Source organism: Elephantulus edwardii, unplaced genomic scaffold (assembly GCF_000299155.1).
Source record: "Elephantulus edwardii isolate Elephantulus edwardi_28Jun2011 unplaced genomic scaffold, EleEdw1.0 scaffold00157, whole genome shotgun sequence".
NCBI classification, from domain to species: Eukaryota; Metazoa; Chordata; class Mammalia; order Macroscelidea; family Macroscelididae; genus Elephantulus; species Elephantulus edwardii.
In genome coordinates this window covers 7,220,819-7,282,184 of record NW_006399907.1, presented here as the reverse complement: position 1 = coordinate 7,282,184, position 61,366 = coordinate 7,220,819, and the positions used below count along the sequence as shown (strand labels likewise).

General features: G+C 36.9%; 1 protein-coding gene across 4 annotated transcripts; it reads left to right on the top strand.

The window, feature by feature from the left end:
* The first annotated feature begins 8,877 nt into the window (after positions 1-8,877).
* Positions 8,878-60,505, top strand: CAPRIN2 (caprin family member 2). 4 transcript variants are annotated; one of them, XM_006895078.1, is made up of 18 exons: positions 8,878-9,171; positions 11,304-11,366; positions 21,179-21,265; positions 30,500-30,738; positions 32,216-32,298; positions 34,205-34,372; positions 35,546-35,589; positions 36,420-37,094; positions 39,467-39,589; positions 41,007-41,088; positions 43,513-43,568; positions 46,628-46,729; positions 48,427-48,573; positions 50,326-50,494; positions 54,692-54,874; positions 55,779-55,879; positions 57,178-57,241; positions 59,577-60,505. In XM_006895078.1, the coding sequence occupies exons 1-18, from the start codon at positions 8,929-8,931 to the stop codon at positions 60,143-60,145; spliced, it is 3,198 nt and encodes a 1,065-aa protein (XP_006895140.1). In that variant the 5' UTR covers positions 8,878-8,928; the 3' UTR covers positions 60,146-60,505. The 4 variants fall into 4 exon arrangements, with proteins under 4 accessions (XP_006895140.1, XP_006895142.1, XP_006895139.1 ...); XM_006895080.1 differs by having other exon boundaries at positions 59,533-60,505; XM_006895077.1 differs by having other exon boundaries at positions 54,689-54,874.
* Positions 60,506-61,366: the final 861 nt, after the last annotated feature.

The window sequence follows — 61,366 nt, the reverse complement described above, 5'->3', positions numbered from 1 at the left end:
ATGGCCTGGATCAGGCATACTTTCGTCTCTAGTGTGATATCATTCATCCTCAGCACTCTGGAGAGGTCCCTGACAGCAGATTTTCCCAATGCAATTAGTCTTTTGATTTTCTGACTGCTGGTGCCAAGAATGTTGATTGGGGAGCCGAGAAAGCCCGTAGCTGTTAACCACCTCAACCTCTTCTCCATCCATCATGGTGCTGGTAAAGTAGGCCAGTGAAAAGAGAGGAAGACCCTCAACAGGATGGTTGCAACAATAGGCTGAAATTAGCACTAGTTGTGAGGATGATCCAGGACCTGGCAGTGTTTTGTTCCATGGTAAACAGGGTCATTATAATTAAACTGACTCAATGGTATCCAACAAGAAAACATACAATTAATTCACTTTTGTGTGCCACTGAGTTAGAACGGACCTATTACTGATCCTCCAGTAGGTTTTCAGAGGGAGTAAATATCATGAAAGAGATTGCCTGTCCTTCTTCTGTGGAGTAACTGGTGGATTTGAACCATGTGCTTTTGGGGTTGCAGTGTCAAAAAACTCAAACTCATTTCTGTCGAGTAGGACTCAACTCATAACTGACCCTCCAGCAGGTTCTTAGAAGTTGTAAATCAAAGGAGAGGGGATTTCTCATCTTTCCCCCTGCTTTATGATATATTTGAGTTATGATGAATTATACAATAACCACCTATTGGGGTTTTTTTAAAGAGAAGTATATCTTGTCATTAGTCATATTTATGACATACAATGTGCCATCACATATGTAAAGAGGAAGAGGAAGGAGAAAAATTGTCCAAAACTTTCACAGTCAAAGAATTAGCTGACAATTTTCCTAAACTAAACGTGTTGCTTGGAAATCTTGAATCCAAATGTTGATCACTTTGCTAACAACTGGATAAGCAGCCTTGGGAATCAGTGAGATTTTATTGAGAAATATAGGTATATGTAGATTAATACTCACGGTACATCCTGTGAAATAGGAATTTATGTGATTTGGATACTCTACAAATGCAGTCCGTAGTTAAATCCCCATAAAGCCTATTGTTATGAAACCTATGGGAGCCTGCTGGACAAAGCCCAAAAGCTGTGTCCATTGGATACTGAAGGCCTGCCTTGCTTAGTGTGCGAATGAGCGGGGCAAGGACTGTGCTGGCATTGGGTGCCTGGGCCAAGGAGGTACACTAGAGTGCAAAGAGGTGGTTTTAGCAACGGAGGTACAGGTGCTAGAAGCAAGGCTGTTGGTGGTAGTTCTGGTGGCTGCTATCCTGCTCGTGCTGCTTTCTGATCAGGTGCTGCCAGAAGCCCTCAAGAACCTCCACAGGTGGTGGCCTGTTCTGGGGAGTAAAAGGCTGCATGGTTACTAGTCAGGTAAAAGCAGTAGGAAGAGGGGAAGGAGAAGGTGTTGTGGGGATTGGGATGTGCCCTGGAGCCCTGCTACTGGTTCACTTTGTTTACGCAAAACTCACTGCCAGTAGTGGAATTGCTGAGTCAAATGATATTTCTATTTGCAATTTTTTGAGAAAGCACCATTCTGCCTTCCATAGTGGCTGCACCATGTTATACTGCCACTAACAGTGAATAAGGCTTCCAGTTGCTCCACAACCTCACCAGCATTTGTTGTTTGCTGTTCTGTAAAATTTTCCTTTTTTTAAAAAAAAATTTTGCTATTCTTACTGGGGTGAGATGATATCTCATATTTGACTCAGCAATTCCACTACTGGGAATATGCCCCAAAGAGACCATAACTGCCACCATTATGTCCACACCCATGTTTATTGCAGCTTTGTTCACAATGGCAAAGAGTTGGAAACAACCTAAGTGCCAATCAACAAATGAATGGATAGAGAAGCTGTGGTAAAGTCACACAATGGAATACTATGCTGCAGTGAAAAACAAAGAACTAACCAAATATTATTCAAAATGGGTGACCCTGGAGGACATTATGCTGAGTGAAGTGTCTCAGTCACAAAAGGATACTGCATAATGCCACTGTCGTAAAATGGGACTGACATTGGAGTTGGAGGGAGACCGAGAAAAAGGGGATAAATTATGTATACTGCATTGAAACAGATGAGGGAGAGAACTTTTTAAAAGTGATATATGATTGATTGTTGTTGTCATGACAGGAGTCCAGAATGAGGGCTGCATAGTGGAATGGACTTGGGGGGAGGGATTGTATAACAATGAAAGAATTTTTATTTTACTTTTCAAAGAGAAGAGTGAACTGGGGAGTGGGGCTTGGGCAGGGGAAAAATTGCAACAATGAATGGAAATCCAAAGTCTCTGTAAACTTTTATTAAAATTAATTAAAAAAACCAAAACAACCTAAAAGAAACAAAACAAACAGATAAAACTCTCACTGCCATTTAACTCACAGAGACAATCCCCTAGGTTTCCACGGTTGTGAATCTTTACAGGAGGAGATGTAACATCTTTCCCCAAAGAGCAACTGGATTCGAACCACTGATCCTTGGGTTAGAACAACATATAATGTCTACAACATCAGAGCTCCTTTCAAACTACTAAGGAATTCATCAAGATAAGTAGGGATATTAACCTATCGTTTATAGAAATAAATGAACTTGAGTGAAGGTAAAGGCAATATACAGTTAGGGTTAATTAGACATTTCAATTAATTTATTATATTAATAAATATGTATCCAAGATAATTTCTGATGGCTCCACTCATGTGCTATCAATTTGAACATCCTTTGGTGAATTAATCTCTCCAGGTTTTTTTTTTTCAATATTTTAAGTGACTATTGTTGCTGTTATGTGCCGTTGTGTCACTTGTGACTCACAGTGACCATACGTGCAACAGCTCCGAACTCCATCCTGAGGCAAACTTTTTGTCTCTCACACATCTACTTCCATTACCCCAGTCACTGAGTCAATCATCTCTCGCATTGCCCCTCCACCCTCCCAAGCATGATATCCCTCTCCAAGGACTGGCCCCTCCTTGCAACATGTCCAAAGTATGTCAGATGAAGCTTCAGAATCCTTGCAGCCAAGGAGCAGCCTGCTTTTACCCTTTCCAAGATGAATCTGTTCTCTTAGCAGTCCATGATATTTTCAATACTCTTTTTCCAGCACCACAGCTCAAAGGCATCAATTCTCCTTCTATCATCCCTAGTCATTGCCCAGCTTTCTGATGCTTAACACGTAATTGTGAGGACCATCACCTAGATTAGGTGCACCTTAGGACTGACATTCTTACTCTTCAATATTCTGGAGAGGTCCCTGACAGCAGATTTTCCCAATGCAATTGATCTTTTGATTTTCTGGCTGCTGGTAGCAAGTGTTGATTGTTGAGCCAAGCAAACTGAAGCTGTTAACAATCTCAATCTCTTCACGGTCTGTCATGACGCTGCCAATCGGTGACTACTAGTGGTAAGGAATTGTGCTGTCAACCCAAATGTGCATGGTTCAAATCCACATGCTGCTCCATGAGAAAGATGGACAATCTTCTCCTATGCCATTTACTACTTACTTAAAATCTACTGAAGGGTCAGCTATAAATCTGTTCCTATTTGATGGTACACCACAACAACAACATACTATAACCATCCTTGTAGGAACTGTTCATTCGTCATATAACTCAGTTTCATTTCATTTCAATATAAATGAATTTTCATATCTTGTCTGGCAAAAGATTTTCTTACTTTTAAGGGACCTAAATCTCTTTTCAGAGAGCTACATTGGCTTAGTGGAAAGGAAGCTATGCTATCAAGTCGAAGGTGGGTGATTTTCATTTGTGGCCCTTAGTCAGGTTCAAATTGTTTTCCTGTCAAACATTCTTCTAGGTGGTATAGCACTGGTCTGTGTGTTGCTGTACAGAGGTAACTCGTGGTTGCTGTGATGCTGATGACTGTGACAGTGATGTGCCAATCATGGTAATGGATACCCATGGTGGACAGTGTTGGCTGGAGCTTCCCGACTAAATCAAGCCTGGAAGCAGGAGCGGCATCCACTTCTGAAATGGCTTGCCTCCAGAAACTCTATGTACGAACAGTGCTCAGGTCGTTCGTTCATAGGGTCGCTATGAGTCATCTACGACTCCATGGCATCAAACAACAACAACAACAAATCTCTTTTCAGATTCATTTTAAGTCTTTAGTAGTTTTCTTTTTTTTGTATTTATTTGGCTGTTTTTGTCACATACTCCTGAAGTTTTTATTAAAGTTCACTCACCATTTCACTCCTAACATTTAATCTTTTTCACCCTGCCTGTTGTTGTCTAGTCAAGTCTGCCTTATGTGATCCCATGTATTTTCAGAGTAGAACTCGGGGTCCATAGTTTCCCAACTATATTGCTAAGATTTTTCTTCTTTGGAACTGGTGGCGAATTCAAACAACTAACCTTTTGGGTAGTAGCCCAGCACAGACAATTTCCTCTAGGGCAAAACAAAGCACATGCCAACAAAAAAAGTGAATGAATGATGTATTCTATTCCAACTGATTTGAAACAACTGTTCCATATTTTAAATATAGAAATTCCTTGCTAATCTTAGAGGAGTTTTTCCAGAAATACTGACAAAATCAGAGTTGGCAAGTCAAATGAAGGTATTAGAGAATATAGGAACGGTGAAGGAAAAAGAAACAAAAATCCCCTGAGAAAAGTATTTGGAGCCTATTTATGAACTCCTTCAGCAGGAAAGGTCTTCATGGATTCCTGTTTTCCATTTAATCAGAGGACATTGCTGCAACATTGTTATATAAAGAGGCACTTTCTCCTACAGATGTTATGCTATGCTTATACAGACTGTACCCAATGTGAAATTTAACTGCCCTTGTCTTTGTATTCTCTGTTGATTCTTTCTTTATAATCTCTGCTGGGAAAGAAATTAATCTGGCTCCTCTTCGTATTATTCCTGTGAGAAATAGAAGGAGTTGCACTATTAATCCAAAGGCATGAAGTTTCAATTCACCAGATGGACAAAGATGGGCAGTTTCCTCCTGTGTGATTTACAGCTTCTGAAAACCCACTGGAAGTTCAGCTATGAAATAGTTCTGACTTGATGGTACATTACAAAAACATAGCTAGGTCTCTATTACTCAAGAACAGATTTTTTGTTGTTGTTGTTATGTGCCGTCGAGTCGTTTTTGACTCATAGCGACCCTGTGCACAACAGCCCTAAACCCTGCTCTATCCTGCGCCAACCGCACTGCCTCTGACACACCCATCCCGATTACCCCAGTCACTGAATCAATCCATCTCATCAAGGGTCTTCCCCTCCTGTGCTGTCCCTCCACCCTCCCAAGCATGATGTCCCTCTCCAAGGACCCGTCACTCCTGGCAACATGTCCAAAGTATGTCAGACGAAGCCCCAGAATCCTTGCCTCCAAGGAGTAGCTTGGTTTAATCCTCTCCAAGATGAATCTGTTTGTTTTCCTGGCAGTCCATGGTACATTCAGTACTCTTCTCCAGCACCACAGCTCAAAAGCATCAACTCTCCTTCTGTCCTCCCTAGTCATTGTCCAACTCTCTGATGCATAACAAGTGATTGCAAATACCATGGCTTGTATCAGGCGCACCTTAGTCTCCAGAGAGACACCGTTGTTCCTGAGTACTTTGGAGAGGTCCCTAACAGCAGACTTTCCCATCGCGATATGCTTTTTGATTTCCTGACTGCTGGTGCCAAGAGTGTTGACTGTGGAGCCGAGCAAACTGAAGCTGTGAACAATCTCAATCTCTTCGCCATCCATCCTGACGCTGCCATTTGGTCCAGTGGTGAGAATCTTTGTCTTCTTGACATTGAGCCTCAGTCCATACTGAAGGCTGCAGTCCCTGACCCTTCGCAGCAAGTGCATGAGGTCCTCCTCAGTTTCAGCAAGCAGGGTTGTGTCATCTGCATAACGCAGATTGTTAATAGGTCTTCCACCAATCCTGATGCCACAATTCTCCTCATAGAGCCCACCCTCTCGGATAATCTGCTTTGCATACATGTTGAAAAGGTATGGAGACAGGCTGCATCCTTGGCGTACACCCTTCCCAATTTTGAACCATGCAGTGTTAACCTGCTCTGTTCTGACTACTGCCTCTTGGTCCAAGTATAGGTTTCGTATTAGCACAATTAAATGTTCTGGGATTCCCATTCTTCTCAGAGTCAGCCACAGTTTGTTATGATCCACACAGTCAAATGCCTTTGTATAATCAATGAAACACAGATAGACATTCTTCTGGTATTCTCTGCTTTCAGCCAAGATCCATCTAACATCAGCAACAATATCCCTAGTACCACGACCCCTTCTAAATCCAGCCCCCCACCCCCCAACTATGTTGACTGATTAACTAGCCAAAATTTCCCTCTACTACTATTTTTAGTCATCTCGAGATTTTTGACAATAGCATAAGGTAAGACAACGTTCCTCTGTTGTTCCTGGATAGCTCTGAGTCATAGTCACCATTTTTAGGTTTATTATTAGCTATTCCACACAAGTATAATGTGGATTGTGACTTTGTGTCAATTCCATTGGTACAAAAATGTGTCCTTCACATTTTTCTATGTCCACTTTTTTTGTGTGTGGTGGTACAATAGGAGAATGCTTTTGCTCAGTTCCTCATTATAAACAATGAAATAAGTGAACAATCGTTCTCTGATCCTCAAGGTGAAATATGCAATTCAGATATTCAAACCTAAATTGTAACATTCGAGTACATTACTTCATCAGGAACTGAGAACACTGATAATAACGTTCTTGATAATGCCCTATCAAGAAATGTTAAATTCAAGGTTAAGTTTGTGTCTGTTTGGGTATGATTTTGAAAATGGATAGTAATTCTATTATGTTTTTGCATTATTCCTCAAGACCTAAAATGATTGTATTTGGTCTAGTAGTTGGATATGTGCTGATTAAGGAGTATAAAGGAACGTTTGGTGGGTGTTCCCCCCTTTTCTTACTCTTTCTGGATAACATCATCCTTTCCTTTAGCAACTCCTTTGTATTTTGTCTCTCAATTTAACACACCCTGACAAAGATTTTTTTTCAGTTCTGTATGCCTGTGAATGGACATTTTAAAAATATCCACAAACGTTCAAACCTCCTAACTAAGCACAATTCTTTTATTGAAGGTCGAGGAGTCGCCCACGCTGTTTCTATGGGAAAGCTGACTTGGGTATTTCTGTTCTCACAAGTCGAGGGAGCTGGGACTGTCACCATCCCACTGGGAAGGATGGACTCTGCTGGACAAAGGCGCCTCTGTATTCCAAACTGCCCACCTTAAACCAACAGGGCGTCAAGCGCGTTTTCGTTGTCCACGCCACTAAGGGAATCGATTGTAATCACCTGTTAAGGTCTCACAGCAAAGGTGTGCAATCAGCGGGGTGGGCATGTGGGACAGAATAGCTAGTTTTACGGCTCGTCTGCATTCCCCGACCCCCACGGGCGCACCTGGGCGCCATGAAATCCGTGCAATCGGCGAGAGAGCACGTCCTCTCGCGTGGGCTTCCTCACTCTAGACAAGCCTGGAAGCGACGCCCCCTAGAGGCCAAGGGCGGCAAGGGTGGGGCGCCGGAAGGAGGCGGTGTCCGGGAGGCCAGAGGGCAAGCGCGGGCGGGAGGGGCGGGGCGCGGCCTATATAAAGCAGGCGCGGCGGAAAGGGCGGGGCTGGGCAGAGCAGCTGAGTCGCGGAGCGCCGGGCCCGAGGCTGCGGAGGCCAGGGCGGGGAGGAGGAGGAGACAGGGGCGGGAGCAAGAGACGCGAGTGCGGGGTGGCGCTGGTCCACCGCCGCAGCTCTGTTAGCTCCCGCCAGCTTTTGAAGGCGGGTCTGGGCTGCGGCAGCGGCGGCGGTGGGGGCCTCGGCGGCCTGGGGAGGCGAAGCCAGGCTGCGGCGTTCGAGCGAGGGTGGGCAGAGCCGTCGCTGCGGCGAGGTGAAGGGGTAGCGGGCATCCCCGCAGGGCGGGGCCGTGGAGGGCTGGCGCCTCGTGCGTTTGTCTCTGGGTTGTCCACAGCTGCACCTGCAGAAGTGACCCCGGCCGGGCGCTCAGGTTGGGGATGTTCGGAGTGCTGCGGGAAGGGTGCTAATGGGCAGTCAGTGCCTGTCCTGGTGACCCTGCGGGCATTTGGTGGATCCTCTGCTGGTGTGCATAGAGATGCTTAGGGATGCTCCTCAAGCGAGTGGATGGGGACTTGGAGTGCACCCTTAACACTGCCCTGGCCAGAGGTCCTAGGCTCTGCTGGGAGAGAAGCAGCAGAGCCTAGGACCTCTGGCCAGGGCAGTGTTAAGGGTCATTGAGTCAGGTGCTTGATTGATCGGTTGCGAGTGGTGGTGGTTTTCTCTAAAGAAAAAACTGGGGGACCTTCAAAGTTTGAGAAGGAATAGGTCATTCCAAATGTCCAGGAGTGAAGAAAGTTCACTTTCTTAAGCTTCTTCACTTAAAGATAGTTGTAAAAGAATGTTGTGCTTTTGGGATTTCCTTTTAAATGTTAGTGACTAGGTAGGACTATTGGTACAAACAGCTGTCTTAAAGAATCAGTGTGGAAAGCGTTTCTATGTGTGTTTACTTGACAGTGGAAGTAATTCAGTATGGTTTCCCCTTACATGAAGAGAGAAAGTCTAAAACCATTCTTTGACCAGCATTTCTTCCTCCCTGACTTTCTGGAAAATGGAATTTCTGGAAACATTCCCTATATTGTAGATTTTGCTTACATAAAGGCTATCCTTATTGGCTAGTGCTTGGATTAAGTGTTTAGAAAGTCGTGGGAATGGACCAGTAGTATCTAAAATACAGTTAGATCTTGAGCACAGATCTGTGGAAGAGAACTTTAAAGGTGTGAGCTTAAATTTTTCAGGGAAATTAAAGCTTCTATTTTTTTTTTAATTTAGGTTGTTTATTTTTCATTTCAATGAACATCTACAGAGATTTTGGGATTTAAAGCTTCTACTTTTATATTTAACTTTCTCTCCACCCTGTAGGTTCGTCTGTTTCAATGGTGCGACTCTCTTCATCCCCTTTTGGTTGCCAGTCACATTCAGAGGAAGGAAGAGAGGGGAATATGAAGTCAGCCAAGCCCCAGGTGAACCACAGTCAGCATGGGGAAAGCCAGCAGGCCATGAGTCCCCTACACTCGATTCTCACTTCACCTGCCTCTCCTGCTCAGGCATATGAAACCTATATTGATAATGGACTCATATGCCTTAAACACAAAATTAGAAACATCGAGAAAAAGAAGGTAACTCCATCCTCCTACCCTCCCTCATTTTGACATTAAACAAAACTTTAAGAGACATTTTTCCATTTTTCTAGCAGGAGTTAAAGATCTTACTAACTAAAGATATAACCTTGAGATTTAGCTGGCTGGTGGGGGTGGAGAGAAGGCTAAACATTGGATGTATGAAGCATTGTCTTTTTGTCAGCTGAGGAGAAATTGGTTTTTTGTTTGGTGTTTTTTTGGGGGGGTTGTTTTTTGTTTTTTTGTTTTTTTTGGTAGAATTACTATCCATGCTATTGAAATATTTGAAGAACTGCCGATACTAGGTCAGATTAATTAATCGAGTCTGGTATTAATAGTCTGACTTTTTGGTTTGTTTTTCTGTGACTTCCTGTAGCAGTTCATATTGCAGTATAGCTGCTGCAGTCCTTTGGAAGCTTTCTTTAATCATGGTAGAGCCAGAAAATGTGTTCACACTAATTTTAATTTTTGTGTTGCTAGGTGAGGGCTTACAAAAAGAGCCTTGTAATTAAGGAGTCATTCTATCAACCTAACATAGTGAATGCTTATGTAAAGATCCAAATCATTTCTTATTTCCTGAGTCATGTAGTCTGGGAAATGCTATTTTGTGTCAAGATTCCCTGCTGCTTGTGACAGGTAGAGTCGAGTGGCCTAGGACCTAGAACTCTTAAATATTTTATATCCAGGCTTAATTAAAGCAACCACCTTTACCAAAAGTAAGTTTATTTTAATGGAATAATATGAAGGTGTTTTTTAAAAAACACTCTGGCTGACTCTTCTTCCTTTTTTTAAGATAAGGTAGTAAAAGTAATGTGAGTTTACTTTTCCTAGTCTAAAGTTAGTGTTAGCTTCTCTGAAATCCTAGTTTTCATTGGTTGTCTTTTCCATGCATGCAGTAGATCACAAGTGTGATGAGGAGTGTGTTCCTGAATCAGCATAAATTCCCTGTCACTATGAGAAGCTAGTCAAAACTCAAGTCCTAGTGGTGGAGATTCATTAACGTCTTCCCGCAGTTGGAGGAACTATACATGATAAACACACTCAACCTTACCTGTGGCACAACTTTAATTCTGATCATCTATCTGATGGCACCATGCTTTTGGTTCTTAATTCTAGGAAGGTATTTTAGAACCATAAAGCCAGTACAGGATGAGGTTAGCAAATGATTTTAGAATGCCACAGTGAGTTCATATTATTACAGGTATAGTACAATTTATTTTTTAATGTAGTTCCTTAAGTTAAACACCAAATTTAGTATATCAGATGAGGCTACTTTAATGCTGGGGGAGAAAAATCTCTAACATTTTTGAACTTCTGTTTGAATGTTTCCTATTGGGAAGATGCTGTATAATTTAATAGGCAACTAAGCTAATAGTCTAAGCATGATGTTAGCACCAGATTTTTCAACCCTGACACCGCTGACATTTTTGTGCAAGATGGTTCTTTGTTTTAAGGGCTGCTCTGTGCATTGTGGCATGTTTAGCAGCATCCCTGTTGTCTGCTCTATAGCCACAAGATGCTGATTGCAGCCTATGCCCCCTTTGCCAAGCTTTGCAAACCTAAAATATCTCTAGATTTTGCCAGTTATCCTTGGGAAACAAAATTACCTCTGACTGAGCACCTCTTATGTAGGAGCATGTCTTTGTATAGTTAAAATTCTTATATATTAAGTAGCTTAATTATTGCTTAGCTTTTGTAATTCTAGACTAATGTTAATTGTGTAAACATAAACACATATACATGTACATACACATATATGTACTTTGTTTCAGGGGTTGGAATTTATCTACAGTTGTTGCTTGTGAAATATTGCAGAGTGATGGCCTACTGTAAAAACTTTGCTTTCATAAGAGAAAAGCTCTGGTATTTATTTACTTCAGAATTTTATATCAGACATTTAAGTAAAGACATTTAACAAAGATATTTGATTGCTGACTAAAATGTTCTCAGTTCAAGTTCACCCAGATATGCCTTGGAGGAAAGGCCCGACAGTCTGTGTTTTTAAAAAAGAACCTTTAGGAACAATATGGAGAATCCCTGCGACACATGGGTTGCCCTGAGTCAGAATTGATTCAGCAGCAGATATCCTGTTTGTTTGTTTTTAATAATAAATATATATTTCTCTTTTATAGCTCAAATTGGAAGATTATAAGGACCGCCTAAAGAATGGAGAGCGACTTAATCCAGACCAGTTGGTAAGTGGATTATGATGTTTTGGTAGGACTTGCTTTGGTTTGCTTAATAAAATTTTGTGTGGATTTGATGAGACCGGAGACTCTACAGGCTGAAAAAGACTGAGAGTCTACTGACTTTGCCTCCAAGATAGTAGATTCATCCTTTTTTCTGTTGAACTGATAAATAATATGGATGATGAGAAGTAAGGGTTTTAAATAGGAGTGAAAGGTAGTTTTATCATTAAGTTTTAATAGGTTTAAATTTACCCTGAAGTAGATGGGAGAAGGGAATCCTCTTAAATCTTCACTGGAATCTTCTAAACCTTATGTCTTTCACCTCCAAAATATTTCGTTTTTCATGGTGTTTGCAGTTGCTTCTTCCAGGAGGCATGTTTTATCTGATAGTTAAAACAAACAAACAAACCCCAACCCTTGAGTCAATTTCAACTCATAGTGACATAAAACAGAGTAGTTAAGAAGGAAAGCAGGCTGTATCTGTCTCCTGCTGAGTGCTGGTATGTTCAAACTGCCTACCTTTCATAGCACCCAAGTGTTTAACCACTGTCTCACTTGGGCTCCTTATCTAATAGGTAGCTGGCCTTTTAAAATTTTTAAGCTTTCCTATAAACATTGGGTTTCTTACAGTTTTTTCCTTTAAGTATTGCTTAACTTGTTCTTGGTAGACACAACAGTTAAAACAAGTTTTATCGAATTTGGTAAAGGGTAAGTTTTACAATGTAGAAAGCAAAAAGCATAGCATATAACTTCATTGATATTTTGCCACAGCCACATTGACAAGATCACCTTTCCTAGCTAAGGAAAAAATTAAAGTTGGTTGTTGGGTTTTGGGGTTGTTTTTGTTTTAGCTCTTTTTTTTTAAACTTTATTTTAATGAACATTTACAGAGATTTTGGGTTTCTAGTCATTCATTGTTGCATTTTCCTCCCTGCCCCCCTCCCCCCCTTTTCCTTAAAGATGGAACTGAAACTTCTGATTATTTTTGTATCATACATACTAGTATTCAAGGACTTTTCTTTCCTTTGCCATCTTGATTCTTTAGTATTGACTCAGAATTTTGTGAGTTTTGTAGAGGCACAGATTTGACTTGTGTTAGCCATAAGAATAATGTTTTCACTTGGATGGTGAGAGAATTTGTCTGGACAGACATTCCAACATGTCTTCATTTTAAGTAGTTAACTTTTGTTGTAATAGACCTTTGTATAAACATTTCCCTGAAGGAAATGTTCTGCTATAGTAATATTTTTTATTTTGGAGAAGTAAGGAGAATGAGGGTGGATGTTGGTGATTCACGTGTTAGCTCTCTGAGAAATATCAAGGATGTACTGTATTTCAAAACTTGAAGAAAAAAATTTTTTTTAAAATTTTTTATTATTTTTGTGTGCGTGTACCGTCAAATCATATCTGAATGGTACAGGAGGAGATTGCCCCTCCTTCCCTGGCAGAGCATCTGGTGGATTCGAACCGTGCACCTCTGGCATTGTAGTTGCAGCTTCTTGCCACTAGGCTACCAGAGCTCCCCATAACTTAAAGAAAATTTTAATCTTAGTATTTTGTTTTTATGATTACATGTCCTGTCTATAAGGCATAGAAACATAAGAACTTTGATTTCTTGATTAGTATGCTAACAACTTCCAAGTTTATGTGGCTAATACATCTTGTAAATAAGAAATTTGTAGTTTTAGTTGCCCATCTCCTAATTTCTTTCTGTCCCACCTAAACCTTAGTTCTCTTTTAATTTACATCTAGCTCATCAGCGAGTCTGCTGAGTTGGACCTTCAGATTCAGTCCAGAAACTGACCAGAAAACGTCCCCAAACCTCAAACTCATTGTAGCTGAGTTAGAACCAGCCAATAGCTGGCCATGCAGCAGGTTTTCCGAGGCTGTAAATCACGTGGGAGGAGAGTGCCCATATTTCTTCTGCAGAGGGGCTGGTGGATTCAGACTTCCAGAGAGGCCTGCCTTTCGGTTAGCAGCACAATTCCCTAGGCACTAGACCACCATAGGAAATACTTACAAATTTCATTTCTGTCCTCCTTGCCCAAGCTTCACCTTTCATCTGCTTTACTTCCATGTAGATTTTTCTGTTTTCAGCCTCTGTTGCCTACTTTATATGTAATGTTATAGTGTTTACATAGTATATATTTTATGCTTTATATATAGTATATAGTATGTAATATAGTAGCTTCAGTGATCTTGTTCCGATACACCTTCCCCTTCTTTTTAATATCTTTACAGCATCTCCTATACTTCTCCTTGCTAACTTTGTACCAGCTGTACTGGTTGCCTTACTAATCCTCAGATATTGTAGGCAGAGTTCTACCTTAGGGTTTTGTACCTGTTATTCCTAATTCTGGGAAAATTTTCCTTCCACTGTCTGAGTGACTTCTCATTGTCCTTCATCTTTTTATTTGAAGGGCACCTTAGGCATATCCCAAACATACCCATTACTAACTATCCTTAACTTGCTTTATTTCTGTTTGTAGCATTTAGCATTTCTGACAAGTGACAGACTTTTAGGGTTTGGGGTTTTTTTTACTGTCTCTTACAGTTTAAATTTCATGCTAGTCGAGATTTTATCTGTTAACTACTGAATTCTTAGTGTTTATAATAGAAGAATCCTTCATAAGGTAAACAATACACAATTAAGGTAAAATTTAGAACATGTAGACATGTCAGAAGGAAAAAGAAAACCTGTTATCCTTCAAAAAACTGTTGAAATACCTAAAAACATGCAGTTTGTTTTCTCAACTTCTCCTTCTTCTGTTCATCTCTTAATAGAGAACACTTATTGATAGGTTTTTATGTAGTTTTTCAAGTTTAAACATAAAAAGAAGTAAACATCCTTTTTCCGTTCCTGCATTTTCTGTGAATACTTTCTTAGGACTTAATTTTTGTCCCTTTTAAAATACTGTGGTAGTGTTTTCATAATACCTAGATTATAAAGTTTAACTGAATCCTCTGTAAAAGGATTGGAGCCTGATAGATCTTTGAAAATACTGTTTTTTCCTTTAGAAATTCTTAGGATTTTTTTTTTCAATTTTGGAGTGAACTGTCATTCATTACCACTCATCCAGGTTTTAAATTTTATTTGCATTGAATAAAACAAAATAACTATTTTAGAAAAGCTACCTATAGTCTTATTGTGGTTGTTGTTGTTGTTATGTTCCATTGAGTGCTCTGTGACTCATAGCTACCCTGTGTACAGTAGTTCTGAATGTTGCCCTATCTTGAGCCAGTCTTACTACCTTTAACACACCTGCCCCCATTACTCCAGGTATTTTGTCAAATAAAGGGAAAATAACTGTATATTTTCAAGATAATGAAAAACCTATGTATTGTAGTTACTTTCCCTTTATTTATAATTTTATGTTGTTGCATTTCCTCAGGGTCCTTTTTAATGATGATGCAAACTCATTGCTGTGAAGTTGGAACTGACTCATAGTTGACCCTCTCTTTTGGAGGCCGTAAATTGCATAGGAAAAGATGGCCCCATGTTTCTCCTGCGGAGCTACTAGTGGATTCGAACTGCCAGACAGGTGCTGCTTTTAGATTAGCAGAGCAACTCCCTACTGACTAGTGGAACATTTTTCAACCCCTAAATAATCTAGAAGTTTTGTCCATTTTTCTTTCTTATACTCTTAATTCTTTTTCTCCTCACCCTTATAACTTTGAGTTGAGTGAATGAGTACTTCATTTCCTTCTTTCTCTGGCCTCCCAAACCAGTGTGTATTTTTTTTTAAAAAAAAAACTCACTGCCATTGAGTCAGTTCCAATTCACAATGACCCTCTGCCTGGTTTCAGAAACTGTAAGACTTTATGGGAGGAGACTGACCATCCTTCTCCCAAAGGTCTTCTAAAGGCATTGCTTTAGCTGTATACCAAAGATTTAATATTTTCAGTATTATTCTTCTAGAAATGCTATAATTTCAGTGTATATTTCTGTAATACAAAAGTTATATGTATTAATAAATAATACTTTCTGTGGTCTCAATTGCTATTGCAACCTCTCTAACATTCTTAAGCAACTTGGCAAGATTTAGTGGATTGTACTAATATAAACCAAGATAATCTTTTTTAAAATGGTGAGAAGAGTGTTTTAATAAATTTGTTCATAGAGTCCATTTTTTAACTTTAAACGTCTGTTTCTGTTCAGATCTGGATTTGAAATGGAGAACCAAGATTCAAGTGAGTGCTCAAGTAATATAGGCAAGGGGCATTTGATGACTTCAGTGCCACTGATGTTTTTCTTACTAAAGAATTAGAATTTGGTACTTATCCCTTGATGCTGTATTTAATGCACGTGTGTTGTTTAGTTCATTAAAATATACTCTTTCCATTGTAGTTCCACCGCTGTTGTCCTAGTGAAGATGCAAGACATCCAAACTTCACAAAAGCTTCTTTTTTTAATTTATTTTTTTTCACAAAAGCTTCTTAATTTATATCCCTGAAACTGTCCTATCTAGTTCATTAGTCCTACTGTCTCTACTGTCCTTTTTGTGAAACAGAACTTCTTTAAGGTTCTCCTCAAAAGTTTACAAGTCTGTTCAGAATCTTTGGCATGCCAGTTATGGAAGGCTGTGCTTAATGTTAGTGAAATAGTCCATAAAGGACAAATGTAATCCTTAGCCTAGGATTAATGTAGTTGAAAAGAGAAAGGAATTAAACAGATAAAGATAGGATGGATGTTATTTAACTTACTCTAGGCAGTTGAGGATCGTTTCAATAAGAAAAAAAATCCTTTTAAGACCTAACAGATAACTAGAAGCTAATGGGGGAGGGAGAGAAAGAGGTAAATGATAATATAGTTAAAGACTCTGAGTGAGAAAAGAATGTTTTCACCGAGACCTTTTCTAATAGCCTGAAAAGAAGACCAGTGTGGATCCAGTGATGAGACTGGAAGGGAAAGGCAATTAATAAGTCTTCAGATCCAACTAAAAATTGCATTTTCTTCAGATCATCTAAAATTATATAGATGTGATTTAAATGGGGGAAAATAACTGTGGAGTTGGAGGTTTTTTTTTTTTTTTAAAAATCACATTAAACCATTACGGTTGCAGTGTAAGGAATGGTTTGGAGATAATAAGAATGAGCATAAGGAGGCTAGAAAAGTGTTGGCTGTGGTCTAGATGAGAGAGTATAGGAGTTGATACTAAAGTATTAGCAAAAGTATTTGAGTACAGTAATGAGATTTGCTTTGGGAAAGTCTGCTCTCAGAGACCTCTCCAAAGTACTGAAGAGCAACAGTGTCAGTCTAGAGACTAAGATGTGCCTGATGCTGGCTATAGTCTTTGCAATTACTTGCTATGCATCAGAGAGCTGGACAGTGATTAGGGATGATAGAAGAATTAATGCCTTTGAGCTGTGGTGCTGGAGAAGAGTATTGAATATACCATGGACTGCTAGGAGAACAAAAAGGTTCATTCTAGAGAGGGTGAAACCAAGCTGCCCCTTGGAGCCATGGATTCTAAAGCTTCATCTGACCATACTTTGACCATGTTGTAAGGTGGGACTAATCCTTGGAGAGGGACATCATGCTTGGTACGGTGGAGGGACAGCACAAGATAGGAAGATCCCAGATGAGATGAATTGATTCAGTGACTAGGGTAATGGAGGTGATTATGTTAGAGACAATGAGATTGGCACAGAATAGAGCAGGGTTTAGAGTTGTTGTACATAGGGTCGCTATGAGCCACAGGCGACTAGACAGCACATAGAACAACAATTAGATTTGCACACAACAGCAGCTATTAGAGATAGATAAAAGAGGTTACCATCATGGTTTGATAAGTTGGATGTAAGCCTAGAAGAAGGAACCAGGAAAAGGTTTCAAGATTTGTGATATGAACAGTGGGTAAGATGGTAAAACTGTATTGAACTCAGAAAAACTTGGAGAGAAGGCACTTTAGGGAAGATGGGATTAGAAAACCAGAACTCAGCTTTGCATTTCTCTCCTCTAGCCACTATTGTTTTTTAATGTGCTGTGAGGCACCAAGGGCTGATACGATGTCTAGTAGGTATTTTAATATATAGCTCTAGGACCCAGAGAAATTTGTTTATAATATGTGCATGGCTGCTAATTGAAACCACGCAAGAGATGACCCTAAAGAGACAGTTTGGAAAGCAGAAAAGAAACCTAGCATAGTGTATTTTTTTAAAAAAAATTTTTATTTTATATTGATTTACTTACAAAGTTTGTATACATTGTCATTGTGTTTCATACTATCCTTCATTCACATTGTGTTTCATACAATCATTCCCATTCATTATGTACAACCTTATGATTTCCTCCCTGCCCATTTTCACCCTTCAAGTATAGAGAGTGTTGACAAACACTCTCTTGTAATGTTTGGATAATTATCTTGTGTCCTTAAGTCAGAAACAACTGATATCTGACCCTCTAGCAGGTTTTCATGGGAGGAGATTGTTATCATTCTCCCACCAAGAAGCTGGTGGCTTTGGTATTGCAGCATAGCTTCTTGCACTAGGGCAACACAGTTTGAATAATAATGGTTAGTATATCACTATTATCCAAATAAATATCCTAGTAAATACTGTATTTACTAGAGCTGATCAGTACATGGAATGATTTTTAACTGTGCCTAGAGAATAGAAAATGGGCACAGGGCCAGGAGCGTCTTTTTGAAAGAGAGTGAGACTAGCACAGCCCCTCCCCAGAGTAGAAAGCAGATAAAGAGCCCACAGCCCATCCCCATGGTGCCTCTCTATCCACACCAGCAGCTTTATTCATTATTGGCCTACAGCCTTTACTCACAGTTAGAGAAGTAAGTTGCAAAGTGGAGGAGGCAAAGAATATCCCCCAATACCTTGGATCTGCAGGTTTTAGCCCAGCAGCTTTAAGGATGAGCTTAATTCTGACTCTAGCTAAAAACTCTCCTGGTGGAATGGTAAACACAGAATCTGGATTGATGAGAGTTGAAGAGGAAATAGAGACTGTAGACATTTTAAGATTTATCTAAAATCAGGAGAAAGTGATTGCTAAATAGTAATCCCTTTTCTTGTTTGAGTTATCGAACATAAACTTTTAAAATCCTCATTTAAGTATCAGCAGAGAATGACAAGCTCAAATGCTATAAAGAAAATCACAGTTAAGATTGATTATGAAAGTAGTCTGAGTAATACTGACTAGTATTTATTTATGGCACAGACAGGATACTTCTTCCATGGTATATATAAAGAGGAAGAAAGGATGAGTCTGAATTAGATGATGGGAAGTTGAAGTAATTACTGTCTAATACTGCTTTTCTAGAGTCAAAGCTAGTGCTCTCTGGGGATTGATGTGGAAGGATGTTTGTGCCATTCTACGATTATCTCTCTCTGAACTCTACCTTATAATTATGTTAACTTGTGTACTCTTGCTTCTGTATGCAGAAGACCTTTCTCCTGTTTTATTGAGTAGATAGATAGTCCTCCAAAATGGCTACATGTAAATTGTACCTAATGAAGCAAGTGTCTGAACTCAACTCAAAACAGAAAAACACATACCGTGGAAGTTCCTTCCTTGTACTTTTTTTCCTGTAATTAATGACCCTGAACTGTTACTGCCTCATTCCTTTGCTTTTGCTTTGATGTTTTTGTTGTGTAATGTTGAGCTGGAACTGACCCATGGTTACCTTCCAGTGGGTTTTTGGAAGCAGTAGGTGGCACAGGAGATTACCCATCTTTCTGCCATGGAGCAGCTGGTGGATTTGAACTTAGTGCATTTGGGTTAGTAGCACAGGTCCTTATCGTATAGCACTTGTTTATTGCCCTTAAATTTGTTAAGGTTGCTTTTTATCCATACAAAATAGCATATATTTTGCAGCTTGCCCTTTTCACTCTTTATATTTAGGACTATTTATATTGATGTAACTAATTTGTTTCCTGTTCTGTGTTAAGTGCTGTTGAGCACAACTCATAGTGACTCTATGGAAAAAGAAAAGATCCTATTCTGTGCTTATCATCTCTTATGTGTTCGATCCCATTGCTGCAGCCACTGTGTCAAGCCATCTGATTGAGAGTCTTCCTCTCTCTGACCTTCTGCCTGTCCAAGCATGATAATCCTTTTCCAAGGACGGGCCTCACCTAACAAAATGTTCAAAGTGTGTGAGACAAAGCATCAGCATCCTTGCTTCCAAGGAGCCATCTGGCTGTACTTGCTCCAAGACATGCGTATACAAGGAAGTGATAGGATAGCTATACTTCAGTAGTCTGTAATAAATGGATATAAGTAGCATGTGCTGGGTTTGGTTTTGGTTTTTTGTTTTTTTTTTACTAAATTATGAACAATTCTATTTTGAGTAATATAATATATATGTGTTACTGTGACAGTAGTTCATAGGGAGTTGTGCTGCTAAAGAATGTCCCAGTTTGAATCCACCAGCTGCTCCTTAGAATGATGTGCAGTCCCCCTTCAGCTTCAGAAATCTAATGGAAGGTCAGTTATGGGTGGATTCCGACTCTACAGCAGCAGTAAGAGAGAATAAGACATTTATCCTGAGGGATCCTGCACGCACAGTGGTCAAAACATTCAACTGCTAACAGAAAAGTTGTAGTTTAAACTCATGAGCTGCCCCATGGGAGAAAGATGTGGAAGTCTGCGTTCATGGAGATTCACAACCTTGAAAACCGCACAGGACATTTCTCCTCTGGATTGTAGGCTTGCTGTGCATAAAAATCAGCTCGCTAGCAGTAGGTTCTGTCATTGGAGTGAAGGGTGTGTCCATAGGTAACACTACAGCTAAAAATGCCCAACCTTGCTAAAATGCTTGAGCTAAGTTACAGAATGGTGAAAAAGAAGTTTCCATTGCTCTATACCTTTTTAAAGACTTAGTATGATAAGACTTTAAAAAAAATTACAGCTTTACTGATTGCATTATGAGAGAGATATATATATATCTCCATAACTTTAAGGCATTGTCCTGCAAGCCATTGTAGAACATTTCAGTGGTTTCCCGTGTTGTTTCCTAATTCAGTTGATTTGTCTTTATATTTCATAGAGAAGTTAAACAATGATCTCTGAATTTTTTATTGTTATGCTGCCAGTGCCTTTCCTCAGTTACAGATCTATTTTATTATAAAAGTTTGTTTTATCATTCACATGTAAGTTTGTAACCCATCTAGACTTTAGTTTATGTATAATATGAAATAAAAATATTTTTCCCTTCCCATAAAGAACCAGTTTTTGTAGCATCATTTGTATGACCTGTCTTTTCTCTACTGATTTGCAGTACTTGTTCTGTTTACGTGGGACTGTGTTTTAGATCTTTGTAGTGTGTTTTACTGCTTTATTCTTGGGTCAGTGCTATTTTAATTATTGACATTAACAAAGGAATTCTGTTGATGCAGTGTTTATAAAACCTTTAGACCTCTCTGACTTTACATATTTTCAATAGGATGGATAGAGATTTATGTTAGAAGTATAATATTATTTTAAAATTTAGCTTTTTCTATAGTGTGAATGAAATTCTCTTTCCCCTTTTTATTTAGGTTATTTTTTTTTTAATGTATGTATGGTCAATACCAATTCATAAAAGGGAGCTCTGATGGCTTAATGATAAGGAATTGTGCTGCCATCCCAAACGTACATGGTTCTAATCCACCAGCTGCTGTGGGAGAAAGTTGGACAGTCTCTTCCCATGAAATTTACTGCTTTTGTGAACGCACTGGAGGGGTCATCTATGGGTCTTTTCCGACTCTATGCTACCTAACAATTCATAAAGTCTTAATAAATATCTTCTAATACATTCAGGAATATTTATTTTGACATACTTGTCTTTAGAAGGTCACAGAATTACTGTTTTCTTATTTTATAGGAAGCAGTAGAAAAATATGAAGAAGTGCTTCATAACTTGGAATTTGCCAAGGAGCTTCAGAAAACCTTTTCTGGACTGAGTCAAGAAGTAAGTATGTTTTCTTGTCATTTTTCAGAACCAGTTAGCCACCAATATTGAAGAAAATGTGTTTTATTTGGTTCTTGTTACTATGAATAATTTATTGGAGGTGGAGGAGTTGAAAACAGCTCCTATAGAACTAATTTTTAGTCTTTAGGTTTTTTAATTTTTAGAATTAGAAGAGGATGCAAGATATCCCTGACTATGAAACATTGTGAATAAACTACTGGTTTCTCATGTGTGCTATTTCACTATAGAACTCTAGAAAATCATTGAAGTGAAGAATTATTAAAACTCTTCTGATTGATCTGATTATTAAAAGTATTTTAGAATATATAGACATGTTATTTTCTATTACATATTACTTATTTAGTTATATAGGCTTATCTGAATATGTAATACAGGTTTTTAAATATAATATTCTTTAACATCAGAAAACAGTAGCTAGACTCTTCTTGAGGACATGATGATTTATTATGAGGAAAAATTATAATTCATTTTAAATGGAGAGGGTCAAGTCTGATCTCACTACTTAGTGGGCTCACAGTGCTGTAAATGCATACTTTACCTCTGACAAATTTAATCCAGTAATTAATAAGAGATATTTAGCATTTGTTAACGAAGTGTGTGTCATTGTTTCAGGATCTTAGTAATAGAAGGCCCAGTAAAGGTCATGATCTAATAATTAACAACAAATGTTTTATGAAGATTCAAGAAGACAGTTCTTGAATATTTTCCTTTCTTAACTGTAAACTAAAGTTCTCTATTTCCCTGATATAAGGAAAAATTATCTGAGGATTTTTATTTTAATCCTGACATTATTTTAATCCTTGTCATACATTGTTCTCCTCTGGCTGATGAATGCTGTGAAGATAGGAAATAATGTAGTGTAGACCCACTACTGTTTATTTTCGGATTACTTTCTGTTATTGCAGTTTTAAGATGATACTCTTTTTTTTTATCACCAATAACGTATTTTGACTTGCTCATTTATTCATCACTTAACTTTAGTACTTTTTGTTAATTCCTTATTTTTCAAATATTTCTAAGCTATTTCAAATGCAATGCTTTTAAATCAGTTTTGCCTCATGCCTGTATGTTTCCTCTAAAAAAAAATTAGTTGAAATTTCCTTTTCTCCATGTTTTTATGGTTGTATAATTGGCAGTATACATTTTTGTTGTTAAGCACTGTCGAGTTGACTATGATCATAATGACCTTGTGAACAACAGATCAAAACCTTGGCATATTCTGCCCCAACCTACAATATTTGCACTATTCAAGCCCATTTTTGCAGGCGGTGTATCCATCTCCTTCACTGAAAGAGATGTGTCCTCCTCTATTTCACTGACCATTTACTAACGTTTTCAGCATGATGTCTTTTTTCCCAAGGACTGATGTCTCTTAACACTATGACCAGAGTACGTGAGATGAAGTTTCACCATCCTTTCCTCTAAGAAGCAGCACCCTGGTTACACTCCTACCAAGAAGTGTTTGCTTATTGTTTTGGCAGTTCGTGGCATAGCCAGTATTTATTCCCACCACTGCATTTCAAAAGCATCAATTCATTATATATTATCTAAGTTTTAGATACATACGAAACAATTAAAAATATTGTGTCTTGGTCAGACGCACCATTGTCTTTAAGTTGACATCTTTGCATTTAAAGAGGTCCTTGACAGCATTTCCTCAGTTTAACGTGTCTTTCTTTTCAAAGCCATCTTCAGATTTTAGTTTTCCATTCGGATGTTTATTTTCTTAATATGTGTTACCTTTTTTCCTTGTATTTCGTTTAATAAATACTATGTGTCAGGCACATATATAATCACATTTGATTTTTATATTAACCTAGGAATTAATTATAGATCAAAGACGAAGTCATTGCCATGGAGTCAGAATTGACTCATAGCTGACCTTCCAGTGGATTTTCCAAGGCTGTAAATCACATAGGAGCAGACTGCCTATCCTCCTGTGGAGTCATTGGTGGATATAAACTGGTGGAGAGACACCACCTTTGGGTTAGCAGTAGGCAATTCCCTGTGAACTACCAAAGCCCCTAGTTACAAATGCATTTCTTCATTTATTAACTGTTATTATCCAACATTTTATGTTTATGCCAATTGTAAAAAACCTACTTTCTGACTTCTTTGGATTAACAAGATACACCTCGCGTTGCTGAATACCACATGTCACGAGTGATGCTGACTGTGATGATTAAGGTTATGTGTCAGTTTGCCTGGGCCATAATTCTGGGTGGTTTGCAGTTACATAATGATATAAGGTGGCAGTTATATAATGATGTAGTCATTCTTCCTTTTGTAATATAATATGGTCATCTTCCATTTTATATACAAGGTTGATTTTTTGCATAATAACTTGGAACCTAATTATGTAAGTGAGGAGTAGTTGTAGCCTCATTTTATAGAAAAGAAAAAAAAAGATCTTAAGGACTAGAGCAAAAGAAATTTACCCAGGATTTTATGACCAATGTAATATGGATTGAAGTTTAATATTAAGTAAATGAAGATTCTCATCACTGGAGCAGTTGACAGCACTGTAATAGAGACAGAGAAGAGATTGAGATTGTTAACAATTTCAGCTTGCTCGGTTCCGAGATCAATGCTCTTGACACCAGCAGGCAGGAAATGAAGACATTGAATTAGGAAAATCTGCTGGTAGGGACCTCTCCAGAGTGCTGAAGAGCATAATGTCAGTCTAGAGACTAAGGTGTGTCTGATCCAAGCCATGGTTTTTGAAATTACTTGCAATGAATCAGAGAGCTGGATAATGACTAAGGATGACAGAAAAATTGATGCCTTTGAGTTATGGTGTTGGAGAATAGTATTGAACATACCATGGACTTCCAGGAGAACTAATAGACCTGACTGGAAGAGGGTGAAACCCAGCTGCCACTTGGAGGCAAATATTTTCAGACTCTCACATACTTTGGGTATGTAGCCAAGAGGAACCAGTCTTTGGAGAAGGATATCTTGCTTAGAAGGGTGGAGGGACAGCTCAGAGAGGAAGGTCTGGGATGAGATGATTTGACACAATAACTGGGGTAAAGAGGGTAGGTGTGTCAGAGACAGGTTTGCTCAGGATAAAGCAGGGTTCAGCGCTATTGTGTGTAGGGTTGCTATGAGTTGTTGTTGCCTTGATAGCACATAACAAGTAGTAGAACTATGACCCAGTACATTTTTGCCTCTAAAAACATTTCTGTTTTCTTCCACTGTTATAGTCTAAAGATAAAAACCAAGCTTCCAAATTATATTGATATTGTGAAATTATTTTTGTTTGTACTAATTTAGTTTTACTTTAGTGAGGTATTTAAGTACTGTGGAGCTTACCTTAATCAAGACCCCAAAGGTGCTTGGTGATCAGCCTTCTCAGTTGTGTGTTTGGTTTTTTTTTTTTTAATCCTAGTAATATATAGGCTCTTTTCTACTAAATTTTTCTTTGGTTAGACTTTTGTGATAACTTTTCGCAGATTGTGGAATATTTTCTTCAAACTAAATTTGGAAGCTTTTCTGTTTTGGCACATTCTTTTTCATGATATGCTCTGTCCTCTGCTGGGGATTCAGCTGTTTTTGGAACAGAGCAAGGGGTCACTGCATGGTTTAAAATGAAGAGAGGTGTGCGTCAGTCTTTATTCTTATTTGATCTGTATGCTAAGCAAATAATTTGAGAAATTGGACTTAATGAAGGAGGAATGCAGTACCAGAATTAGTGGAAGACTTATCACCAACCTGTGTTAAGCAGATGACACAGTCTTGCTTGCTGAAAGTGAGGACTTGAAACGCTGGCTGTAGAAGAACAAAAACTGTAGCCTTTGGTATAGATTACATCTCACCATCAACAAGACAGCAATTTTCACACTGGGCTTATAGGCAGCATCATGATAGATGGAGAAAATATTGAAATTGTTAACAGTTTTAACTTACTTGCATCCACAATCAACACCCTTGGTACTGGCAGTCAAGAAATCAGAAGACGTTGCAGTGGGAAAGAAAGTCTGCTGTCAGGCACTTCTCTAAAGTACTGATGAGCAGTAACGTCAGTTTGAAGACTTAAGGTGTGCGTGGTTCACGCTATGCTCTATAATCACTTGTTACTCATCTGAGAGCTGGACACTGAATAAGGATGACAGAGAATAGTTGATCCAGAAGAGTACTGAATATCCCATGGACTACTAAATGAACAAACAGCTATGTCTTGGGAAAAGTGCAGATAGAATGCTTTTGGAAGCAAGGATGGCAAACCTTTCTCTCACATGCTTTGGGCATGTTGTTAGGAGGGGTTGTTCCTTGGAAAGGGACACCATGCCTGAAAAGGTGGAGGGTTCATGAAAGAGAGAAAGACCTTAAGAAAGACCCTTAAGATAGATTGACAAAGTGACTGCAGCAATGGACTGTAATGTGTCAGAGATGGTGGGTATGACACAGGATAGGACAGAGTTCAGATATGTTGTTGTTCATTAGGTCATAACAAATAATATTCAACTTGATGGCACCTAACAACAAGTAGTTATGGTTTAGGAAAGGATTCTTGCTATTCAGTTCCTTGATAACAGTGGTTTATTTCATATGTTCCCCTTTCATAATTGGTCCTCAAGTTTGTTGTTGGTTTTCATAGTTTCCACATGAAGAGAAATGAGCTGTTGTAAGTGGCTTTTTATAGCATTTGGTCTTTCTCTAATAGACTGCATACTAATTGACTCATTCAACAAATAATTGAGGATTCCTATCATATGTCACAGATGTAGTCAGTATGATTCCTGTGTAGATCATCAGGTGAAGTCCATAGCTGCCATTTGTGTTTCTTATAAAAATATTTGCAATGAATAAATCATTGATGGTACAAAATTGTATTGTTCTTTCTGTCACCAAGTCCATGTTTTCCAACTACTGATCCTCTTTCTGTTCCCAATGTTTGCATTCCAGTCCCTCATTATTATTACTGCATTTTGGATTCATTTTTTATCTGTTTCCAACTGCAAAAGTTGGTAGAAATCTTCTATTTTCCTCCTCTTTGACTCTGATTTTTGGTGCATATATTGGAATGGTAATGGTATTTATTCTCATTCTGAAAAAGAGGTGATCCAACAGAATGACTATTTTTGGACAGTATCGCTGATAACACATACGAGCAAAATCTTGGTGAAGATTATCCATCCAGAACAACTGGAATAACACATTGACAGAAAACTACCAGAAATACAAATAGGGTTTAGAAGAGGCCGTGGCATTAGGGACATCATAACCAATGTCAGGTGGTTCTTGGCTGAAAGCAGAGAGTAGCAGAGGAATATCTATGTTTCATTGACTATGCAAAGGCATTTGACTGTGTGAATTACAACAAACTGGCTAACTCTGGGAAGAATGGGGATCCCACAACACTTGATTGTGCTTATGTGAAACCTATACTTGGACCAGGAGGCAGTCACCAGAACAGAGTAAGGGAAAACTACATAGTTCAAAATCAGGGATGCATCCTGCCTCCATACCTTTTCAATCTATATGCAGAACAGATCATCTGGGAGGTTGGGCTCTATGAGGAGGAATGTGGTGTAAGAATTGGAGGAAGACTCATCAACAGTCTACATTATGCAGATGACACAACCCTGCTTGCAGAAACTGAGGAGGACATGAGGCATTTGTTGTAGAAGATCAAGGACTACAGCCTTCAATATGGATTTGAAGCTGAACATAAAAAAAACAAAGATTCTCACTATTGGGCCAATTGGCAGCTTCATGACCAATGGAGAAAAGATTGAGATTGTTAACAACTTGAGCTTGCTTGGTTCCATAGTCAATACTGTTGGCACCAGCAGTCAGGAAACCAAAAGACAAATTACATTGGAAAAGTCTGCTGTCACAGACCTCTCTAGAGTACTGAAGAGCAGCATTGTCAGTCTGGAGACTAAGGTGCACCTGATCCAGACCAAGGTCTTAGCAGTTACTTGCTATGCATCAGAGAGCTGGATTATAGATGACAGAACAAAAATCGATGCCTTTGAGTTGTGCTGGAGAAGAGTATTCAATATACCATGGATTGTCAAGAGAACAAACAGTTCTATTCTGGAAAGGGTGACACCAGTTGCTTTTTGAAGGCAAGGATTTTAAAGCTCTGGCTCACATCCTTTGGGCCTGTTGCCTGAAAGGAGGGACCCGTCCTTGGAAAAGGACACCATGCTTGGAAGGGTGGAGGAACAGCTCAGGAGAGGAAGACACTGGATGAGATGGATTGACATAGTTACTGGAGTAATGGAAGTAAATGTGTCAGAGAAAGCTTGGCTCAGGATAGAGCAGGGTTCTTAGCTATTGTGCATGTGGTTGCTGTGAGTCACAAGGAACTCAGTGGCACATAACAAAAACAACAACCACAGTCATGTCAAGTTCTGTGCTGGACATTATTATTAATATGTTTGTGAACATCAAAGATACGGTCTCTGTCATCATCAAACTGCAATCTAAGGACAGTTCAGATAAATAAAAATTAACAATGTGATAACCTTTGTTTGAGGAAGTTCAGGATAACATGAGTCCAGAAGAACATCTTTATAGGGAAGTTGGTTAATCTGAGATCTGAGGTAATCATATAGCTACAGTACCCCGCATTTTAAATTGCCTTTCTCTTTACCATTGTAAAACTGTGTCAGTTGAATGAATCCCACTGTCCTGGACTTGAGTGTCTAGAAGTGCCATTTTCATCTTCCTCCTCCTCCCCAAGTAGAAATCAAGAATTATAACTGTGTTAGGTATTGCTGATAAAGGGTCATATTGAAATTTCATTTCATTTTTTTTAAAGCTGTAAATGTTATTTAATTAGATCATTTGCAAGAAATCTAGAATACCGGTTTGTGAGGATAAAATCCTCTGGTGAGGGAGAATAAAGAATATAGGTAGCTTTCAGTCTGATAAACTGCTCTGAGTTTTGGCAAAATCTGGGAGTCTACAGCTTTCTGATGAACCTTGCACAGCTCTCTAAGCTCGTATCTCTCTTCTGTATCAAAGATCTCGCTCTCCTGGTGTCTGATCTTTGGTAGCTGCTTCTTGAAGTAAGCAACAGTGAGATGTTTGGGGATTTTCACACCACTGATTTCACCTGTAGTGGTGATGGCAATGACAGATTTCTGGTGCGTTCTCTGCCGAGGAACTCAAGTGAGGGTCAGAGGCTTGGTCACAAGAATCAAACTACTATCCAGTTGCTTCAGGAAAAACATTCTTCTGCCTCTGGAAGTCTTGTGAGGATTATCCGAATGGTCTCTGGTGATCCTAGAGTGCAGCTTCCACTCTGAGGGTTTTTTTGCTGTGCCTCTGGTGGCCTTGTGATAAGAAGCTGTGCTGCAATCCCAAAGGCATGTGATTCAAATCAGCCAGCTGCTCAATGGGAGAAAGATGGGCAGTCTCCTTCTGTGTGAACAACTGCCTCTGAAAACCTGCCAGAGGGTCAGCTGGGGGTAGATTCCAGCACAGCAGTACACCGCCACTGTTTCCGAGGCACGTCTTGAGTGGGGTATTACCTAGGCATTTTGTGAAGTTTGACCACTTGGGTACCACCATTCGTATAGTCACCCATTGGTTTTGTGACTGTAACAAGAGAAGTCTCCTTTTCAATGCTCGATTTAGTGTCTGAATCCTTCCTCTTGTACATGGCCTTCTTCGAATACATGGCCGATCGGGAATACTTGCTGTTTCCGTGGACTGGAGCAGGATTGTGGCTACAGTGGAACTTCCCTTCTTAGGCAATTTTGGCATTCCCCTTGGCCTTTCTAATTTTGCCTCTGGCTTCTGCCTTCTTGACTTTGAGCTTGTCCTCAGGCTTCTTCTCCTTGGTGTCAAGCTTTCCCCCTGCCATCTTGCAAGATGGAAAAAAAAAGCCATGTTGAAGTTTTGAAGCCATATTTGACGCTTTAGAAATCTCTGCTGCCTAAGAAAATATGATTGACTGTGGAACTCTCAAAAATTATTTTAAAAATGTATTGAAAAATTTTTATCTTATTGTCTCTTGTCTTTAGTAGTGAACAATTCAAAATTAAATTGCTTCTGGGGAGTTCTGGGACCTATTGGTAAGAAGCTGCACTGCAATTCCAAAGACATGTGGTTCAAATCCACAACCTGCTCTATGGAAGAAAGATGAGCATTTTCCTCCCGTGTGATTTACTGCTTCTGAAAACCAGCTGGAGGATTGGCTATATGTTCCAACATGACACCTAACAACAGCATAACACAGCACCACAAGCACACCACCACAACAAAAACAATGCACTCTTTTAGAAAAGATCCATAATGCCACTGTCTTTTTCTTGAAGATTGTTCCCCAGTCCTGATCTGTTAAGATTTATGTACATTTCTAGAATGTAAAAAGTACTAATGCTATATCTGTAGGAAAGATAGTTTGTAAAGATGATTGTCTTAATCTTCATGTTTTGAAAGTATCCAGTGTAATGGAAACACTGCAGTGAAAAAAAGCAATTTTTAGGGGAAAAGGACTTTGGATTTCTTAGTGGAAACAGATGGCATTATTGGTGCTGTCATGGTTCTGAGCTTTCTTCCAGACTTTCACCTGCTCAGTCCACAAACAAATACATTTGAGTATTACCTTAAATTTTAACTTTTGTATATGTCGAACAATATTGCTCTGTCCACACTCTGGGGAAACTATTTTTAAAAATAGATCAGCTTTCTTTCAGGAACATTCTTTTTTTTTTTTTTTTACTTCCCCCCCCCCCAGGAACATTCTTATGACTACTTTTGACTGACAACATTTGTAAGACATTTTATGTCTATATTTGGGTTTCTATTCCTTCACTCATCTAACCACTGACCATTTTAATTTAAACATTCCTCTTGTGGACATGGGATTAAAAGCCTAACAACTTTAAAGCATTCTGTTGAAATGTTGGCCTATAAAAGCTTATGTGCATAACTATGGAAAAAATTTTTATTAGAGTTAAGATAGACATCAGGAATATCATTTTCATCATGATGGTGTTAGAGGTTCTAGAAATAACCTGGAGCTAAAAGTCAGGTTTCTTGTTCCTTGGAAAAGCTCGTTACTACCACCTTTAGCTGTAAAAGGAGGTAGAGCTTAAACCTGTTCATTTGACAACTCAGTATTCTGTTCCTGAGATTTATCATCTAATCTCAGCAATTTGGAGCTAAGTTTTGTAAAACATGGAATAATTGATAGTATAGGGTGATGGGAGAGAGCTTGTCAGCCCTAATGAGCATGTATTTTAACAGCTGCTTAAAGCTCAGAAGAAAGCCCAGAGAAGGGAGCAGATGCTAAAACTTGAGGCTGAGAAGAAAAAACTTCGAACAATACTTCAAGTTCAGTATGTATTACAGAACTTGGCACAGGAACATGTGCAGAAGGACTTGACAGGGGGATTGAATGGTGCAGTGTATTTGCCTTCAAAAGAACTTGACTACCTCATTAAATTTTCAAAACTGACCTGCCCTGAAAGAAATGAAAATGTGAGGTAAGCTAAGGGGGGAAAGAAGGTTCTGAAATAGAACACAACACTTAAGTTTAACTTTTGTGTTACGTATTTGTGATTAATAAAAGATTAATTTGATTCAGCATAGGAAACTTTGGCTGGCTCAGACTATGACAGGATTGACAAGCACTGTGGAAAGAAAGTGAATTTGAGTCAACTCATTATGTACTGCTTTATTATGACAGTGTTTAATGTCTACTCATCAAGTTTTAATATCATTCATGTGTTAACAATTATGCTGATTTTGTGTATACCTAAAACTCATTTTAATAAACATCTCAGGCTGTTGGTTTTAACTGAGAATCTTTGCCTTCTTAATGCTGCTTACTTAAGTAGTTAACTCTTGTTGTTAAATGCAACTGAGCTGACTACAACTCAGTAGTAACTATATGAACAACAGAGCTAAATCTTGCCCTATCCTGTACCATCTTCATTATCTGATATACTTGAGCCCATTGTTAGAATCAATCACTGTGCCAGTCCATCTACTCTGCCTCTCCTTTCTCAAACCTGTCATAGTCTGAGTCAGCCCAAAGTAGGTGACATAAATAGTTTAATTTGGCCATAAATAGTTTAATTTGGCCAGTATCATTAAACTTTCAAAGTGATAAAGGGACTGATTACAAAAAGGGCAGAAGAGAGCTTTTTGAGATGTTCTTATTATGCTGTAAATAAAGACTGAGAAGTAAAACTAATCATTCAAAATATAACATAATCAAATCAACATTCTTGAATAAATATTTTTCCCTTTTTTAGGTATCCATTTGCTTTTTTAAAAATTTGATTTATCAGATGATGAGTAGATCTGTGCTCTTGCTTTGTTACATCAGGGATGTTACACCTTGGTGTCTAAGCCATGATAAAGCAGAGTCAGGTTTTAACTGTTAATAAAAATTGACTCTGCAGCTGGAAGAAACCTAATTAAACGTAGTTACCTATCTATATCCATATATCGTTTTATTTTCATTTTTATAGACCACTAAGTCATTATTACCTGGTACTTCTTCAGTTTGGTAGGTTCTGGCAATGTAGCTTATTTTAATAATTGATAAGTAAGCAAAAGGTAATTTGAAAAGTAAGCTGTTCTCTTTAAATTTAAATGCAACTCTTAAAATTGCCATTAGCTTCCTCTTTCACCTCTGACATTCTTACTCACAATGTTGCACAGGCAGACTCTCTTTGGCCTATTCTTTAATAGCTGCCTTTAGTAAAATCTTTGATTAAAAAAAAAGCCTGTATTTTAAATTCACGAATGTTGAACCAGTAAAATCACATTTTATAAATGTCAATATTTTCCAACTAAATATCTAGAAAAAATTAACCTTTAGGTATCTTGACTGTCAGTGGGTTTATAATTTAGTTTAAACTGTCCTACTCCATAGATATATGTATATATACTGATAGACACATATAAGTACTTCTAAAGCCACTTTGTTCTGCTGCTGCTTTTCCTTGTCAGCGTTGAAGACCAGATGGAGCAGTCATCCTTGTACTTTTGGGACCTTTTGGAAGGTAGTGAGAAAGCAGTGGTAGGAACGACATGTGAGTTTTCTCTATTCTGGACTTATGCAGTAATATACTAAACTTTATGTCTGAAAGTTTAGTATGAGATTGAGGGCCTAAACTGTGTCAGTCCATCAAAACTTACATGCCTAACAGTACTGTTTTCATCTGGAGAATAATCCCTTTGCTTAGTCCTGGTAACAGCAGCTATTGGATAATTGTACTCACTAAAATGAAATTTAGGGAGAATTTTGAAGTGGCAAGTCAATATGATTTGGGAATAAGTTGTGAGAATTAATGCTGGCCTCAACATTAGTTTGGCCACTTTGTGGTTCATTTCTCTCTTTTCTTTAGTAGAAATAGCACCTGTTCTACTAAAATCCTAAAAGCTGCATATGAATGGTTTTGATGTCACAGTCTGTTAAAACATTGTTGAGAGCCCATTTGGCTTCCTCATTAGCTTATGAGAAAGTAACCAGGTATAAATGTTAAACGTGTCGTACATAGTTTATATACTAGCTTAAGATAATGAAAACTTACTAGGTGCTAGTAAATCTTTTGTCACTTATGATTGCCTGCCTTTAAAAAAATATTTAAATATACATGATTACTTGAATGTTTCTCAATTCATCCAAGTTTAATTGGCAATAAAAAATGAATTTGTTCATTAGAGTTCTAAATGATACTAAAACTTCGGAAAATATTTTTTAATTTCTTATAAAATTAAGCATATACTTATTTAATTAATAAACTATACTCTTAGTATGTAAGAGAGATGAAAACATATTCACACCAATACTTGTATAATGTTTGTGACTGTTCATAATCAGCATTATTTAAAATAATTAAACTGAGAACAAGTCAGATGTTTATCAGCTAGTAGATTGTTAAAATAGGATGTATCTGTTCAATGAAAAACTCAACTCGTTGTTGAGTCATAATTGACTTAGAGCTGACTCTCTGTTGGATTTCTGAGGCTGTTAAGTTACAGGGAGATAGTTCATCATTCTCCCTCAAAGCCATTGGTGTATTTAAACCACCAGAGGTGCACAGCCTTTGGGTTAGAAGTGTAACTCACTGTGGACTTCCCACCAGAGCTCCCCAGTGGAATGATACTCTAATAAAAAAGGAATGTGCTTTTGATACATTTAACAACATGAATGAACGAACATGAATGAATCTCAAAATAATTATGCTGAGTAAAAGAAACCAAATTTTTAAAAAAGTACACATTATTTAATATTCTAAATAAGACAGAATGCTAGCAGGTTAGTGTTTGTCAAACAGTGGGAGAAGTGAACTGACTGTACAAAGAACATGAGGGAGCTTTGTGAGATGTGGGAGATATGTTATACTTCTGGTGGTATTAACATGACTACATATTTGTTAAAATTTTATACACTTAAAATGGGTGAATTTATTTGCTATACCTAAATGATTATTGGGAGAACAAAAAAATAATATAATGAACTTCAAATTGAATAATTTTCATGATACTAATATAGACTACAACTTGTCCCCAGTGAATAAACTTGTCAGACATGGTAGCTGTGAACCGACCCCAGCAAGCCTTTTAAGTAAAAAAATTAGAGGTACATTTCAGTGAATGGATTCATTACAACAAACAGATGCTACTCATATCAAAACATCACTATTTCTTTTTTATGTGGAGATATTTTAGTGTATCTAGATATGTTTGGTATTTTTTATGCATAGAAAGGTATACTATATATTAAGACAAACATTTGACTGACTTTAGATACTGACTATACCTAATTGTTCCAAATTACATACCAATTAGATTTGAATATGATTTACAAACATAACTTGTTTGTAATCTTGGAATAATCTATATAGTAATGATAATCTGTGATAGATTTCAATTAGGATTTTTATTACAATTTTTTGAAGAGAATTATGTGATAACTCAATCACTCTTTCTTAGACAAACATGTGAAAGACCTGTTGTCTGAACTCCTAAACTCAGGATATTTTGAAAGTATCCCAGTTCCCCAAAATGCAAAGGAAAAAGAAGCACCTGTTGAGGAAGAAATACTGACAAAATCAGACGAGAACAAACAATTATTGAAAACAGAATCTGTCAAAGACTCAGGTTTGTTACAATCTTTGAAATTCTCTAGAGTGGTTGGAATTTTAACACCAAAAGAAGTCAAATTATTGTGAAAATTTCTTACTTTGATTGTATTTTAACTAGATTATTTACTTATATAGTTAGATTCTACGTGAATGGAAATCTTCGCTAGATGCTGGAAACACTTGTGGTGGTGGTGTACCATCAAGTCGGAACCGATATATAACTGACCCTCCAGTTGGTTTTCAGAGTCATTAATCTTAGGGGAGGAGATTGCCCATCCTTCTCCCGTGGAGCAGCTGGCGGATTCAAACCATGTGCCTTTAAGATTGCAGTGCAGTTTCTTATCAGTAGGCCACCAGAGCTCCCTCCTGGAATCTCTAGTTTTAGAAAACATCTCTAGACTTTATTAAGATGATTTGTAGATAGAACCATTATAGAAACTTTAACTTATACTTACCCCAAGAGAGTATACTGATAAAAAGGACTTTGTGAAATTTGAATGAACTTTGGCAAGGATTCAGTACTATAGTAGAACACAAATGTAGATAACCTAATATTAAGAAACTGAATTAGGGGGGGAAAAAGTCAGAATGAGTAAAGGAAAGAAACTTTTCAAATGGTCATTTTCTTGAGGGAGAAACATTATGAGCAACAGCAACAAAAACATACATATGCATTTATTTCTTAGGTTGGATTTACTTGAGAAATATCTAAGGAAGGGAGTCCAGGCAGGACTCTGGTTGCCACTAAGAAGAGTCACGTAATTTGCTGTGTTCTTCTCCTTTTGGTTCTTAACACCAAGGCCAGAGTTTGAGTGCTGTCCTCTTGTCCCTCATACTTGAAAATGGCATGTGAGAGGCTTTTAAGAGCTTTATTGTGAGTGACTGATTTTCAGTCTGTGGGAAAATGACATAGAACTACATAGAAAGCTGTAGAAATAAGCTTATAGATTTATTTATTTGTATTTGTAGATAAGAGCAAGTAGTCTTATTTTTTTGATCAGAACTAAAGTTTTCACTGGTATTTGACTTTAGCAAAGTGGTCAGAGATACACCTAAGATGTAAATACTTGTACTATCCTTTAATTCTTATTATCACTTTGAGCCTTCTGAAATAATACTGATGGAATGAGTTACTCTAAAAGCCTATTCTTTACAGAGTATTTATTGAGTGTTCCTTTTATTTTTTCAGAGTCTCTTGTGGAACTTGCACAGCCAGAGATACAGCCACAAGAAGTAAGAAACTGAAACGTAATTGATGCTTGTTTTTAAGACATGTTACAGTGTCATGGTTAAAGCCCAGATTGGAACTAGAGTGCCTTCACTTTAACCCAAGTTCTATAGCTTGCTAGTTTAAAGACCTATATACAATATATCTAGCTTAGCTTTGTCTGTTACTCTCATCTATAAAGTGGGAATAATAATACTCACTTCATGGTATTATTTTAAGGATTATATCAGTTAGTGTAAACTCTAAATTAGATGAAATTTGGCTTGACACACAATTAAGTGCTAAAGTGTTGGCTGTTCTGTTTGCTGTTGTTATTATTGGCCCTTGTGTTAGAATTTAAAGATAGACAGGATTTTGCTCTTTTGAATTTACTCACATTGGGAGGAGAAGAGGATTCTTAATACATAGGAGAAATAATGAAAAGAGTGGTAATCAAGAAAATATTAGATTTAAATTTAAGCAATATAACTGTATAGTTGAACTATTCTCTACCCTAAATTTTAAAGGAATCAAATGGGTGGAATGATCCTAAATCTGATACAGGCTCAGTAGCCTTGGTAAATGCAGTGAACTCTGGCACCGTGACGTGCACTTTTGTCAATGTTAAGTGAGTCAAATACAGCTTTCTACTTTTGAAATATAAAAGCTTTACATTTTCTTAAGGAAGTAAAGGATAGGCAGAGAAGTAATGCAGTCTCTTTTTTTAATTAAGCTAAGAAGAAGAATTTAATATTATAATATTTTTAAAAAATTGATACATAATGCTTAAAAAATCAAATATTCCCCTCAAATTCTGTTAATTTTATGACTCAAGCAAACTGTTTATCTGGTCTAGTTTCTTAACAGGCGCTACTTGACAGAAGTAGATTATCCAAACAGACAGGATGAAGAGAAATCCTGGGAAGATGATTATGCTAGAAAACCAAATCTTCTCAAAAGTTGGGATATGCTTACAGAGCCAGATAATCAGGAAAAGAAACATGAATCCTTCAAGTCCTGGGAGTCTCCTGTTAAGCAACAGGAGTCACCAAAGCCAACAAAACTGGAGGAACGGAGGAAACAAGAGATTTCAAAGCTCAGGGCTCCTTTGCAAGAAGGGCAGAAGAAGCAGGAGACATCCAAGTCCAAGTCAACTCCTGTCCAATGGAAACAAGAAACTTCCAAGTCAAAAGTAGAATACATTCAAGAGGAGCAGAAGAAGCAGGAGACACCAAAGCCTTGGCCAGTTCAGCTGCAAAAAGAGGATCCAAAGAAACAAACTCCAAAATCTTGGGCATCTTCTCTGCAGAGTGAACAGACCATCACCAAATCATGGAGCACTCCTGTGTGTGAAAAACAGGACTCAAGACAATCAGAGATGCTCAAATCTTGGGAAAACAGTGTTGAGAATAAAAAACACCCTTTAACACTTCAATCACAGATCTCTCCAAAGTCCTGGGGAGTAGCCACAGCAAACCTCATTCCAAATGATCAGCTCTTGCCCAGGAAGTTTAATACAGAATCCAAAGATGTGAGTTGATCTATATTAGTCTGATTCTACCAATATAGGCATCAATAAAGAGCTGTAGTGGTGGTATCTTTTTAGTTCTCTTTAAAGAAAGAAGTTAGTAAAATCCATGTTAAATTAATGTATAATGTATTTCACTTAATTCTTTAAAGGGTACATTTATTGACATGATATGACATTTAAATAGTGGATAGTTGAGGTAAGACCATAATGTGAAACAAGTGGGTAATTGAAGTGCACATCACAGAGGGAGAGACTTGAACTTTACTGTTTATCTTCCATCTGACATCTGGATGGATGAAAGTTATTTAACTTATTTGTAGTCACTCAGTATGTACTCTTATGAAGAAGAAATAGTGTATGTTGATATTCCTGTAGTTGAGAGAAGGTTCTGAATTATTTCCAATTCAGAAAGAATTTTCTGGATATAGGAAACCATAGGCATTAAATACACTATTACTAGATTTTGGAAATAAGATTTAGTTAAAATTTAAGGCTTTATACTGCTCATGTTACAGAATCTGTTTCAGGAAGGGGAAGCTTATAATGAATAATCCGTAAACATCATGCTATGTTAATGTTGCCTTTTATTAAATTATATACTTACATATTTACTATGTAATTACTTATATACTACTATTTGTAATGAAGAATTGTCCTGGTCTTTAATGACCTCCATCTCTGCATAGTATACTTCCATGCCATTTTAGCCAAAGGCCTTTTTTTTTTACAGTCTTTTTACCCTTTTACAGTGTGAAATATTTTGTTCACTGTATTTTGCAGGTGAATAAATTGCCCTGAACTACCTTTTATCTTAGGATAAGAGAATTGTTAGAGTTCTCTTATTTTCCTCTCTTTTCAAGTGTTAATCTCAATTTTAGCTTTTTAATCATGTAGAAGCTTGATAGCTTTATTTCATTAACAAGATAACATACAACAGTTATTGTAATATCACAAAAAGACTAAAATGGAATTGGTCACTAAAACTCATACTTTGAGTTTTGACTCTCAAGGAGTCTTTTAACTCTTGTTAACTTTTTTTTTTTAAATAAAATTGTATTTTTTTTTTTTTACTTTATTTTACGTACAAAGTTTGCATACGTTGTTTTTCATACTGGATCATTCCCATTTCTTTCATCCACCCCTCCCTCCACCCATCAAATTGTGTGACCCTATGACTAACAACCCCCTACCCCCACTCATCATTACCTCTCTGCACCTACCTAACTCTTATTACTTTTAACAAGTGTAGCCACACCGGCTTCCCTTTGAATAGGAAGATGAGGAAGAGCTGGTAAAGACAGGCAAGTTGACAAGCTATAGAATTACCTGTAATGTTAAATCTAATTTAGGCTATATAGCAGTCTTAAGCAGTTTAGGATAAGAGCTACAAAATGAAACACATTGCTATCAAATAAACTGCAGCTTATGGTAACCTAAAGGATATCCCTATAGGGTAGAACTATTCCATAGAGTTTCCAAGGAATCAGTCCTCTACATTTTCTTTACAGAAGCAGATGCCACATCTTTTCCCAGAGCATCTGCTGCTGTTATGTGCTGTTGAGTCAAAACAAACTCATAGCTGACCCTCCAAGGGGTTTTCAGAGGCACTAAATCACATGGGAAGTGATTGCCCATCTTTCTCCAAAAGCAGCTTGTGGATTTGAACTTCTGACTTTTGGATTGGTTGGCAGTGTTGCTCCTTACCATTAGTCCCCCAGAGCTTAACAAGGGCACTTAAGTGCAACAGCAAGTGGATTCAAACTGCCATCCTTTCAGGTAGAAGCTTTTTAACCATAGTACCACCAAAACGCCTGGTTTGATGGCCAGCCTTACTATAAATATCAGTAGTTCCAATGAGTAAATTTTATAGTAAAATATAGCAATTTTTAAAAAAATTCCATGTTACACATTAAACAGCTTAATCCTTCTAAAGTCAGATTTTTTAAATTAATATATATTTAATGGAGTAGTTTTTCTTTTGAGGAGAAATAATCTACAGCTAGTGACATCTTATAGAATAAATACAGTTAATTGTTCTGTATAAAAGCACTCTTATTGAAGGAAGGTCTTGTATCTTGGGTTTTTTTATTTAAAAAGACAATGCTTTTATATTTTAGAAGTATCTGCTGAATTGCCTTGAAAAGGGGGAGAATTATTAAAAGTTTATTTAGAAAATGTGTTTATGTAGAAATTTCTTTACTTGAGATAAATCTGTACTAAATGAGTATTGCTATATGTTTTACTTTTCTTAAGAAGTGATAATCCGAGTATGGAATTGACAGGGATGGGCTTCGTTGTTAATAAGCTAAGTTTCCTGTTTTAGAGCATTACGTTTGAATTTCATTATTAAATATTACATGTTTATTTTCTAGGTGCCTAAACCTATGCATCAGCCTGTAGCTTCTTCCTCTTCTCTTCCAAAGGATCCAGTACTGAGGAAAGAAAAACTGCAGGATCTGATGACGCAGATTCAAGGAACTTGTAATTTTATGCAAGTATGAGCCATTTTTTTAAGCTTTATTTTTTTTTAAATAATTTTAAAGAGCATTTACAGAGATTTTGGATTTCCATTCATTCATTGCTGCACTTCTCTCCCTGCCCAGCCCTCCCCGCCCTCCCCAGTCTGAGCCATTTTTAAGAGTGTCTGACATTATATACATGAAGTTTCATTTTTTTATCTGAAGCTTTATGAAGAGCATAAATAATGAGTATGAATCCTAATTCCACTTCCTAATCCTGACGTCTTAGGCAAATTACTTACTTTCTACCTTAATTTTTCAGATCTGAAAAGTGAGAATAATTCTTACTTGGTAAATTTGTTGTAATAACAAGAATTAAACATGTAAAAGATTAAAGTGCTCAAGAACACTTTATTGCTAGTGATCATCTATAGTGTCTCCTCCGACTTATGAAAACCTACTGTATGATTATAATTCTGTTAGGTTTCAACCTATGTATAAACTTAGAAAATATTAATTGCCTTTAAAGAATTTATATTCCAGGAAATTATAAACTTAGGCTGAAACAGTAGTTAAATGTGAAATTTATAGAATGCTTTTAACTAAAATATTACTCTTACATTTGCAATGTTACTGAGACCTCAGATAATCAACTAAGATACATTGTCATATCAAAAAACCTTGAGCTTTGAAATTAGGCCTACTTTTTTGTGTGTGTGTGTGCTCAAGGCCTCAAACCTGTTCCTGAGATGGTTTTGAAATTCGAGTGGAATAGACTTAAGGTCAGATTTTGGTTCCCGTGGATTTAATTTTTTCAACTTCAGCTTGACCTTGCATATGAGTAGTTGGTGGTGTGTCCCATGAAATTAGGCCTACATTTTAATTCCAGTTCTACCACTTACAAGCTTTATTTAGCTTCCAGAATTACCTACTACTGCAGGGTATTAAGGATCAATAAAAGAAGCGGAATTCTCAGTGGAGTGTATAGTTTAAATACTCAGAATGTTATATTTCTGGGAGAGCCAGATAAGGAAATGGATGAAATAGAGTCTTCTCATCACAAAAATATTTAACAGCATGAGTAAGTGGTTGAGATAAAATGATTAGACACTCTTTGTTTTTGCTGAGTGTGATAGATGAGAGGTCAGCCTAGATTAAGAGTAAGCTTCAGGTCAGGATTTTCTTTTCTGAGTTAGACATGAGGATTATTTCTGTAGTTTTAACATTTGACACATCTTTTAATATTTGGCAGTTACTTTAGATTTGGTATTTTACTCTCATTGTCTCCTGTAGAAGCTAAGGTTTCAACATCTTGAGATAGTTACACTTAACATCTTAAGATAGAGAACTGTAGCTAATAAGTCATGGGTAGCATCATGAACAACTAATAATAATAGCTTTTAAGTGAATAACTCTTATTTTCTTACTTACTATTTAAAATCTTGTCTGTCAGGAATCTGTTCTGGACTTTGACAAACCGTCAAGTGCAATTCCGTTGTCACAGCCGCCTTCAGTTGCTTCAGCCATCCCAGTCGGTATGTAATCATTCTAAGACAACTTAAAACAAACAACTTTAGGTCTAATAAGTATTTCTTTCACAGATTGTACTACTCAAGATATTTTAAGAATTGAACTATGTCTCTTACTTGAAATATAGCTCTTCTGTTACCAGAGTAATGTGTGAGTAAATTGCCTTTGTTGTTAGGTGCCATTTAGTTGGTCTTGACTCATAGAATGAAAGTTGGCCTGGTCTGTGTGATCTGCCTGTCTCTGCTCTTCTGCACATTGCTGCAGTCACTCTATCACTGACAGTTTTTCTTTCCTTTGGTGATTTTCCACTTTTCCAGTCATAACCGTTTCCAGGCACTGATCCTCCTGATGACAGGCCCACAGTATCTGAGATGGCATCAATTTTTGGCCTTGAAGGAACACTCTGGCTGCATGTCTTCCAAGACGTAATTGTTCTTTTGATAGACCATGTTGTTTTCAGTACTCTTTGCCAACCCCACAGTTCAAAGGCATGATTTCTTCTTTAATTTTCCTTATTCATTGTTCAGCTTTCGCATGTGTATGAAGCATGACAGATACACTTTAAACTGATAGCCTTGCTCTTTAATAGCACTTTCAAGAGATCTTTGCCATCAGATTTGTCAAAGGTAGTATGCCATTTGGTTTCTTGACTGCTGCTTTCATGAGAGTTACTTGTGGTTCTGAGTAAAGTGAAATCTTTGACAATCTTTTTTCTATCATAATATTGCTTATTAGTCCAGATGTGAAGATACTATCTTCAATAGCTGCTTCAAGTCCTTTTCACTTCGCTTCCAGCAAACAGGGTTATGTTACTTGAATATATTGCATGTTGCTGTGGAATTTTTTTCTAAACCTGAGACGACATTCTTCTTCATATAGTTTACCTTCTTAAATTATTTATTCAGTATACAGATAGATAAGGTTTGGTAAAAAGATAAAACCCTAACACCTACCTTTCCTGACTTTAAACCATGTAGTGTTTTTTCTGTTGAAATTGCTTTTTCGTCCATGTTTACCTTCTGCATGAGCACAAGTAAGTGTTGTGGATAATACATTCTTCATAATGTTATCTATAATGTATTATCATCCACACGATCAGTTGCTTTTGTGGGAGAAAGATAGGCAGTCTCTTCTTTAAAATGTTTGGTTTTTAAGATATATTTTAAAATGGAAGATTATCAGTCATACTGGTTTTAAATTCCTGTATTCGTATTTTGTTTTCTAACATTAATTAGAATTGATCATCCCATAAAGATTTGTAACCTCAGGACACCTAATGGAAGACCTCTGTGAGTCAGAGCCAGCTGGGCAGCCAGTGATTCAAATTGCTCTATAACGTTACATTACTTAATTGACCTGTTTGTGTTTTGTAGAAAAATCTCTTTAGCTGTTTTTTGCAATTTTAATGTTTCTTTTTGTTGTTGTTTTTTTTTTTTTTTTTTTTAACAATTCTGACTAGACCTTCATTGAGTCCCCTACACTTTAAATCTAGTGTTGAGACTCTTGGGTTCTTAACTGCAAGTGAAATTACCATGGCAGTATAGTGATTAACACAGTAACTAATGGCTGAGCTTGTATTTAAATTTGATACTTCATGCTTATTAAGCTTTTTGCTTTGTACTAGTTTTTCTTGAGAGGAGAATGAATGACTCAGAGCTATTGTCTAGTTATTGTGGGCAGTTAACATGAGCCAGAAGAATGATGCAGTAATTCCTCGGAAGAAAGAGAAAGAGAGTAATTAACAAATGCACGAGAACTGTTTTGACACAGTGGGTAAAGCAGTTGGCTGCCAACCAAGATGTAGGTGGTTTGAAAATACTGATTGTTCTGCGTGGGAGACATGTGGTGATCTGCTTCCATAGTTTATAGCCTTGGAAAATAGGACGGTGGGCCAGTACTCCTACTATGTGCCACAGAGTTGTACTGAGTTAGAATTGACATTATGGTGGTGGATTTTTTTGGCTTTGACAAAAGTGAGAAACTTTGCAAAGAGGAAACCAAACTGGAAAAAAATTATAAATGTATTTTAATACACATAATTACACAGAGAAAAAGAAATATATCACCCAGTTGAGGCTTAATTTGAAAGTTGTCAAAGTGTATCATTTATTTTGTTTTCATGCTAGCTCAGATCTCATATTCTACATAACTATTAACAGTTATTTTTAAAAATCACAGCTTGAAATTCTGCTTTGGCGCATTTAGCTTTAAAACACTATGTATTACCATTGGAACTAATATTTCACTTTGCTATAAATATGTCTCTGAATCTTTTAAGAGCTCTAAAAGAGAGTAGATGATAAATTTGACACTTCGTGTCTTCTAGTCTATACCTTTTTTTTGTAAAGTATAAATTTTCATTTCTACTCTATTGGCATGCATAAACTTTTATCTCCTTTTAATTGTTTACTATTTATTTCACTCTGTAGCATCTACGGAACAAAATCCACCCAGTCAAAATGACTTTCTTCAAGAGCCATTACAGGTAACATCTCCAGTTTAATTTTTCATTTATTCTTTTCTGTTCATGGAAATGCCTCTTGTTGTGGCAAAAATGATTAGACTTACTGTTTCTAATGTGCCTGATTAAGTTATTAAATCTATTCCCATGATACATGATATTTTTTAGGTTTATATATTTTTTAGATTTAACCCAACAGATCCTAAAAAGTTTTTCTGAAAACATATATATTCTGAAAACATATCCTGAATAATTAATAATTCCTTGTCCAGAGAATGATGATGAGCTATGTAAATAATTTTGTATATTGCTATAGTAAAAGATCTGAGGAAAGAAGTAAATTTTGGTTAACCATTGTTAACCAATTTAGCATTTCAGGAAACTAATTTCCACAGAACATAGAGATAGCAGTGGGCCAGGTAATTGAGAAATGCCGTATTATTACACTTTCATCAATACTAAATCCAAGATCTAGTTTTTTGATCATTTCCTTTAAAAAGAAATTTCTTAGTATTCTTCTGAACACTTAATGATAATTTTATTGCCAGTAGATATATCAGAGTTAAAAATGTTGACCAGGTCGTCTAATGGTTATTGCTTTTCCTCCCAAAAATTTCTGAATAAATGCCTATTGTTTACAGTGTTTTTAATATATAGTTTAATAAAGTGTAGCTCAGTTTTCAAAGTGTATTTGGGGAGTAAGGCATAAAAGTGGGGTTTTTGTTCTGCTTTCCCCCACCCTACACATTGTTTGAGGATGCTCTAGCAACTTAGTGGTAAGGAATTGTGCTTCCAACCCAAAGTACATAGTTCAAATCCACCAATGCTTCATAGGACAAATATGGGCAATCTCCTCCTGTGAGATTTACTGCCTTGAAAAGCCGCTGGAGGGTCAGCTGTGGGTTGGTTCCAACTTGGTGAAACACAACTATCCGTTGCTTGAGCTAACTAAAGCCGTTCAGTCTTTGCAATTAGGGTTCTACATAAGGCTTTCATTGGGAGCTCTGGTGGCCTAGTGGCAAGGAGCTGAGCTGCAATCCCAAAGGTATGTGGTTCGAGGCCACCAGCTGCTCCACAGGAGAAGGATGTGTGATTAACTGTCTCTGAAAACCCACCAGAGAGTCAGCTATGGGTACGCAACAACAGCAGCAACAACATAAGGCTTTCATTGAAAAATTTTTGAAAAGCCATTGGTCTAGTTGAACAGTTTTCAGATAGATACAGGTCTGTGGATGGTTGCATCAGAATCTCTTGAGCATTTTTAAAGTATGTATACTACTAGGTCTCACCTTAGAATTAATGGGTCAGAATATTATGATTTCAGCTCTTTGCAGATCTATTTTAAATAAACTCGCTCGGTAAATTTACAGTCATTGTTGGAACCACTCTTCCAAAACATGTTTATTCACAAATGCTTTGCAAAGAAATACTAATATAAAGGCTCTCTATCTAAAATTGAGAATTATATTAAAGCTTGACTGTCAGGTGAACTGAATTACTTTTAATTTAACATCTGGGAATCTTTTAGTATTAGTTACTTAAGTTCTCACAACAGATGGGCCAGGCCTACTTGCTTACTTGTTTTGAGGAATTGTCTGTTATTTTTATGAGAGGACTAGGAATAAGTCTAAAAGACATTTCAGTCTTATAACAGCTCTATATTTATCTGACATGTTCCAAAAGGTACATTTCTTTTCCTCATAATTTTTTTTTTTAAAAAAGCCTTGGTTCCTTACTCTTCTTTCCAAGAAGCAATGAATCATATCACCCCTTCAGAAAGTCTCTGGTACTGAACTGCTCTGATTTTTGGATACTCTTCATTAGTTTCCAGTTTTTATTGCTTGGGCTTCTATGACCCATATAGAAGCATTTAGATAATATTAGGAGTGGTTTCATAGATACTTCAGACTTTTCAGATGCTAAAGTTTTGTGATTGTCCTTCAGTTATCCAGTAATACCTGGTGGGCCATAGAATTTCTTTCTAGATACTTGCTGGATTCCTTATTGGTCACAGCCTTATTTTTTATTTTGTTTTCTCCAAATTTTATTTTAAGCTATACAGTCTAGCTTTAACTTTTTGTTAGAATTTTGACCTATTTTGATTTATAGGAAGTTTCTTGCATATACTTCTACATGACTTCTTTTAATAAGACTCTGACTGCTTGAGTAAAAACATATTTACCAGCAGAGAGCTGTGCCCAGAGGTTTACATGTGCCCTGAGCTTATCTGCCAGAGAACTATTAACTATTGCCAGGATGAAAATCTGGACCCAGGTTTCTTTGGCCAGTGTGATCTTCTGGGAAATAAGGGCAAGCTCCTGTGTGTTTGATAACCTCAGAATCCCTATGGAGGGTCAGCTGTGAGTCACTTCCAGCTAAACAGTGAGTTTGAGATTTGGCAAATTACTTAACGTTTCTTTGTTTATGCCTCTATGTCAGTAAAATAGGAATCATGGTCCTCATAGGCTTACTTTGAAAATTACACATTACGATATGTGTGAAGTGTTTAGCATAGTGCATGGCACTCATTTTGTTGTTTGGCGCTATCACGGAAACCCTATGAACAACAGTTGTGAACCTTGCCATATCCTGCATCATTGTCGTGATATCCGTCTTGCTCAAGTCTGTCATTGGCAGTCACTAACTATGCCTGACACTATTTACTACTGCTTAGTATGAATAGCCTATTAATAAACTAGGGAGCTCTGATGGTGTAGTTTCTAGAGTGTTACATTGCTAATCAAAAGGCTGCATCTCCATTTACTATCTGTTCAATGGGGAAAATAAAGAAGCAGTTAGGATTTACAGTCTTGGAAATCCGTTAGAGAGTTACCATGAGTCAGAGCCACCTCAATGGCAGTGAATGTATGAATGCTGCAAGGAATGTAAAAGAAACTGAATCTACCCTTTCCTCCAATTTTTCAGTTATTATTCATTCACTCATACACAGTTTCCTCCATCCTCCTCCCATAATTCCCCTTGTAAGGCTATTAATTGTCATGCACATGGTTTGTAGTTATCCATTCCTTTCAGAAGAACATTCTGAAAATGTCTTTTACAGTATTTTAAATCTTTCTGTCTAGGGTACTACTTCTCCAGTTCCTTGTAGCTCAAATGCTTGTTTGGTCACTGCTGATCAGACTTCTGGATCTGAAACGGAGTTTGTGACCTCAGGAACTCCTGAGGTAATAAGAGACCAATTGTCTTAATTTTCTTTCTGTCTTAAAGAATAGTAGAACTGGTTTATCTTATGAATTAGAGATGAATGTTTTAACATTTCTATTTTACTAATATTTTTCTTTCTATAGATATTATGATACTGGAATTTATACAAGTGAATTAATTGTAGGTTTGCTATATTTATTGATTTATTGCCTTATTAGCTAATACAGATATAGCAAAATTACTAAAATAAAAAAATGAAAAATTCAGGGTGGAGTATACCAAGTATCTCTCCATATTTACAGTGAAGCTATTTTAAGGAGAAAAATACTTCTCCATAAAAAATTAGGGCTAAATAGATTTTGTTCTTATTTTTTAAAAGAATTGTATTTTAGGAGCTCTGGTGGCCTAGTGGCAAGATGCTGCACTTCAATTCCAGAGGTACGTGGTTCGAATCCACCAGATGCTCTGCTGGAGAAGGAGGGGCAATCTCCTTCTGTACCAGTCAGATCCGATTTGACAGTATACACACACAAAATAATAAGAAATTTAAAAAAAAAAGAATTTTATTTTAGATGAAAGTTTAATAGGAAATTAATGGTGACCATTTGGTCTCATACAGTTAATTGGTTTAGGAAGAGCATTATTCATAGTTGATAGTATTTATTTTATGAATCTCTTTATTATTTGGTTAAAAAAGGACCTACAGAAATAGTTCCAGTTCCAAGTTCAGAGATTAGGGATTAGTTTTGGGGTTCCTCTAGTGTGTCAATCCAGTAGGTTTAGCCTTTTTTTTATTTTTAATTTTGTTCTACATCATTCCCTCAATTTATCAGGCCTTTTCTTATATTCCTGGTCAGAGTGATTAGTTCAATATGGTTTATAATTTTAAATTTAGCACTGACTCAGTAGAATAAGTTACACACAAATACATATATGTAAGGAAAAGCTCTTTGTTTACATTCTGGTGGTTAAGAATGTGTTTTTATTATAAAAAATATTAGTGAGGTTTAGCAACTTTTAGGGGGTTTTCTCCCTCTCCATAACAATTACATAACAATATTTATTCATTATAGAAAATAAGAAAATACAAACATTAGGCTTTTTAAAATGATGTTGACTTAGTCTAAGATAAAATTACTTGGTTCTTATTTTAAGAAGAGGAAGAAGTGTTTTTTACCAAAGGACACACAGCTGTCTGCTTTATAATCTGATTTGGATTTATCTTTCAGGTCTTTTTAAACCTGAGAATTTGTAATCATACTTTTAAGTAAAGGTTATTTAAATTAGATTAAGTTTAGTTTACTTTTTTTAGAATTTACAAGTAAGATTTTTTAAATGGAGAAACATTAACACTTAACAACTAATGTGAGATTTTCTTAAACCTAGTTTTGTTGTATAATTTTTGAAGTAATGTTAGACCCTTAACTGAAAAATACCATTTCAGGGTTGAAAAAGGATTAGTTACTCATAAAAGCTTCTCATCTGTTGGACTGATTAGTAAGACTTTCACTTAGTCAGCAAGCTGTGCAAAGCAAATACGAGTGTGCATCCTCAGCAAGTGAGATTTGAAATTGTAAGCAAAAGCTATTCTTTTGCATTCCTGTGTCCAGATGTCATCCTATAGAACTTGCTGACTTATTTCCGTCTGGGGTTTAGTGTGAGCTAACGGCTTGTTACACTGCAGGTGATTTGCTGACATGGCTTTTGTCTTCTCCAGGCAGCAGCTCCTCAAAGCAAGCAGACATCTTCATTAGCATCTCCAAATCCTCCCTTGTCCCTGAGCTCTGAACAGGGATTCCAGTCACCTCCAGCAAGTAGTAGTTCAGTAACCATTAACACAGCACCCTTTCAAGCCATGCAGACAGTGAGTATGAATTATGAATCATTATGGTTCACTTTTTCTTTTAAATGACCAACATTTTTCAGTTACTATGTCAAAAATTTGACTTTTTAATTATACATTTATTTGTCTTGGTATATTTATATTTGTCAAAGAGAAATATTGTTTGTGGCAGAAGAATATTTAGTCCACACCCTGTCTACTTTTAAATGAGCATTTATCACAACATTGTTCCCCCTCTGGAAATGAGGGAAAGCTTGGGTCTCAAATAATTAAAATGCATAGGTGAGGAAAACAATTTTCTAGAAATAACATAATGTACTAATCATTACTAATACCTTAGCAGCGGTGCTGCGTAATACCAGCAACCTGAAAAACAAGACCAGCACTAAAGTTTTTTTTAAAAAATCATTGTTGAAATTTTACTTCATTTGTTCATGGTCTCATACTGGGTCTTGGAGAATTGTTTTGACTTGTTTCGTGTTTGGAATTACTTATTCCCCTACAGTTAATGTTTTAAGACATTTTCTAAAGTGACAGCTAGATTTGCCTGCCTTTTTAAATACATAATAATGTAAAATAGGCCATTAAAAAACCAAAAACTTTTAAAATAAATACTTTTCCTTGATGGTGCTTGATGTCTTTCTCTAGGTACTTTGAACTGATGGGGGTAGGTGAAGTCAGAAGAGTAGTTATGGCAAGCAGGCTCAGTGTAGGGGAGATAGGCTGGTGCATTTAGACACCTGAAATTACTCACTTTATCCCTTTATTGGTGGCCAGTTAGAACATCTTCATTTCCTTAACTTTTTCTCTTTCCCTATCTGTTCATATATATACTGTATTGCCAAGTTTATTTTACTAACTTGAAAATCCATAGTTAAAATAATAATTAATATATTATAGATAGAAACTGAAACTCCTTTACCTGACACCCAGTACCTTTTGAAGGTTGGTATAACCTGACAGACTAGTCTCTCAAAGACTTGTCTCTCTGCAGTTTTGTCACAATGCTTATTTTGCTCAAATAAATCCCTTCTCTTCTTGTTTGACTCCTATCAAGTTGTTTCTTTTTTTTTTTAAATTCAAGTTGGTTCTTATTTATTCATTCAGTAGATAGTTATGCAGCCAAGCAGTATTCTTAATTCCTTGTAATCCAACAAGAAAATAAAAACTTTTACAGTTGGTATTCTTAAGATTTTAATGTGGAAGTGAGAGGGCTTCAGAGACAAATATATATGCACGCGCGCGTGTGTGTGTGTGTGTTTATGTGTAAAAATGTTAAGTAGTTTTATGTGATGTATAGAAGAATGTAGCAGGATAAGAGAATAATAGGCATACTAGTGAGCTCGGGTGGTAAAGAATTGTGCTGCTAACTCCAAGAAGAGCAATTAAAATCCACCAGCTGCTCCACGGGAGAAATATGAGCATTCTCCTCTTGTGTGATTTACTGGGTCTGAAAACCCATGCAAGGGTCAGCTGTGGGTCATTTCTGACTTGATGGCACACAACAACAACATTTTGTGAATAGGTTGGACAATAAACAGTAATTTATTATATTCTCTATTTTGGTTTTGAGAAAGGACTGTTCTATATTGCTTTCAGTCTTAGTAAGTACTATTATAATATACTAGCAGAAAATTAACTTTTGCTCTAGGGTTTAAATTCCTATTAAGAATCAAATAGACATTATTTAATGTTGGAGGATTTATCTGAATATCACTTTTAACCATTTCTCATGAGATTTCACAATGATTCTCGTGTACCTTGATCCTTTAGGTATTTAATGTTAATGCACCTCTCCCTCCACGGAAAGACCAAGAACTAAAAGAACCCTCTTATTCACCTGGCTACAATCAAAATTTTACTACAGCAAGTACACAGACACCACCGCAGTGCCAACTGCCAGCCATACACGTAGAACAAACTGTCCTTTCTCAAGAGATTGGTAAGATTTTTGCATATGACATTTTGAAGATTTTGATGACAGTTCAATGAATGGAAAGCAATTTTGTACTGATACTGTAGACATTATTTCCTGACTAGTAGGTTTTACCTCATCATGTGGTTTTTAAAACAGTGCAACAATGAATGAATGAGAACCCAAAATCTCTGTAAATGTTCATTAAAACTAATAAAATTTAATAATAATTTAAAAAAAGAAAAATAATTTAATGCCTTTTATTCAGTTAAGTTCACCTCTTTTAAAAAACAAACCGTTTTATTGTGTCCTAGTGCTAAGTTTACACAGCAAAGTAGTTTTCTATTCAGTAATTTATACAAAAAAGTCATGTTTCATGACGCTGGTTTCTGTCCCCACAGTATGGTAGCACTCTTTCTGTTTCCACTCTGGCTTCCCCTTGCCTTTGCATCTTTGCTTTGGGGCAAATATTGTTCTCTTGTTTTAGGGTAGTTGATTGTTCTAAGGAGCACATGTCTCATAGGAGTTATTATTTATTTATAGGCTGTTTTCACCTATTAATTTTAACGTCTGTAGAGGTAGACCTTTGATGGCTGATTCAACCTTAAAGTAGGCTTGCATTTTTAATGTAATTGCTTTGATTACCTTAGACAGTGATTTAGGATAATACTTACTTCTTACTTTAAGAAGCCTTTTAGATTTTTAGGTGTTGGCATTTCAGAACCCTACAGAGTTTTGGGATAACATCAAAGAAAACATGAAGAAAGCAAGAGATCATTAAAAGAAAAGACCAAAATGTCAGAAGAAGCTCTGAAATTTGCTTTAGAATGTAGAGTAACATTCTTTCTCTCAAAAAAAGGAAAAGAGATGAAATAAAAAGAGCCAAACAGGAAATTTCAAAGGGAAGCTTGAGAAGATAAAGAATTATCATGAAATATGCAAAGAGATTGAGTTAGAAAATCAAAAGAGAGGGTTCCAGTTTTTCCACAACCTCACCAGCATTTGTTGCTTGCTGTTTTGTTAAATTTTGCTATTCTTACTGGGGTAAGATGATACCTTGTTGTTTTGATTTGCATCTCTCTTAGAGCTAGGGATTTTGAATGTTTCTTCATGTGTTTGTTCGGCATCTGAATGTCTTCTTTGATGAAGTTCATATCCTGTGCCCATTTTGCAATTAGGTTATTTACCTTTATCTTGTTGTGGTGCTCAAGTATTTTATAAATTCTAGAAATAAGTCCCTTATCTGACATTCATTACCAAATATTTTTTCCCAGTCTGTGGCTTCCCTTTTTACCGTGTTGGAGTTTTTGGATCTTCATAGGGATTTTATTCTTAGAAGGTCTCATTCATCTCTGTTGGTTGGAGTGTAAAATGGTGCAACCACTAGGGAAGGCAGTATGGCGTTTTCTCAAAAAATTGGAAATAGAAATGCCATTTGACCCAGCACTTCCACTACGGGGACTATATACTAAAGAAACCAGAACTTCCACCCATTCAGATATATACACATCCATGTTTATTGCTGTATTGTTCATAATAGCAAAGAGCTAGAAACAACCCAAGTGCCCAGCAACAAACAAGTGGCTAGAGAAGCTTTGGTATGTACACACAATGGAATACTATGCTGCATTGAAAAACAAGGAACTTAAGAATTATTATACAAAATTAGTGACCCTGGAGGATGTTTTGCTGAATGAAATACCTCAGTCACAAAAGGACAAATACTGCATAAGGCCACTGTTGTAAAGCCGGACTGACATCAGGTTTGGGTGGAAACTAAGAAAAGGGGCTATAAATAATGTATACAGCATTGAAACAGATGAGGGAGAAAACTGTTTAGGAGGAATATATGAATAGATATTATTGTCATGGGAAAAAAAAGAAAATCAAAAGAGAACACACTTGGCATTTCTCAGACTGAACTGAAGGAAGAATTCAGACTTTAAGTTGTAATACCAGGATGGGCAAAATATTGAATGATTTAGAAAGCATCAAAAGATGGAAGGAGGTAGCATATGATCAAGAACTCATGGTACTGAGGGAAGTCTAAGATGCACTGAGAGCATTGTTGAAAAATAAATTCTAGGAGTTGATGAAATACCAACCCAACAAAGATATTTCAATAAATTGGTTTAGTGGTGAACATACTCATTTGAGTGTACCAAGAAATTTGGAAGACAGCTGGTTGGCCAAATGACTGACAGAGATCCATATTTGTGATCATTACAAAGAAGGGTGACACCACAGGATGTGGGGATATAAAATAATATCATAAATAGAACATGCAAGTAAAATGTTGGAGATAATTAAAAAATGCTTGTAGCAGTGCATGGATAGAGAGCTGCCAGAAATTCAAGCTGAGTTCGGAAATGTGAAGGGAAATCTTTGCTGATGTCAGGGTAATCTTGGCTAAAAGAAGAGACTACCAGAAAGGTGTTAGTAATATGTTTTGTTGACTTTGAAAAGGCATTTTATTGTGTGTATCACAACAAATTATGGATAACAATGAGAAGAAATGAGAAGAATGGGAAGTCAGAACACTTCATTATTTTATGCAGAGCCAGTACATAGACCAAGAAGCAGTCCTCACAGAACAAGGGGCTACTGTTTGGTTAAAAATCATGGTTATGTCCCTTCATTATACTTAATTGGTCTGTATGGGATGTATTTTCACTTTTTCTGTTAAATGCTTATCTGTTGGATGCTTCTCTAAATCTGAACATTAAGATTGACACACATTAGGAAGAAGGATTAGCCATTCACTTCCAAAATAGCAGGCCTCTGAAAACCCTGTGTACAACAGAACACACGTAGAATGACAGAAAGGGCAACTGAGTATGGAAATAACAAAGGAAGAGGAACAACTGTAAGCAGGCACTAGTGATTGGACTGCGGCAATCGGAATGAGTGTGTTGGAGACAGTGAGATTGGCACAGGACAGAGCAAAGTTTGGAGCTGTTGCACATAGGGTCGCTATGAGTCACAAGCGACTCGGTGGCACATAAGAACAACAACATGCTGAGCAAAGAAGCAGAGAAGCTAAACTATAGGAGAAGAACCAAGCATCAGAATTTGAGTAAGATGAATGGCCCCTGATATGTAGAGGAAAAACCTGGCATGCTGAATGCAAAGAAGACTTTATACATTTATTGATGAAAATCAGAGACTACAGCCTTGTATGGGTTACATCTGACTATAAAACAAAAATCCTCAAACTAGACCAACAAGGAACATCATGAAAGTGAAGAAACAATTGAATTTATCCAGGATTTAATTTAATTGTATATGCAACCCATGTCCATGGAAGCAGCAGTCAAGAAATTAAATGACATGTATTGCATTGGAGAAATTGTCTGCAAAAGACCTATCTTTAATAGTGTTGAAAAAAAAGTGTTGGAAAATAATAATGTTATTTTTGAGGACTAAGGTGATGTGCCTGACCCAAGCTAGGGTATTTTCAGTTGCCTTATGTGCATGTAAAAGCTTAGGATAATGAATTGATAGAGCAATGAACAGAGGAAATCAAAGACAAATTGATGCCTTTGAATTGTAGTGCTGGTGGAGAATATTGAATATACCATACACTGCCAGAAAGAACAAACAAATCTGTCTTGTAAGAAGTAAAACCAGAATGCTCCTTAGGACCAAGCTGGTGAGACTTTGTCTTGGGCTTTTTGAACTTGTTATTAGAAAGGGTCAATCCCTGGAGAAGGACATCATGCTTCGTAGAGAGTTAATAAGAGGAAGATCCTTAATTAGATGTCTTGACACAGTGGCTTTAACAGTTTTCTCGGATGTGATGATTGTGAGGATGGTGCAAGACTGGGCTGTGTTTTGTTCTGTTGTATTTAGCGATGGATGACTGTGAGTCAGAACCAACTTGATGACACATCTAGAAACAAGATGGAATACTCTAAAACATAGTATGAGTAAATGAATTGAGCAGAGTAACTTCAAATCCTCAGATGTGGCTACAGATGACCTTTATCTCTGCTCACCTGATAGGACAGGTGATTTACATAAAATATATTTTTGTCATGTGATTTCAATTTATAATGTCAATTAGAATTCATTTCCTTTGATTCCCAGCTCTGTAACATATTTAGCTTGGAGTTTTTTTTTTTTTTTTCTTTAGAAAATGTCATTAAAGGTTTTAAGTATAAAAGAGTATTGAATGTTTATTACCATTTAAATTTTGGATTCTCATATTGTTTCCTTAAGCAGCAAATTACCACCCTGATGGAACTATTCAAGTAAGCAATGGTAGCTTTGCCTTTTACCCAGCACAGACGAATGTATTTCCCAGACCCACTCAGGCATTTGTCAACAACCGGGGATCCGTTAGAGGATGCACGCGTGGTGGGAGACTACTGATCAACTCCTATCGGTCCCCTGGTGGTTATAAAGGTATGTTGGAAATAATATATAATTACTCTATTTTCATTATATAGGTGCCTGATTTCAAACTGTTTTTAGTTTATGTTTTTCCCTTTGCCTTTGTCATTTAAAATATCAATACTAGTTAGAATTCCCTTTTTTTTAAAAACTGGAAAAGCTGTTATTTCTGGGAATCTGTTGCAAGTGAATGAACCTGTGAGAGAAGGAAGAATTCCCTTTTTGTAAAGAAACTTGTTGATCCAGTGACTTACTGAAGTATAATAGTTGGCCCATCTTGATTTTCCAAGGGATGAATTTTGGTTTTTATTTATTTGTATAATTAAGTCTTTTTATTATTAACTGTGCTCAGAATGTCATAATTAATTTGTTGTGTTGTTGATTGCCTTCGAGTTGAGCACAACTCATAGCAACCTTATGAACAAAAGGCCTGAAACTTTTCTATAACTATCGACATTTATCAAAGTTCATAGTTTCCAGAGGCATGTTGTTTAGGAAGAGGATGCCACTCTTGCTTCCAAATAATTAATTTATGTACTGCTAAAGCAAGTATAGAATGTGTCTTCTGTCACCGATTAAAACACAAGTTGAGAGAATATAATCATTATGTTCTCTTAAGTTTTAGATACTCGTTCTAAGCATTGTACTTGCTGGTTGGTATTAACAGAAATAGTCTAGACAAAGCTATAGTTACCTGTTTGTCCTACTAACACCTCTGTATCCCTCACCTACATTTCCAGCAGTAGTAAATTTCTAAAACTAGCCAATTTAAACAATGATATCATCTAATTGTTAGTTTTACTGTAAAGCTACATTTAAGGATAGCATGATGGAATCAGTTGAACATATAAAGCTTTGGTAGAATTAGACTGTTAAAAGTTTCAGTATAATTTTGCTTAAATTGTTTATTTGTTAGGTTTTGATACATATAGAGGACCTCCTTCAATTGCAAATGGAAATTATAGCCAACTACAGTTCCAAGCTAGAGAATATGCTGGAACATCTTATTCCCAAAGGGTAAGAGTAGTTGTCATAATTCAGTTGGTTAAACCCTTAATGTATCAACATTTGTTTGCAGAAGTGCATTGCTAGTTTTACCATTACTTGTAAGTGTCCTATGGAGAATTCTCTTGGAAGCTTTTCCCATAACCTTAGGGGAATTAATGATTGCTACTAGTTATATGGAATTTAGTAGGTAGTAAGGGACTTTACCAGTTGTGTTGTTTGCATTAACTCACTCGTCTACTCTGAAAAAGAAATTGGATTCAGAAAGTAAAGTCATTCAGCAAGTGAATGTCTCATCAAGGTGCTAAGTTCAGATTCTTCTGGGATTAGAACTTGAGTTCTTAACTTTAACCCAGCTTTTCAAAATATCAAATACAACAAAGTCCTTTTAAATCTAATTTTTATGTGTCTGTTTATTCCTATTTAAATAGCTCAGCAGAATTCTTCATGTTTAGTAAAAGTCTGATAAGTGAATGTTAGACATTTCACCTTTACAAACTTCAGAAATGTCTGTTATTGTTGTTATGTGCTGTTGAATCAGAACCAAGTCATAGCTGATGCTCTTGAGCTTTTTAGAAGCTGTACATTTCATGGAAAGAGATTACCCATATTTTTCCCACAGAGGAGATGATGGATTTGAACTACTTGCCTTTGAGTTAATAGTGCAACTCCTTATTCACTAGACCACTAGACCTCTGTCACTGGACATATATAAATACTAGTAATATAAATATACTAGATAGCATTTTGAATTTTTAAGTTTAACCAGTTTTTAAATATGACCATGATGAGTGTAAATATGTACTGAGTTCTATAGATAATAGATAAGTATCTGTACTTGAAGAACTTAATGTTGTCATAATGACCTCTTTAATTTCATCACTTCTCTTACTGTGAGACGTTGAGCATACTATTTAAACTTTTGGAGCTATAATCCATCGGATAGACATGGACCGACTCTAAGAGTAACTCCTCTAATTTGGAGGCTTTGTATGGATTGCTTTAAATCAGAGGATTAAATGAGCTTAAACACTTAACATACAGTGCCACACGTTCATCAAATAAGCAAACCTAGCTGTTTTTATCTTTTTAGCGACTCTGCATACTACTTTTGCCTTTGTTTTTCTTGGAGTTTGGCAATATCTGTGTCTCTGCTTACTGAAGAAGGCTAGATAATGAACTAAGAGGACTTTATTCTTACAAGTTTGTCATCTAACAATCTTGATTATTAACTAATTTTAGTACTAGTGCGTTATTGTCATAGGAAGCATTGTTTTGATGCTAAGATAAACGTTAAGTGTTTGTTTTAGGAAAATTTCCAGCAGTGTTATAAGCGAGGAGTAGCATCTGGTGGTCCTCGGGTGAATTCAAGAGGTAAGTGTATTTACCCAAGTTGTTTATGTATCTCAGCCTTTGTGCATCCTCTGTCAAGTTCTTGTCAAACCACTGTGCTTTCAGCATTAGTCTAATTAAGGTTTATTTGTTTACATGTGATGCTGAAGAACTGTGGGAGATCTTGGAATACTACAAAGGCGAGATCTTAGAATACCACAAAGGCTGTGGAAATCATTTGGCAATTTAGTTAGACATATATGTATGTTGTTGGCTTTTTTAATTTAAAAAAAAAAAGCTTAACACTAGATGTACAAAGAGCAAGAGCCTCGTGGGGAGCACCGTATCTGACCTTTCCCAACTTTATGGGGGAGAATTGTCCCCATCCACAGCATCAGTAACACAGAACCAACTCCCATGAGGTCAGATACGTCTCCCTGCTTCCATGCCTCTCTCCACTCATCTCAACACCAATCTTACTGCTTTTGTAGGTCCAGAATCCATTGCGATAGATCATAGACCACATAGAGCCATATCAGGGAGGTAAAAAGGTTATAATCCAGATTAATAAAAGAATGCAGTCAAGACAGCTCCCGAAATGTGTATGCAGGCACCTCAGCATGAGCTTCATGACTCCAAGTGTTCCCAAGTTCTCAGTCCTGCCAATAATGGCTCCCTTACACCCAAGGTCTCATCTCATCTCACATCAGTTCTCCAGTTCAGCCATGGTGGTGGCTGCTGTCTTGAAGCATGCCCTGCATTTCACCACCTTGGGGCAGGTTTCTCTTTAGCTGGGGGAAGAATTCCTATCCTCTGCAGCTGAAGCTGTTTTCTTTTGTAGATAGTCGAGAGTGGCCCTTGTGGAATCTTAGGTAGCTGGTCCCTTTGTAGATAAGCCAGCATGCCTCAATCACATAGTCCTGCCCCTCCACATAGTCACCCATGCTAGAAAATCCATACTGAGAGACAGACTCCACATTATAGTATAATTTAACTTTTGTAGATACCATTTTTCAGAGTCCCTGGGTGGTGTAATCAGCTAATGTTCTTTGCTGGTTATCTAAAGTTTAAAAATTCAGGTCCACCCAGAGGCACCTCAGAAGAAAGATCTGGTGATCTACATCTGTGACATTAGATATTAAAGACTTAGATATTAGGTACAAAAGACATTTCTACTCGGAAACACATGAAGTCACCATGAATAGGTGTGAACTTAATAATAACTGGTTTTGAGATATATTTTTCATGTTATATTTCTGAATGATTGTAATAAAAGATCATTCTAAAGATTCTAAAAAGATGAGAACATCTCCTCCTATTACATGCAATGTACAACCTCAGAAACCCAGTGGAAGGTCTTTTTGAGTTCTGATTGTGGGACTTGAAGGCAGAGGGTTTGTGGGTTGGTTTGGGTTTTTTGTTTTCCCTTTTGGATTCTAGATACTCCAGAGTCCTGGTGGTGCAGTAGTTAAGCTTAGGACTGCTAGCCAAAAAGATCGGTGATTTGAGCTTACCACCTGCTCCACTGGGGAAAGATGTGGCATGTGTAGTGGTTTTACTCTGCCTGTTTAAGGTTGCTTATGATTGGAGAAGAACTTGGTGGCAAAAGGTGATTTTTAACAAGTCTAAATAACTCTAGTGTTACTGTATTGATAGATCTGAAAAAGCTGCAGTTAAGACACAATTATTAAACAAGATTTTTTTCAATACTTTTAAAATGTAAGAAGACTACATTTAAAAAATCCAGTAGAATTGAGAAAATCAAGAATTACTGAGAAAAACTTTGCCACAGGAAAAACGTTACTTTTTTTTTCTTTTTGGAAAAAGTAGCCCGTATTTACCGAGCATTATTTGTCACTTAAAACAGTAACATTTCATCATGAATATTAACTTGAAAATAAAGAACAAGTTTCATCTTGGGGCCCAATGCCATAATAAAAATATCTCTGAATGGCTAATGTCTGATAGTTCTAAACATTGATTCTTTTATGTAGTCTCATTTTTCTTGACTCCTTCATCAGGTCTTTTGAGTAGAAGAGTGGTTACTGAAAACCTAAGAACTGATTGAAAATTATAAAAGAAAGATAAAGGAGTTTTTTAATCTGAGTTTTAGACTTTGCAAGCCATAGCTTGTGTTGTTATCGAATCTTTAGAGGGCTTTATTTTTTAATTTTTAGAAAGAAAAATGAGACTTTAGAACACTAATATAAAAGCCTATTGCAGAAAAATCTAGAAAAACAAGCCATACTTTATTGCTCTGTTATTGGAATTTACTGTAAAATGTATTTTTATGTGTTTCAGTAGCCGACTAATGTTAAATATTGTGTTCAAAGCTAACTACTTCATTATGAGAAACTCACTGTTGCTAATAAAACAGCAGGGTGGAGTGATTCTTCTCAGGTGAGCAGCCCAGAAAGAGACAACGAAACCTTTAACAGTGGTGACTCTGGACAAGGAGATTCCCGTAGCATGACCCCTGTGGATGTACCAGTGACAAATCCAGCAGCCACCATACTGCCAGTACATGTCTATCCCCTGCCTCAGCAGATGCGAGTTGCCTTCTCAGCAGCCAGAACCTCTAATCTGGCCCCTGGAACTTTAGACCAACCTATTGTGTTTGATCTTCTTCTGAACAACTTGGGAGAAACTTTTGATCTTCAGCTTGGTCGATTTAATTGCCCGGTGAATGGCACATATGTTTTCATTTTTCACATGCTAAAGTTGGCAGTGAATGTCCCACTGTATGTCAACCTCATGAAGAATGAAGAAGTCTTGGTCTCTGCATATGCCAACGATGGTGCTCCAGACCATGAAACTGCTAGCAACCATGCAATTCTTCAGCTTTTTCAGGGAGATCAAATATGGTTACGTTTGCACAGGGGTGCAATTTATGGAAGTAGCTGGAAATATTCTACATTTTCAGGCTATCTTCTTTATCAAGATTGAAAGTCTGTATAGAATTGACAATAAAAGGAAAGTAATTGTTCTCACTGGTGGATTAAGAAAAAGTAGTCTTTGTTCTCATGACTGATTGGTTTAGAAAAAATGTTTTCATGCATAAGAAAGGAGGAGGGCCTTACTATTTTTTTTTTCCTCCCCAAGGTTAAACATTTCAAGTTGAATGATAATTAGCACTAATCTGGCACCTTAAAATTGTGATGTAGCCTTGCTAGTCAAGCTGTGAATGTATATTGTTTGCACTTAATTCTTTAATTGTATTAATGTTCTACTTACTAAACTGCCTCAAGTTCAGGCAAGTTATAATGCCTTGTTGTGCCTCAATAATAATAAAAAAATTATGTGCACCCTCAGTGTTCTGACTTGATTACACATTTAGAGATGATAATGAACCTAACTTTCATTATTACTAATAGCTCTTGAGTGGGTTCTCACGGGTTCACTGACAAGGTCAGTGAATCTGAATTTTTGTTTTCTACTTTCCAGTATATAGTCAGGGAGATAGTGTGTGGGTCATACTAGTTAGTGGTCCATCATCATTCAGGCTTATGCTTTCTAGTGGATTCTCAGTTTGAGACAAAATTATTAGTTATCAGAAAATTTAGTCTCTCTCATCAGTACTATGTGTGTATGTGGTTTCTACCACTTGATAAATGATCTTGCACAAACTTCTAAGCTCTGTATTCTTTAAGCCTATTTTTCTAAATGTCAAATGAAGATAATAAACCAACCTCATAGGGTGTTTGTGCAGCTAAATTAATTCTGTACCAGAAAGAATCAATATAATGCTTAATATACAGGTATTTGATAATTGTTTTGTCATCTACAAAACTTTGGGTTTTATGTATGTGTACATAATATCTTTTTAAAAAAATATTTTTGTATATAACTGTCTTAAACAGGATAGCATACATTGCCAGAATTCAGGATTTGTTATTTGTAGTATTTTATCACAGTTGGCTTCTTACACTTGTCTATATCTCTCCTACTTATTTGCTACATTGATGAATAAGAATATTTTACTTCCCAATTTAAAGAATTCTTTTTATTATCCTTGAAAGGTTCCAAAGCAAAATTTTTATTTAAACATTCATATACATTTTGTTTTACAACATTAATTTTAGTATCTATACTTTTTTTACTTCCTCTCTCAAATTCTAATTTCCAGTAATCATTCTGTACCTCTTTGTGTCTTCCTTTTTTTTAGTG

Bases quoted from the DNA above. Each gene is read 5' to 3' on its own strand.
- CAPRIN2 (XM_006895077.1), top strand. From the start codon at position 8,929: ATGGTGCGACTCTCTTCATCCCCTTTTGGTTGCCAGTCACATTCAGAG. The intron at 21,266-30,499 runs GTAAGTATGTTT...GTATTTTAACAG, and splicing joins TTTCTGGACTGAGTCAAGAA to CTGCTTAAAGCTCAGAAGAA. The intron at 43,569-46,627 runs GTAACATCTCCA...CTTTCTGTCTAG, and splicing joins TTCTTCAAGAGCCATTACAG to GGTACTACTTCTCCAGTTCC.